Here is a 60,948-nt window from a genome sequence, read left to right as displayed (position 1 = left end):
GCTATTTCATAGCTATTGCTCTCGATAGTCGTGTTTTTTTTTTATTTCTGTGTGTCCCGGCGGAGGAGAGATCGTCGAGAACCGCTTCGATCGGTGCCAATCGATCGATATAATATTATACTCCTTTAAGTCCTCCGTCGCCCGCGATAAATATTTTGTACTTTAAACGGCGGTTTATCGCCCACAAACACGTCGCGATAATAATAATATAGTCTCGCGCGTGTTCAGGGCCGGCGACGACCGCGAGACCCGTCGCAGAACGGCAAATAGGTAATATCATTATTGTGGTCGTCTTCGAATACGACGCGCCGTGCGGAAACCAAACTCGACACGAAAAGCGAAGACGATAATATGAGAACTCAGCTGACGGACGGCCGTCGGGTCCGTCGTTGATCGTGTCGTCACGTCACTGCGTATAGATAGGTATATTATTATAACCGAAATAATATTATACGGCGTACTCGGCCACACAAATATAATATTATCGATAACGATTTCGACGTCACATTCGCAACATCATTTTTTTTTTTTTTTTTTGTATAATATTCAGCGGTGACGGGTTTGTGTGTGCGTGTTTGCTGCAGATCAGTGCACAGCTCGGGAGCGAACCGTACCCGCGCGCCGCCGACCGGACCCGCAGGAGCCGCGTCGGAATGACTGCGCGCACCGCGATCGCCCGACTCGTGGCGGGCGCGTGCTGCGTACTGGCCGTGGCTGCGTTCGCGGCCGCACAACCACCGGCCATCAACAGCGCCGACCCCGGAACCGATTCAGCTCGACAGACTCCGGTCGGAGGGTAAGTATTTCCTCTTGTTTTTCACGATTTTTCACGACTTCCGTCCTTTCAAAGGTCGCCCCCCTTACCCGCAGTGTCCCGCGTCTTTTTTGTGCGTCTTTACGCTTCCACCGACCGGCGTACTCTTTTGTTCGATGCGTATCCGCGAGTGGTACTGGACGCACTACCATTTAATAATATTGTATGATATAATAACATAATACACCCGAGACGCGTATAATAATAATGTAGACAATTTTAGCGACTATGAGAGCAACTTCGTCTTTTCTACACTTTTTTTTTTTGCGCCAATTCCGCGGGTAAAAAATAGAGTACACACGATAACAGCGGTCTCGCGTACTCGATATATATAAGCTCACTGTGTAGAAAACGTAGGTAATAATTTTATTAAAGTCCACCCCACAGTATAAATGAAAGGGTCGACTCGAATATTATACATATATATACACGGAGAGCGAGGGAGTTAGTGATCTGCCGTCGAATTTCGGTATTATGGGATCCACCATATTACTGATTCTAAGCCTTTTCATTATAGCACGAGTATTACGTGCATTTTTTTTTTTAAGGCGATATAACCGTGTTCACTTTTATTTTTTACCTAAAGCGAGTTTAAGAGAAGTTCATTTTTTCCATCAAACAAAATATTATGCTATAAAAGTGAAATACATACACCTACTATGATAGCGTATAATTTTTTTTTTTTTTTTTTAAAAACAACAATATATTTTAGTTACCTACTGATAATTTACAACTTTTTTAATTTTAAATAATTGTTTTAGTGAAATAAAACAAAAATATATGCGTATAAATTATTATAACGCAATATTACGGTCGATCGTAGTTTGTATACGATAGTTAGTAAAGTAACTGCAAAATAATGTGTTTAAAAACATACAAACATACTATGAAGAGCTGATGATGTCATAATTTGTAATTTTTGAGTTTTTGAGTCAAATTTAATAATTTTTTATTGCACATACATATAAAAATAGTTTTACTGTATACATTAATAATTTTTTACCTATTAGTGATAATATTAGGTTAAATACCTGCGTGAGAATATTATATAATTTTGTTTATTTTTAAATAATATTATTTTTTTTATATAATATATTATATTGTGAATATAGTTTTCTTATTAAAAAAATTGTACAAAAATAAATTTTTATGTAAAATACCTATCCAACGTAATAAATAATAAAAACTTAATAGTTATCGAAAAAAAACATTTTTTAATTATTACGTTTATTAAAATACTATATTATGAAATGTTTGAACTAAACATTATTTACCTCATTACAATATTGAATTCGTATAACTATAGATCAGCGGTTCCCAATCGATGGGCCGTGGACCATATAATATTAATATTAATGACCTATTTATTTAAAATAATATTATTGTATATTTTATTATATATATTATATATACGCGTATATAGGTGTGTTATTAATCATTAATGGGCCTCAGTGATTTTTTAAAAGATTAGTGGTCCTCACAACTAAAAAGGTTGGGACCCGCTGCTATAGACCATCATAATATACATAAGTATATATTATGTATAAATAATATTTTTAGGGAAATTATTTATTCAAATGTATAATAATATACCATTAGCAAAATCTATTAAATAGTGTTTGCAATGATGAATTGTAAACATTTTTGTTGGTATTTTCATTGGATGATAAATACTGTGCGATGTTTAAATTTTTTGGTTCCCCACGTACGAAACGCATCAATAATTGTAAGCTACATTTGTTGACACGCCTTGACGCCTTGTATAATTAAGTTTTTTTCCAGAAGATTTCAAAAGTGTTTTTAGAGAGACCCCACCATGGATTATTTAATTAATAATTCATTTCACGCCGTACTGTATCATTATTTGTATTGCCATTGGATTAGGTGCAACGTATTTTTTTCAATTTGTAAAGAACTATTGTAATTTTTACTCGTAAGTTTTGAGATGTCCATGTGCATTTTCACAATAGTTACACAACATATTGTATAATATACTCAAATATTATTAAAAGTATTGAGTTTCGCTTTGGTACATAAATTATGAAAATTTATTTTGACACATTATACTATTCGTATTTTGGTTGGCATAAGTTTAGTGTTGTGTCGCATCTTTGTAATAAGTATTTGTCGGCTACAAAAGTCAAAGAGAAAAATATATACCTAAATTACAATAATACAATGTAAACTTACTACGAAATCATATTAAATGACAATTTTTATTGTTATTCTTAACGATTTTGAATATCGTTTGATTGTTTTTACAATAATCATTTTTTTTTTTTTTTTTTTTTTTTTTTTTTTTTAATAATTTACGTTTGATTAAAACGATTAAATCGCTTATAACGCTACTGTGGAGTCATATAACATCTTTACGATTCTAATAATAATTATACAGTATACGATATATCATATACTAAATTGTTGTTTTAATATCTGAACACAGCATTAATGAATGAACATGACGCATGGCAATGACGAAGTGGGAATGAGTGCGAAATGCGAAAATTTAAGTGATATGGCAGACGGGAAAAGTATCATACAATTATTTCTGTAAATTGTGGTGTCAGGGATCAAACAATAAGAGTCGAGTATTTGTCTGGTTAATAAAATGAAAAACATTACTCATGCGAGTTAGTAGTGTTGTGTCTGATCGTTTGAGAACTTTTGAATGAAATCGATTTAATTTTGACACTGCGGAGAGCGTCTTATTCGTACATCCGTACGCGATATTTTGTAATAGACCGCGTAAACAGACTAAAAATATTTAGTTTTCTCCGAAGCCAAATATGTCGCATCTAGATAATATATAATAATATTTGCTTTCTACAGTTGTTTTCCTGATACGGTAAAGTATAATATTATTAACGATTCAACGGGCTACAGATAATTAATATATTCTGTACACCACCGGCTTCACATTTAATACGCTTATATTTTTTTACCGGTATAGAAATAAATAGGTGTAATGCGTATATATAACCGCAACGTTTATCAACTAGTTCAAAAATCAATCGTGTGTATAATATATATTTTTAACGCGCGCTGAAAACATTAGTCCTGCGTTCTTGCCTCCGCCGTATAAATATAATACGTACACACACGCATATATATATATATATATATATATATATATAAGCTCGGGAGTGTTCAAAAGCAGTTTCCTTACATGTGTCATACAATATAATAACAAATATTATAAACTTACCATGAAATCCACTTGAACTCATTTCATATAAATCATCCGAAATATTCCGGTTCACTTAACAAGCGCGTAAAGCTTTATGACGTTTAATAGCTATATGTGTATCAGCCGTCACCCCTCGGGGTCCACGTTCAACCGGAGAGGAGAAAATAAGGCGTTTATAAATACAATTACTATTATGTTATATTCCACGTACGTATAATACACGTGCGTTTATGTCATTATTCTCGTTACGGGTCGATAAAAAAAATTGTGTTTTTACTTTTTAATCACTCCTCGTGTCTGTCGGGCGAAATTATTTATTTATGTTTGTATATAGTTCACGCCAATATAAACAACATATTAATATGCCTGCACTGTTATTAAAACGGACGCAGATCGAACAATCGTATTTTTATGTATCAATATATACATTTTATAATAAAAATTCCAAACGGTTTTTTTTTTTTTTTTTATTGCCACGTGCAGCTTTAATGTTACAATATACTCATATTAAAAGGTGTTATAGGTGAGTACGGCGTACGGAATTACGCTATTATGTATATACGTGAGCAGACATAGTATACCTACTTATTATTATAAATATATAACTATCATTATTTTTTTTTTACACTATTTTCAATTCATTGATTTATTAATAGGTTAAGTTGGAATTTAAATAAATTACTAAATTTAAATACAAAATAATCAAAACGTTTTAGGTTTTAAATTTGTTGTATTGACATATTTTTAAATATAAATTAAAATATATTATAATATATGCACTTATGATGATTTTTATATTGTCTTGATTTATTAAAAATAACCATTTACCATTTAACCATTTTATTTAAGTGTGTTTTAATAGCTATACGACTATATTATGTATAAGTGTATAATTCTATAAAACGTGTGGGTGTTTATATTCCTATAGTGCGGTTTAAATTTATGTCAATTAATTGTTAATGCGCACCATACAATATTATAATAGTCAAAGCGATCGACAAAAATGTCGTTCTTTTTCAAACAAAAACATAATTTATAAATTTAATTTCCCATTTTCCGTTTACAACGTTTATAATGATGTGTACACACGCGAAGTTAGAAATACTGTATGTTGCGCTTATTATCCCATAAATTATATAATATGTTCGGTGTACTCGGGTTCAAAAATAAAAAGCGCAATCGGACGGTTAATTGTTTAAGACACTGCACGTGAAACGCGATACACCTTATTATCCGATGCGTATCAGTCGCTGCGTAATATACGTATATAATAATATAAACGCACAAAATATTATAAACCCTATGCAAACGATATATACCTATATAGCACCCCAAACTTATACCTCGAGGCGTGGGGGGCGTTAGATTTGTGTTGTACATAATACACGGATAATTAATTTTCCATTATGATCTCTGATTAATTCGTACGATTCGTCCGTATTACTTTCACACGGGGAAATCACGACCGCGTGGGTTCTGCGCGCACTTAAGACTACAATAATAATAGAATATGACCGGACGAATATTATTTTCCGCAATAGACAAACGCGCTTTTCCGCGTGTCTCCTGTCCATCCAAACACTTTTTAATATTATATTCGGGTATTATAATAATAAATTACAATAAACGATTGTATATTATAATATTATATAATAATATGGTGCGAATGAGATGTGCAGTGTTATCTCCGCATAAAGCGCACCGTAACGAATATCGTCGTCGCACCTATTAGGTAGGTACTATACAGTATTATAATACTATTGACGAGTTCATTATAATAATATTATGATCGCAATGCATTTTATTTCACCCACCGGCCACCCGCGTATAATATTAATAATATAATATTATTTAATACGTAGGTACTTAGGTGCTCGTAAGCGGATCGGCGATCGTCCGAATACAGTGACGTTAAAAATAAAAAAAATTACAAGTTCGTAATACAAAATATTATATTTTTTAATGAAACTTAAAAGAAGCCACTTAACGAAATCCGATGCACAAATTTTAACACAGATGTCCGTATCCCAATAATCTTCGTCGCGTCCCACGCGCCCGTTTCACGTAATATTATTGTAATATTATCATCGCGGTCCGGCGGAACATGTGTGTTTTACGATAATAGATTTTTCGAAAAAAAAAGTCATAATAATATCATACTAAAGCAGCGTTATTTATTTTATTATTATTATTTTTTTTTTTTTTTGTACACGTCCGTTTAAGCCTAATCACACGGTGCGATGCTGCGAACGCGTTACCAATAACGTTTCATAGATACGACTTAAAAATGCGTGTACGGCGTATATTATACAGCGCGACGAATATAACGACGTTTGGTATCGTCGATATTATTTTTTCGAGCGCGGTTTCAGGAAAAGCTATTTACACTGCTATTTATTGCGCCGTCATTACATAGAATCACATTTCCGCGGTTAATTCCAATAAACTCGAAACGAAATAGTTCAAAACGTTGGTTTTCGCGATTCTCGTTGCAAGAAGTTTTTGATTCGTATTGATTTGTTGTATTGTACCTATCCGTTTTTGTTATTACCTATCATATTACTATCCAAACAGTCGTGTACAAGTTTTGTATGAGATAATATGTGTGCAAATATCAATCCGGTGTGTGCAAGAACGATACGAAAAAAACTGTACAATTTATTACTATATTTATGATAAAAGTATAAATTTATATAAATTACTTTTTCTTTCTCCGGAGAAACGTATTAATATAATATGATAGCTATACTATATATTTACTGCGTATACTATATTAATTATAATATATAAATGATGTATATGTATTATATTCCTATGAAATTTGCATTTTGTTGTAAAGTTATTGAATCTTAAATTTAAATGGCAGCAATAAGTTCTAAAAAGAAACGAGCAATATGTAAACTTCACAGATACCACTTGGACATATTAAAATGAACAATGGATATTTAGTGATCAATTACAAATGCGTGTATACATTTTTAGATTTTAATATGATCTAACTTAACAGATTTTTCCTCTAAATGGTAACTGTTAACTAAAAAAAAAAAAAATAAAATTATTAAGTCGAACTTCTACTGTTGTCTGTTGAAGTGTCAATAAGTTTATAAAAAATTATATCATTTAAGCATAATTAATCATATTTTGACATATCTACGTTAAGAATTAATTTTTAATAATTTAAAAAAATTAAAAATGTTCATATGAATATTAACTAATAGGTACTAACTACAATAAAAAATCTCATAAAATACTTAAATCTCTATTTAACATGGTGTACGTCCTATTAGAATAATAAGTGTAATATAAGATTTCACCATGCTTTACTACAGTTTACGAAAACAAATTTCTAGAAAAATAATTGTTACTATAAATTCGAGACTTCAAATGACAAGCGATCACGTCACATGATATTCGTTACCGATTGTCGCACTTTTGGTGGACAATCGAATGGGTCATAAACACATACACATATAATAACGATAATAATATTTTTAAATAAATTAAATACCGATTTTATGTTACTGTTCATACAATATACTATTATACTTTCATTTATATGAGTGGATGTAAATTGTAATATCTTCTCAATCAGACTGGACATCTTCAGAATTGGACTGATTCTCTATAATAGTAGAAAGCGTCTCGTTCGTTTTTTGGCGAATGGTTTCATCGTATGATAACTGTATCATATGATGTATACAACCATAGTATTTATATAGATTTATAATACTAGTAATTGAAAATATTTAAATAAAATATCTTTCGATATTGATTGGTATATCATCATTAAATACATCGAAGAATCATTTATTTTCAAAAGTTGATCCGTATAACGATTCTTTGGTAATTTTATGTTTTACAGTTGTCAGTGTTACTTTTTTCCCAGTATTCCAATGAATTTCGCAGCCTGTAGTTACGCGAACGGTACTATGTTCTAGAAGCTTACACATCTTATTCATATTTTCTAAACGCTCGTCAACATTTTTCATCTTCAACTGCGTCTTGCGATAATTAAAATCTTCAATAACATAATAATTGATGAAATTATACGCCGATAAGGAATCAACCGAGTCATTTTCAGAAATCATTTTGCACACAATGTATTGATTACCAATTAGTTATTGTCAAAATAATATTGTGAATCCATGTTCGTTGTCTATTTCACCACAATTTCTAAACAAATTTAAATTATTTCCGGAAAATAACAAAACCCATTTTATAAACTATTTATTTAAAATAACATTAATTATAATTTGTATAGATTGTTATCGTTATAAATTCTATTATTTGCGTGTATGATAAGCAATAACTATAAAAAAGTGAATCTTAAAATATATCGGTATTTTACTTTAATATTATTCTTATAGTTGTATCAAATTACCTTCAAATTTATCACTATAGGATATATTATCTGTACACCACGTACATGATAATATCACAGTGCAGTTCCATATTTGAGTTTAACGCATGTGTGAGTTCGTCCAATTAGGTTTGGGTTTCATCCGACGATATACAGACTTATAGAATATTATAATGATGGTTTTTTATATTATTATTATTATTATTGTTATTATATTGGTTTAGTATTTATTCAGTACTATTAAAGAATATATAAAAATACACGTTCGTCTATCTCGCCAGCGTGTGGTGTATGTATATACCTACCCTCTACCTACACGTTCGTTTGTCGTACGACGTGATGCAATATAATATGTATTATATAACTTTATATAATTCGTCGCGATGTACTCACGTCCCACGCAGTCTGATAGACCTGTCATATGTATCACGCTATTATCGCTATATATCTCTTTTTATATATTTATTGAATTCATACAAGGACTTTAAGTCCGATTTCAATATAATTAGTATGCAATAATACTATAACTTAAAATCAATTAAATACACATTCTTTTTAAATTCTTAAAAATAACTTTAAAAAAGATATAAAAAAATATCATTGCAGTATAAAATCAATAAAATAAAATTAAGAATCTCTTTATATAAGTACCCAAAATGTTTATAATTATAAAAATATAAACAAATAGGTACCGCTTTGCTATACATTAGGTGTTAAGTAGAACTGGTTATTGAGTTAATCGTTATAATAGATTTTTTTAAATTTAAATTCAATAATAACTGATTGTATACAAAATATATACGATGAAAAATTATTCTGAGAGAACACTGTCTAAATGTTGGTAACTATGTGGTAACAAAAGAATTATTTTAATAATAATATTGGATTTGCCTAAAAGTTCTCATTTTTCTCATTTTTTTGTTCGTTTTTCCCGATTATAAAAGAAATTATGAACATTTTTTTAATTTTAACCTCTTTAAAGTGAAAATTAAAAAGCAAAAATCGGGTTTTATAATTTTATGTCGTTCAAATTTTGTTATAAGATGATAAAGAACTCTATATTATTGATCCAAATTCTAAAATTGGTAGGACAAGGAAAGCTAAATACTCTCAAGTTTATATTAGAAATAGTGTATTGATATAATATTATGTTCATTAAATGTGAGGTAACTAGAAAAATAATACCGGGATCTTAAACTTCACCCTACAGATCTTTACCTATATCATAACACTATAAATACGAAATATTAGTCCCCAGTCTAATAAATTACAATATTTACCGTAATACTAGAGGTGGTTACTGATTTGCGCTTTAATAGCCAGAACAGTAACAGATAAAGTGATAACTTAACGGTTAAGTCTTAACCTGCAGCAGAATAAAATATTGTAAAGACGCGTGCGTAGAGGATGAAACTATAATTGATTTTAATAATAATTGTCAAACATATTATTGCAAACATCTTTCGTATGTCGTTTGAGATGACGTTTCTTTAAACATTAGGTATACAATATATAATATATTCTCGTATATTTATTCGTACGGGAATATTCCCATATAAAATCATATACCTGAATATCTGTAATTATACAAGTAATTAAAAAACAAATATGTTATAGATTTTTAGCAATAGGATAATGTTGTAGAAAAATTATTAAAAAAATCGTAAATTTTTAAAAGCAAACATTTTGTTTTTTTTTTTAAATAACATTTTAGTTAATATATAATCACTAAAAATTTGCGAAACAGTTTGTATTGTATTATTCCTAGTAGAAAGAAACGTACCGCGCTTAAATGAAAGTATTGTGACTATATATATATATATAATCAGATAATAGTAGATAATTGATGGTGTGATCCAACTGAAATTATAACACAGAATAAAATAGTATTGTGAAAGAAAGTTTTGGGATTTCACTCCAAAGTTTTATAAGTCCAAAATACTCCGAAACAGATTTTTTTTTGTTATTATTAAGTCATAAAGAATATTTAAGCAAATCACGTAATAAACACAATTTAAATGATTTATCTGTCTCCTATATAAGTATTGCATGTGTTAAAGATATGGAGTTATTAAATAAAAATAGGTATAAGTTTTTACATAAATATAATCTAATTGTAATCTATGGATATCATAATTTATTAAACCTTATGGAAGAGAATGTAATATATAAAATAATGTATAAATAATAAATAAAAACTGGAATAAAAAAATAACCTGAAAAAGCTATAGGTATATTATTATTATTATTATTAAGTCGAGCATTGTATTTAGTAGATTCAGTTATTTACAATATTTTCAATATTTATATATGGTCAGTTATTTAAAATATTATTCAAATAATTTGGAGTCACAAAATATATTTTTGTTTGTTTTATTATTCATTGAGCTCAAGTCAGTAGAAACTAAATAATCATGAAATCTTAAAAAAAAAAAAATATCGAAGAAGTTGTTCTGCTGTATGATAGCCGATAGGCGTCGAGTATGCTTAGTGATTGAGTAAATTACTGTAAAACACATGTGTTAAATTTGAATTCAAAGATAAATCGTTATATACAATGCAAATTAAAAATACCATTCCGGGCGGAGACGAATGGCCGTTTTATATTTCTAAAGATATTTTGAATTTGAATTTATTTTTTTATCAAATTAAAACAAAACAATATATTAAAATATATATATATATATATTTTAATATATTGTGTATTAATCTATTTAACACAAACATCTACCCCTATGACTAATTAATATTACAAAAATAGCTAATATATTTGATTTATAAATTTAATTATTTAAAATAGACTTGTACTGCCAAACCATTAACAATATTCGTTTTACATTTATTTATATGTATATTGAAATGATGCTATTATTAATAATTTTTTTTTTTTTTTTTTTATAAGTAAATTTTGTAAGTTGAACTAATTTTTTTTTAAATACAAATCGGACATTATAATAGGTATTATACGTTTATAAAATATTATAATATTATTTCATATGATATTGCTATAAATGTTTATTTGTATTGACTAAAACATAACTATAGTTTTATATTAACTTTAAATCAATACAGTATAAACCAACGTACCGTATAGGCTCAGAGTATAAAAGCCTTAACATTTAATCTTTATATTTTGAAAAATGCATTGAGTATCATACAGTTATATTATTATTAAATAATATTATATGTAGCTTCATAAAGTTTAAAAACCTTATAAATAATGTTTTTTGAATTATATCCAAATAACTTGAATCGTTTATAAATATCCATTTTCAAAATAAACATTCCAACTTAAACCGTTTATATTTAAAATGTGTCTACCCTTATAATATGTAACCTGATTTTTTATCATAAGTTCAACTTATGAGGATGTTCTTTAAATGTTCAAACTTTTTAACAAAGTATAACAATTTAAAAAATTACAAAATATTAATTTTCTGTAAAAGTTTAAAATTTTTCGAAATAGATATGTATACTTTTATAACATTATATTTTGAAAATTGTATTATGCACAGATTCTGTGTATATAAAATGATAATTTAACTAATTTAAGTTTCTGTTATGTGTTATTTGAAAATCCTATGCCATCAACATTTAAACTTCTATAGCTTATAAAAATGCATGCAGCTTTACGAAAAAATGTTATAACTTTTTTTAATTTCCAACAAACATAATAATTATATTTTAGTAAATATATGTTAAAAATATATTTAAATGTCTATATGAATCACACAAATCAAGGTAACTTGAATTACTTTACTCTAAAATAATATTTAACATTCAAAAAAATAAACGTCTCAAACTCACAAAGGGTTATTATAAATACAAAATTTAAATTACTTTTAAATTCCCATTATAGATGGAGTATTGAAATATTATCAAACAAATTTCATCTAATAACAATATAATTTATATTGCCTCCCCTACATCATCGATTTGAACGAGGTCGCCCATAGGAGAATAATATTGAATTAATATATAAACTACTCTTAATTCATAATATAGTTATTAGTGAATTAGTCCTATACTCCAATGCTTCAATACCTAACCGCATTATTATAATTAAATTTGTCTCGTATTGAATTACCAATTTACTAGTAGTATTAGATATAAAGTGAATTATTAGTGCTTTTTACGTAATCGTTAAGTCGAAAAACAGCGATAGCGGTAATTCTGATTTAGAGGATGCACACATTTTTGTTTTTGTATATTCGTATTATGAAAACACTAAAATTTGATATAATAATGAGAATTAATGCTTTTAATGCCCCCCGCTAACTTCACGGATCTAGTTATTACTCTTATTAATAATCGTTCTTATGTCAGTATAGCATAATAGTACTTAACATCAGAATGATTGTTGAATTTCAATGCGTAGATACTAGTATTTATGATTAATGTTGATTTATTAGACCGACACATGTGTAAAATAAACAAACATTTAGTCCAAGTATATTATTGAAAATAAGTAAATATAATGTACCTTTACAACTGTCGAATAATAACTATTAATCTGGCTATTTAATATTCGTATCGTCTCAAATACAAACACGATACGCACAATCATAACCTATCCTACAGATCACTGTAATATGATAATGGATTTTCCAATTGTTTTCCAGGCCAAATGTGTGTCGGTCGCGGTTTAGAAATTACTGTTGTCCTGGCTGGTCATTGAAACACGCGACTGGGCTTTGTATTGTCCGTGAGTATATATTATTACAGTTTATTATGTGTTAATATGTGTACACTGTTTTATTAATTACTGTTAAGTGCTTTTTTAATAAACACGAAACGGCTGAGGTCATATTTTATAATATTATGATTCGTTAACAGAAGAATAGTATAATAACTGACCGTTCATATTTTCATGTTAATACCTACATCTATAATATTAAAATAGCAGTATATGCGTATTAAATATGTTTATACTATTTTGTTTTTTCAAAGCATTTACACACGTGTGCCGTATTTTTTAACGAACGTTATCGACGCATAAGACATAGTTTCCGTAGTGTTTCATCTCAAATATTGCTAAATGCAAATGCAATCTTCTGTATTATATAACAAGTCACAGTGGCGCCGAAATCTATATATGTTAAGGTCAGGCTACGGCCCAACAACTTCATTTAAAAAGATGACAAAAAATAAAAACGAGATAATAGAAAAATAAATCAATTTTAGCAGTTTGTTTAAGCTGCATGTTAATTAATATTATCCTTAGTAATATAATATTTTAAATATAAAATGGGTAGTCTAATATAAATTGTACTAGAATTTCAAATGAAAAAATATTAAAATATTTTTCAAATATTTGTAATAACTACTTGATTGAATTTCTATCTATACAATTTATATCAATGTTTAAAAAAAAATAATTTATAGAAAAAAAACGATTTCATTTGAAAAACAAAAAATTTTCATCCCTACAAAACACTTTATGAGTTTTGATAAAACTTAATAATTGAAATCGTAGTTAAGTACAACGGTTTATTCAAAAATTACAAAATCAAACTTTCATGGTGAAAGCTTTATAAAATAAAAAGGGAAATGAGGAGCGTGAGCATTGTCGACGAATCAGTATAATAATACATAATCAAATACACATATTATCAACGGTTCGATTTTGTTCATTTTGCGTTTCGTTTTCAGCTGTGTGCAATAGGCCTTGCAATGGCGGGCGGTGTATCAAGCCTAACATGTGTCTCTGTAACGAGGGCTCCGTGAGGTCGGCGTGTTTGCCCGACGACCTCAGAGATTCTTACAACAGGGACGACGAGCAATTACGATCGCCTCAAACGTCTGCGCCAGACCGATACGGGAAACTGCCGTCGGCCGGAGGGAACAACGGAATCATCGGAAGCGGTAGTAATGGTGGCGGTGGTTCCGGCGGAAGTAGCAGCGGCGGTGGGATAAACGGCAGTGGCGTTGCAAATAGTGTCAGGACTTACGGCACTGGAGGCACAAACAACGGCGGCGATAGTGCTAGCAGAGACGTCGGCGGTGGAAACGTCAGCAGTATCTTGAGCAGCAGAGTCGCCACTACGACGGCCGTCAATTCTTTTGCAGTGGCGTCGAGGAACGCTTGCAAGTATCCGTGTTTGAACGGCGGCACTTGTCAGGGTTCGGTTTGCGCTTGTCGACAGGGTTACGCCGGCGAAAACTGTGGCGACCGTAAGTGCACTGATCTAATATTGTATAATACCATCACATGCTCAGAACAACGTCGAAACTCAATGTCTGCGATGAGATGTGTTGTAGGTACTTATTATGTCTAATAGTTTCACGTTTTTTTTTTTTTGTTTTCTGTTTTTAGCCATCTGCCGAGACGGATGCTTAAACGGCGGCCGATGTATCGGCCCGGACCGGTGTGCGTGCGTGTACGGATACGCCGGACGCAAATGCGAAGCCGGTAGGTAAATATTTGTCCATAAGACCTGCGACGAAATATATACGCGCAGTACGTGCCTGTCTGCCTAATTACCTCTGAATAATAACCACGAGTTGCCACACGGTGTGTGACTATTTTAACCGGTAGTTTACTTTTGCACTTAGGACACGTTTCCCTGGACTTTTTCCAAATTAGCGTTTTACGCATGTGAACAGTATATAAATATATGAGCCTGTGTTATAATATTATGATAGATGCACCGTGTGTAATTAGTAGAAAAATTGAATGCGAATTCGTTTCAACGGAAACGACGTTTTAAAGGAAACTGATTGGAATTTATATACACATACAGACCAAGTCTAACCCCCGACCCCCGTGATAATATAATATATAATAAAAATACGATTAACTATTATGATATATCAATAGTTCAAGAATATTATTATTATCAAGAGAATGATATAATATAATATAGTCAATAACGAGGATTAATTTTAGGATAAGGATGTCAATTTTCAAGCACATTTTTCGTTTTTTTTCTCTCACCCGTATGACGAATTTGCGTGATAAAAATAATAATATTCTTAATCTTAACTTTCATAATACTTTAATTGACTCTGATATTGAAGTTTAAAAGGTAGAAAAGTGTGTATCGATCTTTTATACATTATAATATTTATACAATATTATTATATTATTGTTATATTAACGTTTAAGACGTTTAAGTCAATACCACCTTAATAATATTAGAATTGTGTAATAATTCCCGTTTTTTCTTATTTTTTTGTTTTTTATCCCGATTATAAAGAAAAAATAATGGGAGATTTTTTACATGTAACCCCTAACTAGATTCACTTTTCTACCAGAAAAGTTAGCCGATATTGTTCAAACGGGTCTCTAGACACAAAAAAACATACATCATTGTAAAATCAATTTACATTTCTCGCTTCGTTTAGAATCGAAAATATAAGATTAGTTTCGCCGAACCAAAATCTACTATGTTACGCATGGGACAGATATGAGAAAAAAACCTATAGTGAGCTGATATCCTTTAAATTGAATTTATATCTTATTTAGATATATGCTAGTTTTAAATGTAAGATTAAAATAAAATACGCGTAGGATAGGGCATTTTCTATGTATTAATTATGATATATTTATTTTATAGTAATATAGTCTCGCCCATACATTCTAGTTTTTTTTTTTATGTTTGTACCCGATCCGTCATTGTATAGTATTCAGGGGAGCAAATGTTCTTAAAGATTTTTTCAGATTACATTCTATATTATGTCTACATGGTTTGTGTACAAATATATGGTTGTTTTTCGTAAGTACAGATATCGCAGCTTCATGACGTTTTATCGCAGAATTGTATAGACGCATAAAATAAAATATTACCTACGTAAAATTAAAAGATTTAAAAATAATTATTTAAAATAATTTTAAATTCTTACCAACAATATATCATAATCTTGAACATTATACACGAGCAATTCGTTTGACGCGCTATCTTTTTCACTTAGACATATCTATGTTAATATAGGTAAGATAAAAAATGGGTAGATTTTTCTTAATTCACATTAGTTATAAATTGTATTTGTTAACGGGCATCAATAAAAAATAATTAATAAAAAATAATATTACACACACAATAATATTCACGTTTATTTGGCAATTCGGCAATATGAAATGTAATGTAATCTATAACTTATAGACTACAGATCAATACGTTCTTAAGTAATGTTGGACATAAACATTTTTTTTTTTAATTCAACATAATTTTAACCTTGACTCAGTTTAAATTTATAATATTATCGTGAATATTACTATATTTTTATGCGGCATAACAATTGTTTGTCCAATAGGTACTTATACCAGTATTAAATATGTGTGCTTTCAAAAACTGTGAACACTAATAAATCCATTTAGAAATTAAAATCGAAACGGGAATGTCATAACATTATGCTATGCATCAGATGATGATCTCGTAACCGACATTATATTATAGTATACGCGTCTAGATATACTGTCAACAACTGTACGCAATACAACGCGTTGTTAAAATAATGAATAAAATAATATGTGCCCTAATGAGTTCTATAATTTGGAAAAACTGTTTAATAGATAATATTCTTCTTGAACGCAAACAAGCTTTCGCTTATTAGGTCGAGAATGGATGACGAGCGCAAACGAGTTTCGTCGCCCGATAATATGTATAGAATAAAAATAAAAAAAAGCCTCACCGATAAGACAGTGTTTCGTTATTCGGGTCGACAGTATGCTAATAAGTACATAATATAATATAACTACATGTATTTTACAGAGACTATGATTTTTTTTAAATAAATACTCCGATTGAAAGTAATTTAATTTTCATAAATTACAAAAACGTTACACCGATAACATAATTCCGATAGTGCGTGTAATGAAAACGTACTTCGTACACATTATAGATTTATATAAAACGAACAAATTCGATGTATATATTTTATTTTATCGCCGTTATTGCTTTTAGATTACCGAATCGGCCCGTGTTACACCAGGGTGATCAATGATATGTGCCAAGGACAACTCGAGGGTGTTGTCTGCACCAAACAGTTATGTTGTGCAACAATAGGCCTGGCATGGGGACACCCGTGCGAACAGTGTTCGCTGAGCTACGATTGCGATATAGGTTTTCTCAAAAACTTGCACTCCAACCAATGCATAGGTAAGTTCGTTGCGATAGGTTATAAGTATCTAATACGCTCTCCGTAAATAATATTTGGACGCTAATCAAATATATAATATGTAATTTTTTTGGACGAGCGACAAAACTGTAATATAGAAACTTGCATGATTGATGATCACTACAGGTAAACATGTTGTCACAAAAATAATAAAACGTAATTTTAGGTTATATTCAACTGGAGTTATTATTATATATGATATATACATAACAGATAAGCTATACGAAATTGTCTTATATGAAGTTATAAATTAACAGTGGTAAATTTTTTAATTTAAATTGTTTTAGCACTATTCATTAAAAATGATTGCAATCAAATTAAATTGAATATGTTTGATAATTATTTACTACCTAATTTGAGTTAAAAATTGTCAAATCGAGAGAGTTATAGACCCATTTTTTTTTTTGGATACACAAATACAGTACACTCTATGTAAGAGTACTTATTAATTATTATATTTTATTAATAATTATTATTTTATCATATAATTAGTGTAGAAATATATCAATATATGTATTATAATTGACGGGTTTCCTGTTGAAATTTAATAATACTATTGAGAAGGAAACATATTTTGAATAATACACGTCATAAAAAGATTTTTATTTTTAATTTACTTTCAGACATTGACGAGTGTGAGGCAATTCCAGGAATTTGTAAAGGTGGAGCGTGTGTAAATAGCGTGGGGTCTTTCAAGTGCGTGTGTCCCGAGGGTCGAGTGCATAATCAAGTAACGAATGTTTGCGACGACGAAAACGAATGCAAAAGAGGCGATCCGAACATTTGTCAAGACGGTTATTGTGTGAATACTGACAGTTCTTATTATTGTATCTGTAAACAAGGATTTGTGCCCACCACTGATCGGAAAGGATGTATAAGTAAGCTCATGATGGTGTTTTTTTCCTTCGATCATATTTACGGTTTAATTAAATTTTCATTATAAAAAAAACGGCGTGTAAAAAATAGGTAAATTAAGAGCTATTATTGTACATTTTTTGTTTTTGTTTTTTATTTCTTTGTAGACACTCAACAGGGCCAGTGTTATACAAGACTCACGTCGAGTCAAGACTGTTCAGATCCGTTACCGATGAAACTCTCTAAGAAAGACTGTTGCTGCGGTAAAGACATGGGAAAGGGCTGGGGAAGTACTTGTGAACATTGTCCGCTCCAGGGAATGGGTAAATTATATAATATAATGTCAGTTAACGTGACGTCTACGTCAAAATAATACTTACATAATATATTGTTACAACTTATTACTAATACCCAATTAACTATAGATATATACTTATAAAGTTTGACGGCTTACCCGTATAACGCGTATTTTATTATTATATTGCATCAATCAGAAATTTTCTCAAAACTTTTCATTAGAGCAACTATATATATATAGGGTTGTAGAAGTTCTTATATGCATTAAAATTTAAAAAATGCAACATTTTCATTTTTTTTTTAAAATAATAATAACAATTAAAGAGATCGATATTAGGTCGTTGCAGTATTTCTTATTTATGTAATTATAATTTTATAATTTAAGACATTACTTCTGCAGGAATGCGTACATATAAAAAAGTTAAGCGCACAGTCCTTTTCATAAGTAATTACACATTTTTAGTTTTAAAATTGTTTTTCTACTGTTGGTAGTATTTTATTCTCAATTAATAATAGGTATTATTATACATTATATAATAATAATCTAGTATAGGTATCGAGTTCGCAACTATTACAAATAAACCGTTTTATAAGTTTATAACGAATTATTAATACGAGGTCGAGTTTATAAAATATATTATTATTATTTAATCATGAATTCTAAACCTTATTGTAATAAATGCAGTTTTCATCATACTGCCATATTATTCACGCTGTATATGTCGTTTTGTGATTAAAAATTGATTTTCATAGTTAAATCAATAAACCTACATGGATGTATGGCTAATAAAATAATAATGCTCGCTATAATATATACCTATGCATAACGTTTTTATAACTAAATATAAATACACACACACACATATATATATATATTTATAAAGGGAGAGAGAGATTAACAGCGACTACACTACATTTTAAATTAAGTTTTTGTAGAAAAAAGTGTTTATTTTTAATTATTTTATAACATATATTTTCCTTTTTTTAAAATTGAAAAAAAAAACGGACCCAATTAAGCAATCACTCTGTATGTATTGTCGTTTAATACATAAATGTGTAATTTTATCATGTTTCATGTTTTTCATATTTCACAAAGCGTCATTTGATGATTACTTGCGAGTATATGTAGTCATACGACATTATACGACGATTATTAAATAACAAATTATGTAGACTGATTTTAGTAAGTAATATTAATGTATGAGCACATAGCACACAGAGGTGTTATTTCAATGGCACTCGTTTGGTCGATTTATTCCTTTATTTTGTCATACAATACTATTGTGCCGACATTACTGTTAGCCATATAGTGGTGAAAACTTACCGTATAGGTAAGTTTATTAAAAGGTATAACTTTTTAGCGGCGTGACGTTGACCCGCATCCTCCTGGAAGAAAATACCTGTAACTTTTATATCGATAAGACTCAAAGATACTATAGCAATTAGCCGATACATGCATGTCCTAATATAATATATTATAAGAAGATCTACAAGACATTTATGTCGTAACAACTTGGCTAACGTTAAAAACTAACGACTTTCAGCCGAGTACGTAAAACTCTGTCTCGGCGGCAAAGCTAATCAGACGGTGCTGAACTTGGTGGACGAGTGCGGTCTGAGACCAGAGATTTGCGGGTCCGGCGGAAAGTGCATCGACACGGTCGACGGGTACGCGTGCGAGTGTTTCACCGGTTTCACGAAGAGCAGACACGAGGAGTCACAAGTGTGTGAAGGCTAGTCATCTTATGTGTAAATAATACGCTTGTGCCTGCACGGACACGCATGTTGTCAGAGATCGTGTTAAATGTTCAACGGACTTTCCGTTTGTTTTCTGTTTCATTTTTACGCAGACATCAACGAATGCGCGCAACAGGGGATTTGCAACAACGGACAGTGTATAAACACGCCGGGAAGTTTTATATGCTCTTGTCCGCCGGGCTACGATTTGGCTTCGGACGGAAAACATTGCATAGGTATGGATATTATAGTGTACATACCCAAGACATTTCGTCTTATTTACACGACTCGGTGTTTTTATTTTTGCACCCGTTTGTAGATCATAACGAATGCGAAAAGAACGGCATGTGTGCGAATGGGAAGTGTTTGAACGTACAAGGGTCATTCCAATGCCGCTGCAAGTCGGGATACGTCATGTCACAAACTGGTCATTCGTGCATAGGTAATAATATATCGTAATAGTTTATTTTATAGAAACGTTTATTGTGTTTTAAAATTGTCCACTCCTCTACCGATAAACACATATTTTATCTTCTTATAATATTGATGATTTTCGAGGACCAGGGCACGTCGTAATATATATACCTAACATAATAATATTACAGCTATTTAAACGTGACAATTGTATATCACTTTGCAGTGTTTATCTTAGTGGGTTTGAACTTCATTATACTATTGCTATCATATTTATATACATTTATATAGTATATAATCATTATACATCGCAGTTATTTGGTGATAAAATAATCAAGAAATTAACTAAAATATGTTCAATTTCGTTTCCAGACGTTGACGAATGTTACGAAAATCCAAAAATTTGCCTCAACGGTAAGTGTCGAAACACCCCCGGTTCCTACATATGCGAGTGCCAGCCGGGATACACGGTTTCGCCTGACGGAACGTTCTGCACGGACATAAACGAGTGTGAAATAAGGCCCGGTCTCTGTAGCAACGGAAAATGCGCGAACACCGAAGGATCATACAAATGCCTCTGTGATTCTGGCTACAGATTGTCACCCGACCGGCAGAACTGCATAGGTATATTATGCATGGAAATTTGAGGACTATTATATATATATATATATAAATATATTTTCTGGGAGACGTGACGTATACTTATATAAATTGCAATGAGCGAAAAAATGTCAAATCCTACAAATACACCACCCTCCACAGTCACTCCATGCAAAAGGTATTCACGGTCGGATGAATGTATTCGTTTTTGTTTTTTTTTTTTTTTTAGACATCGACGAGTGTTCAAACAACGGAGGTCCTTGTCAAAACGGCAAGTGCATAAATATGGCTGGAAGTTACCGTTGCGAGTGTCAAGACGGGTTTTATTTGGGACTCGATGGACGTACATGTTTGGGTATGTGGTTGTCGAAGACGACGAGCAATCTATATCCTCTAACCGTTTAAACACCATCATTGCGGTTCATAATTATTTATTATTATGTTTTTTATTTAGACACACTCCGCGATCTCTGTTATGCCAACTATCAGCAGGGCTCATGTCTGCAACCCCTTACCGCACCAATGACGAAATCCAGCTGTTGCTGTTCGTACGGCGTGCTAGGTCAAACGCCCGGATGGGGTTCACCGTGTTCGAAATGCCCTTCGCCCGATAGCTCGGAGTTCAAAGGACTCTGTCCTCAAGGTTTCGGGATGACGTACAACGGCGACGGTTTGTATTTTCCATGTTTGTCCACGTCCTGGAAATTTAAAAACATGTAACAATTTTATTTCAGACATAAACGAATGCGCTCAAAACCCAGCCGTGTGTTCCAACGGTGCTTGTGAGAACACCATAGGAAACTATCGGTGTATATGCAATTCCGGTTACGAGGTGGACGACACGGGTAAGACTTGTAAGGATATCAACGAGTGCGAAATGGACGACACAATATGCAATGGTGGTCAGTGCCGTAACACACCAGGAAGTTTTCAGGTATACATACAAATGCTTATTTAATTAGGCATTAATTTAACTGACATAACCTCTTTCATAATACGCATAATATTTTATTTTAGTGTACGTGTCCTGTGGGAACCGTATTGAACTCTGAAAGTCAATCATGTCAGGATGTAGACGAGTGCGACGAACTCGGTCTTAATGCATGTGTAGCGGGCCAATGTATTAACACTGTTGGTTCTTTTGAATGCGAATGTCCACCTGGTACCATTTTAGATAGTACCGGACGAGTTTGTTTAGGTAATAAAAAATAAATAAAAAAAAAAATTATAATGAAATAATATTATTACGAGTATAACGTATAATATACAACCACAGAAACGGTATTAATTTTTAATTATTATCTTTCACTATACCTATGTAGACAATCGTCGTGGTTCGTGCTGGACCCGTTTAACTGGCGGTAGATGTGAGAACAACCTCATGCAACTCACCTTGAAATCTGACTGTTGTTGTTCGATTGGGCTGGCTTGGGGTAGTCCGTGTGAACCCTGTAAGCCAGAAGACTGTGGCGGCGAATGTAATAAAGGATACGTGGTAATGTATTTTAATAATTTTTTTTTTATTGACATATTTTTTATAAAATGACGTTTTTTAGTCTGTAGGTAAAATATGCCGAGATATAAATGAATGCGAACTGAGCCCGGGAATTTGTAGAGGTGGAGGTACTTGCGTCAACACAGAAGGATCGTTTACTTGTGTGTGTCCCCCTGGTTTGACATTAGATACTACTGGTAAGGAAGTCCAAACAAATAAATTATTGAAAAGTTTTTGAAAAAAAAATATTTTTGTACAGGAACTGTCTGTTTGGACGTACGAGAAGAAAAGTGCTACACGGATTTTAAGCACGGTTCTGGTGTTAATCCGTTAGACGGAATTTATCCGAAATGCATTTGCTGTTGTTCTACTATAGGAAAAGCTTGGGGCGGAGGTATAGAAGGATCTCTCGGTAGGAGTGAGACTTGTCCTCGACGCGGTACTCCTGCTTTCACCGAGTTATGTCCGAAAGTAAGTAATAATATTCTGTTATTTACTGCTGTTCAATTACGTTTACATTTCAACCTTTATAGGGACCCGGTTTTATCGATCGCAAAGATATCAACGAATGTATTGAGTTTCCTGGTATATGCAGCAACGGCCGGTGCAAGAACACCATGGGGGGTTTTACGTGTAAATGTAGTCAAGGATACACTTTGGACGAGTCTGGAATTCGTTGTGTTGGTACGAAAGTTGATTTTGTCTTTTAAACACGTGCCAGTTCACATTTAATTTGATTGAAATCGTGACTGTTTAGATATCGATGAATGCAATATCATGCACGGCGTTTGCGGCGACGGAGAGTGTCAAAACATACCCGGAAGTTTTGCGTGCAAGTGTAAGGACGGTTATGAAACATCTCAACTGATGCAAGTCTGCATGGGTAATTGTTTGATATTAGCGTCTATAAATAATACTGGCAATATATGAAACTGCTCTTAAAATAAAATGTTTGTTATAAATTATTAAAACTTTAGATATCGATGAATGTGCAAGAACGCCTGGACTATGTCGCGGCGGTACGTGTCAAAACACGCCAGGCAGTTATAGATGTGAATGCCCTCCTGGACATGAACTTTCAGCCGACAAACAAAGCTGTAAAGGTGCGTTAGAAATATACACGTTAATTAAATAGACACCTGCCGGAGAACACTATTGATTTTGGGTTGTGTGTTAATGTAGATATCGACGAATGTTCAAGAACTAGTGGAATCTGTTCTAATGGCGTTTGCGAGAACATGATGGGAACGTACCAGTGCGTGTGTGACGACGGCTACAGGCAAACAGACCAGAAGTTTTATTGTGAAGGTAACTAAAATTATGAATTTTAAACTCATTAATTTACTACGTATTAAGTACTAATTTTTAAATCTCTACTAAATGTTATACCTACTAGTAGTGTTAAAATTTATTTATTAATGACTTTGATTAAATACAGTGTTGTCGAAAACATTGACAACTATACATTTTGATTTGATTTGATTTTTTTTACTCCGCACAATTTTTTTATTCTATTTTTTATTAGATATTGATGAGTGTGAGATAAATAATGGTGGATGTTCGTCCATATGTATCAATGTCCCGGGCAGTTACATGTGCACGTGCAAGTATGTATTATAATAATCATGTTTATTTTTGTATACAACCTGTTTATTGCATAGGGCCGGATTTAATTTGTTAGCTGACAAACGAACGTGTGTAGATGTAAACGAATGCGAAGAAAATCCTAGAATTTGTAACGGTGGCCAATGCAACAACACGATAGGCAGTTTTCTGTGCTCTTGTTCAGATGGTTTACTCAAAGGAGCTGATGGTTCTTCGTGTATAGGTAAACATTTTAGATCTATTTGACTTAATTTCCTTAAAAAATAATAATAAAATATATTATGTACAATAAAAATTGTGTGATATTGTCTTTGAATAGATATTAATGAATGCAACGGTAAGGACGTGTGTGGAAATGGAGTTTGTAGTAACACTATTGGGTCATTTACTTGTCGTTGCGAAGAAGGATATTCAGCTAAATTGGACTCCGGACCTGCTTGTACCGATGAAGACGAATGCGAGATGGGTACCCATAGATGTGACTTAAATGCAGCATGTATTAACCATCCGGTAATAATAATAATACAGTATTTAATCATGGTATTGGGTTTTTCAAATAAATAAATAAATAATTATTTTGTTGAAATTAGTAATTTATAAATTTATGACATAACAATCGTATTTTTAATTATTTTAGATATTGTGTTATTAGATAATCTATGAGCACAAAAAATATTAATACTTATATAATCCTCTTACGCTATTATTAATTTATATATATATATTATTATAATATCTTATAGGGTTCCTATAGCTGCCGATGTCAAGATGGTTTTACCGGCAATGGATACAACTGTATGGATATCAACGAGTGTTTAACAAACAACGGGGGTTGTGATCAAAATGCACAATGTATAAACGAAGAAGGCTCGTTTAAGGTAAAATATTTAATATTAAATAATATTTTGATCATAACTTTAAATAAGAAGTCCACAGCATTGATCCACAGATTCTAAAATATTAATTTATAAAAAAAAAAAGGTTAAAAATTGTATTAGTTCGTACTCAAATATAAATTACTAATTATTAATTTTAGTGTGTGTGTGATGATGGATTCCGTGGGGATGGCTACTCGTGTATAGACATTGATGAATGTACTGAAGATTCAACTCTATGTGAAAACGGTCATTGTTTAAATTATCCAGGATCGTTTAGGTGCGAGTGTGAAATGGGATTTATTAATCCGGATGACAAAAATGAAAGATCTTGCAATGGTAAGAGCTTAATAACCTACTTTTGTACTAAAATATTTTTTTTTTAAATGTTTCCTTTCAAATAACTAGTTCTTGGAATTTATTTTATTCGAATGCATCGGGACAACACTATTTTTTAAGTGGATATATTTTTTGTTATTATTTTAAGCATTTAAAATTACTAAATCTGATCAAATATATCAGTTTATTTACTATAAACAGTGCCTAGTACCGGAAAGAAGTTGTTTGGACTTGCCAATTGACAATTATCTCATTTCTTTCTAGTATTATTATTTAATAATTATGTTTATTATATTATAGTCATGTGATTTTCATTAAAATTTCTGTATACTCTCTATATATTATTGTTGTTTTAAAGAAAACCATAAATATGTAAATGTATATGTTAGTTTATTGATTCATTTATTGATGAAGGTATTAAATACGATATAATAAATAAATTATCAAAGTATTAAAAACAAAATATTTTTTTTTCAAAGATAATCACTAAAATAAGTAGTTATTTCAAAAATATTTTGAGTACTTTAATAGTATTCCGACAAAAATATTTGAATTTAATTTAAAATGTATTATATTTTGAAAATATTCATCTATTTAAAATATACTGTAATTGAATGGATTTTATATTTAAAATGTACACAATATAATTTATTGCAACAATAATGATTAATACATTTTTCGATATTACAGCAACCACTAAAAAAAACTTGTACTAATATGTTTTAAATTCTTACAGAATCTAATTATTAGAATCCTAATTATTATAGAAAATAAATAAACCTTTTTCAACAGATATAAATGAATGTCATATGTTCAATAACCTGTGTGTGTACGGTACTTGTGAAAACATATTTGGGACGTTCAGATGTGAGTGTAGTGGAGGATATCAATTGGACAACACGGGAGGTAACGTTTCATTTCAATTTTTTTCAATTAAAATTTTATTGAGTACATTAAATTTTATAAAAAATCATGTCGTATAGGAAATTGCACGGACATAAATGAGTGTGAAAGTCCACAGGCATGTCTATACGGCGAATGCATCAATAACGAAGGCAATTACACATGCAAATGCCCGCCAAATTATCAACTAGTTCCAGCCGGAAACGCGTGTGTCGGTTTGTAATATTGTTGTCCGTCTTGAATATCGTATAACTCTAAAACGTATTTACTGATAATTTTAGTATTACAAGTACCTATAGTATTAAAATGTCAACGTGTAAATACTTATGAGCTATTAGAGACTATTCCTATGTCGTTCTAAGGTCGATGTTTTAGAATAAATGTTTGATTACATTAAATAGGATATACTAACCAAAATATTTTTGTGCTAAAATCGTAGATAAGAGGGAAGGACGGTGCTATATGGATGTGGAAGACCGTGGTGGTCAGAGGATTTGCCATCACGAGATGGGATCGGCCGTGTCGAAAGCAACGTGCTGCTGTTCTGTAGGTAAAGCCTGGGGCTCCAGATGTGAATCGTGTCCAGAAGTCGAAACAGAAGAATACAAGACTCTCTGTCCCGGAGGAACGGGGTACAGGCCCAACCCGACTACGGTAAATCATAATATCAAATATACCTAATCGTTATAACAGACTTGGGTAAAATACTTTATGATAATAGTATTCTCAAGTATTTGGAATACTTCATAAAAAGTATTTCAAATATTTTTCAAATACTTTTTTTAGTAGATTTAGATTTAAATAACAAAAATATTTTTTTTTCAATCCAGTGTTTATAAGTGAACATTGTCCAATCTATTCGTTATTAATTATAATACTATGTGATTCATTTAAGTAATAAAGTGTGTAACTTTTTTAGTAAAACCTAATAAAGGAAACATTATACTCACAAAAAAAACTTTTAATTAATACTTGACTATAATATAATTATTAATATTATAAAAAGTAGTACAAATGTAGAATAATCAACTACTTTAAGACAATAGCCAAGATGCTATGGATTAAATAATAATGATAATTACAAATTCAACGTTTCAAATTGGAAATAATATTACCTACTAAAAATAGTATAAAACAAAATAATATATTACTATAAAATATTTTTTAAATAGGCTAATGACCATAGATGTCGAAGCCTTTATTATTAAAAAAAAAAAAAATATATTTTGAATAGAAATATACACAGATTATAGGTGCTTATATAGTTATATACAAGTGCAAAAGCAATTTCTATGACAGATGAAGTAATGAAATTATTTTTAGTGTGATTGGACGGTAAAAAAAGTATTCCAAATACTATAATAAGAATATTTGCAAAAAGTATTCGAAATACTACCAAAGTCTGCATTATAATATACCAATATGGTTATAGCCTTTAAAATAACTGACTAAGTAATATTCATAAACATGTTTTGGGTTTATCGAAACGCGTTTTCGTCATTGCAATCCGATGTTAAAGGTGATACTCGAAGACGTCAATGAGTGCGAGGAACACGACAACCTGTGCACAAACGGCCACTGCACCAACACGTTCGGCAGCTACATGTGTTCGTGCAACGAGGGTTACCGTCTGGACAACACCAGTACATTCTGTTATGGTAACGTAAGAAGCACACGCTGATCGGACACCGTGTGCACTCGTATAGTAATACCGTTTTTTCGCCTTTGTCCGTGCCTTTTTAGACGTGAACGAGTGTGACGAGAACCCGGACGTCTGTGGCGTGGGATATTGCGTGAACGAAGTCGGCACGTATCGTTGCGTTTGCCCGGACGGATACATGCTGCTGCCTAACGGAAGTACGTATAGCGTAACGCACTACCGTTGCCATAATACTATCAAGATATCATCCGGTTTTATGACTCGAAAGATACAATTATATAGATTTATGCTGAAATTCCTTAATACTCTTTTATTCAACTACGTATTATTCCAATTATCATAGGCGTAACTAGGGGGGGCTTGGGTGGGCTTCAGCTCCCCCTAGAATTTTTGGGTAGATGTATGTACATATAAACATATTAGTTAGTTATATTTATTTCTTTATTAGTATTAACTTTATAATTATAATATAATTTTTCGTATAAACGAATAATAATTCAAATCAGCTGTAAATACCAATAGAAACAATAAATAATAATCAAATTAAAAAAAAATTTGCTATAAAACGTTTTAAGGAATTTAACCCCCCCCCCTCCTAACTTAAAGGACTAGTTACGTCTATTATGATTATAGTATGTATTTAGCTGTATGGGGTGAATCTGGACGAGTTGAAGATTCTGTACGGAAATCTAGTTTAACGTCTTTCACATATTATATTGTTTGCATGTATAATATACGAATATCTTTCAGATACGCCCCGCACCGTAACAGCAATAATAGCTTTTTGGGTATTATTTCGTTCGGTTGTGATTATTAATCGATTATTATTGTTTTTACAGAGGAGTGTGTGGACATGCGAAAAGACAACTGTTTTTTGAACTACACGAACGGTCAGTGTTCCGTGCCCATGTCCAATAGCCAGACTCGAATGATCTGTTGTTGTTCGATGGGCCAAGCCTGGGGATTGCCGTGTCAACCTTGTCCGGCGTCCAGTACCAGTAAGTCTTACACGGGTGTCTCGTCGCGGTTTTACTCTTGTGCACTTCATCCGCCCGCTTTAACTTTGAAACTTACATGTTATTACTATTCTTTGAACTTTTTTTAACTTTATACTTCATCGTTTAGTAAGACATTTGTGTTGTAAACTAAATCGAAGTAAATCGACTAGCTATATATATATAGTATAATTGTTGATAAACTTACACATTAAACAATTATATAGTATTTTTATTTAGAGTTTAAAATCATCATTTAAAAATATTAATCAAAAAAATGTAAATACCTGTTGAACACTTAAATTAATTCTATATGACTACATCTATGTGAACATTACACAATCGTACTTTTTGTATAGTTCAAGTTAAAAGTATTTGAGACTATTGGTTTTTACTTAGTCCATTAATTTAAAAAAAAAACTTTAATTGTACATCTAATTTTATCAAACTTATTCAGTTAAAGCAGTTAAACAAATGTTGGTTTTTTAAATTACATTTCAAATTTGTTGTTAAATTATTTAATCAATATTGTATGCTAACAAGTACGATAGGTTAGGTTAAGTGTGAACAATAAACGATTAAATTAAACCTCTATAAATAGCAACAATTACTTTATGATATAGTCATACTATTGTTACATGTAGGTCGTAGGTATAATTCTATAATTCAACTAGATTATTTTGTTATATTATATATGATCATGTCGACTAAAGTCACCAAAATAAAACGTATTTACGATCGTCGACGTTCGACGATTGTCTTTGGCATATCGTAACATTATTGTTTTTTTTTTTCTGCTTTTTCAAGAGGAATACTTACTCTTATGTGGGTCGAGACCGGGCTTGATCATGAACCCGATGACCAACCGAACCGAAGAAATCGACGAGTGCACACTGATGCCGAACATGTGCAACCACGGAACATGCGTCAACACGCCCGGAAGCTTCCACTGTTCGTGCGACGGCGGATACGTTTACGACGCCAACTCCCATCAATGCATCGGTGCGAACGCGTCACGAGAGCTCGCCGTGGTCTTCTGTGTCGCTGATATGGACATTTTTTTTTTTCAGACGACAACGAATGTCTGCGCATACCAGCTCCGTGCCGGGGCATCTCGCAGTGCGTCAACACGCCCGGTTCGTTCGAATGTCAGTGTCCCGAAGGGTACAAGCTCGGGTCCACCGCTAGGGAGTGTGTGGGTAAGTCGTTGCGTCCGCCGCCGGCGGTGTGTCCGGACAGCTCGAAAACGGAAAAAAAAAAATATAATAATATAACGACAACTCGATGCTTAAACAGACGTCGACGAGTGCTACGAGCGAGATGGAATATGTCGAGATGGCGAGTGCACGAACCTGGACGGTAGTTTCCAGTGTATCTGTCACAACGGGTATGCGCTGACGGCAGCTCGCGACACGTGCGTTGACGTAGACGAGTGTAGCCGCCACCAGAACGTGTGCAACAACGGCACTTGTCTCAATACCGTGGGATCGTTCAAGTGCAGCTGCTTCGACGGATTCAAACTCAGTCATAACAACGATTGCATAGGTAAAAATCTAAACGCGATGATAATGATACTGTGACAATGATTAATGTGCTTGACGTTAAAAAGTAGTTGAATTATAATATCTTATAATATGTGTACGTTTGATGTTCGACATGGCCGTAAAATATATTTATTGGGACTAATGGGACTGCGGTAAATTGCAAACGGAAATGTCATAAATCATATTTTTTGGGTTACGACGTAAAAATCGGAGTATAAAAATATAATTTTAACCTTATATGTATATAATATATATATCGATAACAAATATAAAAAAAATGTCAACGATTTTCGATCAAAAGAAAAAAAATAATAATAAATATATTATTCTGTTTTCACTGTGTAAATATTTTTTATTTCTATACAGATGTGGACGAGTGTAGAATGATGCCGTTCCTATGTAGAAACGGTCGATGTAGAAATACTATAGGCGGGTTCAGCTGTGAATGCACTTCCGGGTATGTACTTTCCACCGACGGTCAACATTGCAGGGATATTGATGAATGTACCGAGGTAATTATTTTCCATGAATTAATCTACTTAAGTGTTGTGAGTCATAATAACTCATAATATTTATATAACGTGTGTTAATGTGTTATTACAGTTACACACTGATGTGTGAATATTGTACTCGATATGATAAAATGTCCATCAATAGTAAATTAAGTGAATTATAATGAGTAGAAATGGGCGATACTATTTTATTCGATTTTTCAGCACACCACTGATACTATTAAGTCTATAGTAGAATTTAATATCAGAATCGAGATTTTCCACGTGTCATGTGCAATTTTTGTTTATACTACATTAGTGAATATAGTATATAATTTACAAACGAATAATACATAATTTGAAAAAAAAAAATAGTATAAAGAAGTTATAGTGTATATAACATGATAATATTATAATTTATTTTGGATTTCTGATTTTTAATTAAATCATTTAAATTGATTGTAGCTGCTAATGAGGATGATGGGATGTGTTCACATAGGGATTTTGATCGTCTCCAATTATAATTTATGACGTTATACATATTATTTGTATGGGATCTATTTCTTAGTGATATCAAATCAATATGTTCAAATGATCGATCTATAGTGAATTCGAAATTATTTCAGATACCGGACACTTGTCCCCAGCCGGGGAGATGTCAAAATCTGATGGGATCGTTTTTATGCACCTGTCCACCCGGATATCGTTTATCGGCTGCCAAAAACTCGTGTCTCGGTTAGTACTATAATATATACTTATTTACGTTTTTTTTTTTTTATTCCGACAAGTAACAACATTTATCTATAAACCATTATATTTATTGCGCTATTTTATTTCTATTCAAGACATAAACGAATGTCAAGAAATGCCAGGTATATGCGACGGAGGTACTTGTATGAACACGGACGGCGGCGTTATATGTGACTGTCCCGAGGGTTTCGTTCTCAGCTCCAACGGCATGAAATGTATAGACACCAGACAAGACCACTGTTATGATAAATTTATGTCCGGTTAGTATAATATTATATTGATTTTATTCGTCGAAGTGCTATTCAAATTGCGTCGTCTGAAATGTGCCTCACTCGTTTTAAGTCTTTTGCTCCGGTAAAAAAAAAGCTATCAATGTTGAAATAATAACTCTGATAATACTGTTTACGTATTTTTTTTCGAAATATCCCATTTTGGAGTCCCAATAGTTTTCAATCTGACTGCATTTATCATTTAATAATACATACATACCATTGTATACTGTATGGCGTCCCGCAGGTAACTGTTTGGCTCCAAGAAAACAGAGAATCACGGAGAAGGAATGTTGTTGTTCGATGGGAGGCGGTTGGGGGAAGTTGTGCACGGCTTGCCCGAAACCAGGAAGCGGTAAAGACAAATAGTTATCTTACTTTAACACGACATCATATATTAATATCATTTTTTTTTCACGCGTTCGTGTTTAAATTTATCACCTGTCGCGCAGATGCGTTCGCAAAACTGTGTCCGGAAGGTGTCGGCCGCGGAGACAAGGGCGAAGACCTGAACGAATGCGATTTCATGACGAACCCGTGCGACGGCGGTGAATGCATAAACACGGACGGATCTTACCGGTGCGAGTGCCCGGCCGGCTACGTTTTGGATTCAACTGGGAAAAAATGTGTAGACGAGAACGAGTGCAAGATCAACGTAAACATTTGCGGGAACGGGACGTGCACGAACTTGCAGGGTGGCTTTGAATGCATCTGTGCCGACGGATTTGCGCCGGGGCCGACGCAGGTAAACCAAACGGATTTTCAGGACCTTTCGCGCGCAATTCGTAAATATACGAAGACATATGATTTTTTTTTTTTCCCCCAAAAAGGTCTGCGAAGACGTCAACGAGTGTCTGGAAATGTCCAATCAGTGCGCCTTCCGTTGTCACAACGTTCCCGGATCGTTTAGGTGCATATGTCCGTACGGATACGCACTGGCACCAGACGGTAGACACTGTCAAGGTATATATAATACAAATAATTTGTATAGTCTGTTATACGTGTCGTATCTACTTATAATAACGCGTATGCCGTCTTTTCGATTTATTTTGTAAACTAATATTCAACGGTTTGCAAATCACGATTTATAACGAAACATCATATTTTATCGAAAATCCAAAAACAGCACTATATGACATAAAAATTTAAAAATAACTCACAATATACTGTTTTAGACGTCGACGAATGCTTGACGCCAGCAAACAATTGTAAATTCGCGTGCAAGAACCTGATCGGGTCTTTTGCTTGTATCTGTCCCGAGGGTTACGTCCAAGTCGGCACGGACGAATGTAGAGACATCAACGAGTGTGCCGAAAACGCGAACGCGTGTCAAGACGGATATTGCGTCAACCTGCCGGGCTCGTACAAATGCGATTGCTTCGATGGGTTCAAGACCAGTTACGACGGAAAGCAGTGCATAGGTGAGTATAATTGCCGCAACGAAAACAATATTATATACGTGAATACAATGATTTTTAGTGTACTTACCTACATTATAATATTAATATTATACGGGGTGATTCACCCGCGGCCTGCAATAGTATATGTTTGCCACAGTTTTACCTTTTAATTTTTATTCAAATTCTGAGTTTTCGAATCCATTATTGTACCGTTCTAATTGAATTTAAAAAATATTGTATGTGCCCAATTTTAGACTAAATTGTTTATCAAATATTAAAATATTTTTTTTTTTTTTTGCCAATTTTAAAAGATTTTTCTAAACGATTAGATATTACTAGTAATACTTATAGACTTTACGACTCTAATGAGTATTAAGTATATAAATATATAATATCATTTAGTAATATAATAAATATGAACTGTTTGACATATTTAATTTATATATTTCAAGTTTATATAAATATAATATATTATTATTAAAAAATTAAAATGGTTATGGTTAAAGATAAAATAATGACATAAGCCGATAATTGGTGAATCAACCTGCATAGTAATAATAATAATAACATTGTCCTTTACCCGTGACACGGTTACAATGTGTTGGACCGATTAATAACATTTCGATTCCGTGTATAAGATTCTAGAGTCGGATTTTGCTACAGACATTTGCTGAACGGCAGGTGTATCAATCACGGCGGCGGTGGTATCGGAAACATCACGGGCGCCGTGGCCTACAGATCCGTGACGAAAGCCGACTGCTGCTGTTCGATGGCCGCCGCCTGGGGACCTCAGTGTCAACCGTGTCCGTCTCCGTCTTCGGATTCGTTCAGACAACTGTGCTTGGAATCCGGGTACACGATCGATGGTCAAGGTGAGTGGTGACAAGTTGGTTGTGGTACATAATATGAGCATAATATTTATTATAGATGATCATCGGCGGATTGACAATGTTACCTACGTTAAAATGTTTCACTATTCATTTTTTTAACAATATACGTTTATTTTTTCATTGAAAATATAATTTCAATAAACACTTCGAAATTATGTTTCTCATTACGTTTACCTGTGAATTTCGGCTCAATAATGCACAAGTGAAGGAGAACATCTAAATTCGACTATTAAAATATTTTTTCTTGCTGATTATAATGTCATAGGTACACCGAGTTAGGCTAGTGAAGACGACAAAATTATAAGACAATATATTCAGATTTACTCGCATCTTTAATTTTTTTCTGTATTAATTTAACACGTTTTAAATAATTTAATGAACTCGACTAGTGTTAATGCATAATAATTAATTATACGATATATTGCAGCCATCGCTGTATACTACTAGTGTACTATATGTGCTTTATAAATCCAATTCGTATATGTTACAGACATAAACGAATGTGAGACTTTACCAGACTTGTGCGCCAACGGTAGGTGTATAAACACGCTGGGATCGTACAGGTGCAGTTGTAACAAGGCGTTCAAAGTCGATCACACCGGAACGCATTGCAACGGTAAGCAAAAACCCGCCGTCGTCTTAACGAGACAAACAACGGTTTGGTTAGCGATTATTTTCCGTGCGCGTGTCCTGTTTGGACTTACAGGTTTTGGCCTACGTGTAAATACTAAATCGCAACGTTTATAAGACGTGTATGTGTCGCAGATGTAAACGAATGCCTGTTGAATCCATCCCCGTGCGAAATGTCGTGTCAGAATCTGGAAGGAGGCTACGCGTGCGGCTGTCCCGCCGGATTCGTGTTGAATCCCGACAACACCACTTGTCGAGACTTGGACGAGTGCACTACCGGCCAACACATTTGTCAACAGTTGTGCATCAACACCCACGGGTCGTACAAGTGCGGGTGCCAACCGGGCTACCGACAGACCGGAGATCACTGTGCAGGTACTCATAACAACGATATAATATCGTTACGTTTTACTTGCCCACGTCTGGAACGTATTTTCGTTAAAAATAGAGTCTCTCCCAAGTCAACTAATCCATCACTAGGTAATGAGTGTCTATGTAGACATGCATTATGTAACGTAGTCGCGTTTTAACTTTAAAATTAATTTGTCCACTGCGTCGGAATATTGAGTTGGTCTATGACTAACCGTCTTATGTTCGTTTGGGACAACTGTTTTTATTATCATGAATATCATTTTGGTTAAAATGATTTTAATTTTTTTATAAAAAGAAATATATAAAACAATGCTTTTAAACCTAATGTATATCTGCAGCTAAAAACGAATAATATTTATCAGTTTACTTATTCGACTATTAATAATTACCATCAATTTGACTACCAATTAATTTTTTTTTTTTATTGAGCTGTATTAATCAACCAAAAAATTACCGCAATAAGACAAGTAATCAATTGAATTCGTAAAATAACGACATTTCTAATAATATTTAAAATATAAATTATGATCTTCTTTATCTTCGATCAATTCGTAATCTAAAAAATAATTAATATAGTATATATAAATGAGCCTCCTATTAACTATATTATTTTTTATAAAATATTTTAGAATAAAAATAAAATATTACAAAATATTGTATGGTAACAACAGTATTACGCGCTGACATCTAACGAAATGTTTTCGTCGAAAAATAAATTGTGATAGTTGTTTGTAAATGTTATCGTTCACTAGATAGCGCTCGTATATACAGTTTTCATCGAATAATAATATGAACATGTATTATTGCATTGCATTTTTGTAATAGTAAAAAAATTATAATATTCATAATTAATTAAAAATGTGAAACGTTCATGTTTCTAAAGTTAAAATGTGTTATCAGTGTTTAGTAGTAATAGGCAATAACATGTGTCAGTTGTGGATAATATTTAATGATTATTCATTTTACTATTTTTATATTATAATATTTTAGTTAGCTAAAGGCTAAAATATAGTTACATCGGATTACGTTTAACGCAGTAAGTGGTTATTCCTAAAGTTAAACCAAAATATTTGTACTACATAACATAATTATTTTGTTCTATTAAATATCTACGTCAACAATAATTGTACTGACCTGGGTAACCTGCACTTATATGATATATCCGATAATGTATTACCTACTATATTATATTACTGTTTTACGATTAATTTGTTCACGTATAGACATCGACGAGTGCCGGCAAGAACCCAACCTGTGTCCAGCGCCGGGCAATTGTGTCAACACGTTAGGAAGTTACAGGTGTCTGTGTCCGAAGCAATACAAACTGGACAGCACCGGTACTCGTTGCGTGGATCCGAAGCAATTACAATCAAAAAATCAACAGAACGAATGCTTTGGACTCGACTGCAACCTAAACGTTCCCGGCAACAACAACAATAACTACAATAACAACAACAACAACAACAACAACAACAACAACGGATGTCATGATCAACAGGTAACCACCAATTTTTACCGCTTTGTTTTCATTTTATAAAATATTTAATAAATATTATAACAATCGTAATCTACCTATCATCCACGTATTTATCATTATATTTATTATCTATTCGTATACCTTCATATGAAAAGTCCATACCCTAATGGGCGCATGAAACGTTAAAATAATATTATCGATCGAGGTTACAAATGTTACAATATATGGTTAGGTTAAAATAGGACCGTTTGGAGATGTAAACGAAACGAATTTCGGGATTTATATTGGATAGTATTCCCGTCGCCCGAGCCCAATAGGTTTAGTTCACGATAGTACGGAGATTATACATGCGTGTTAAAAGTGTTATTAATATTCTTAAAATGAATATGAAATACGGTCACTTCGCATCGAATTTTTGATTATATGTATATATATATAGGCATTTTTTTATCGTACCTATTGTATTATTTGGTACCACATTTTTGTTCGAATTTAGAATGCTCAAAACGGTACTTCCGGCACGAACGGCGGTAACAACTGTGGATGTCCAAAGGGTTTCCGGAAGTCGGGTTACCGCGGAGAGTGCGTGGACATCAACGAGTGTCTTGACTCTCCGTGTGACTCTAACCTTAACTGCATCAACACGCCCGGCGGCTACCAATGTGTATGCGCCAACGGACAGATTTACGACCCTCAGTACGGTACATTACAAGGATGTAACGGTCGACCGTCGTTACCACAGGTATGATTTATGTTTGTATTACATATTATTTGACGTCTATGTAAAGTATAAGCGATTTCACGATTTACATGTTTTACTCGATAACGATACATGATTACACTGTTTTTTAACCAAAATCTTGTATACATTTTTTGACTATTTTGACAAAATTATTATTGAAAACTATATATTGTACTTATATCATACTGTGGGTTTTTTTAGGTTACCATTTTTATTTATTGTTTTGAATTCAAATTGTATAAACTTTGTACTTGGGCTTAAAAATTGTGCCATTTAACTTTATAGTAAAACCGAAACTTAATACCAGGTCACTTAAATTTCAATGATATCACCCGAATATTAGACTTAGGTAGTTGTCATGTCTATAAGTCAGCTCTTACACATACAATCTAATATAGAATTATTTATTTGTTTTTATACGCGATCGAGTAGCCGCGAACTCAGTAAGTTAGCTAATAATAAGTAATAATTTTTATCGTTTTTAGTTGCACGTACAATATGATTATCGATTAATATATCAATATGTTTTGTTCATAGCACGGCGGTATTGGTGGTGGTGGCGGCAGTGGCGTAGGATGCTATGGTAGTCCTTGCGCATTCGGTTGTACTCCACACGGACAGAGTGGTTTCTCTTGTGGATGTCCGTCGGGCTACCAGCGGATTGGTCAGGTATCTATGTGTGCATGTACTCAATAGTATACTCCACAGTTTTTATGGTTTTCTGTTACGTTGTTCAAAATTGTGGACAAACTACATAATAAACCTTTATTAATAAAAAAAAAAATTACGATTGCCGATGAATACCATGGCTAGTATTTTACATATAAAATTATCCGTAACCTGGTTACCCGCGGGTATGATAAATTGATATTAAACGGGAACACTCAAATGACCACCTAAATTATAGGCAATGTGATAATTTACGTCAAAAAATGCATAGTCGTTTGAAGAAACCTCGACCACTACATCATTAGATGGTTTATTAGCTGATTTTTTTAATTTTTCCATGCACAACTTATTGAAATGTTCTTTGTCTAAAAGTTCACCAGACAATAAATGATTTCTAGTTGGCCTTTTTGATAGTGCTATCAAAGTTTAGGTCTCAACTCGTAAATATTTTATATTAAAGTAGATAGATTAAAGATAATTTGTCAAAACGACTAATATCATAGTTTTTATAAAATTCGATTCTTTAGGCCAGTAGTTTTCAAACTAGGTTTTTCCATAAATTACCGATTGCAATGAATTGTGATATTATAAGAAAATGTGAGTATGTGTGAACTATTCGTCCAAGAATTGAAAATATTTGTTAGCCCATCAATCAAACATTTCTTATTAAATACATATATAATTATAATTAATTCAAAACAATTATGTTCATCTAAAAAAAAAAGTCAGTGTGCCGTGAACATTTTTTGAAGTGTACGGTGTGCCGTGTATAATGAACGTTTGAAAACCACTGCATAATAGCAAAAAAAAATGTTATTTGTTAAATAATAAATAATTATTAAGTATTATAAATTATTTAAATTCAATAAAAAATATATACCTTGCAAATAACGTCGTTATGTAGTTAGTAAGAGGAATTATAAAAATTAAAGTAAAGAATATTTAAATTATAAAATAAGCAATATGTGAGGTGGAAACGGTAATTTGATAAAAACGTAAGTAGATATATGGCTGCTAGTTGTTTTATTTCTTACTTATTTGGGCCGATCAAAACTTTTGCCCTCTTCTGTTGAAAACTGAAGTGATGCGACTGTTGCAGGGTCATTGTCTGTCGACCATAAGTCCACTAACCAGTGGCTCGCATATTGGACCACCAGATCTGGGCGACATTCCGACGTTTCCCATTGAACCGGAGTTATATCCCAAAAGTTCGGGTGGAAAAATAATATCGACCGAAGGCTGCTTCTCGTGCAAGGTAAGCTAATAATATTATCAACTTATTATTATATAAAACTTTTCAATTACATATTTTATACTCGTATATACATATACACACTGCAAAAAGATCATTTAATCATTCTGAATGACTGTATATATCAGCTAATCTTTGTTATTTAATATAATACGTTTTTTTTTATTGTCGACCGTTCTATAAGTATTTTTAATAAGTAGCAGTTTTTTGAGTTTTTTCTAATTTTTAGTTTTCCAAAAGTGCTTTTTAAAGGTTGTTAAATTAGTGTATTGTCGTATATTCTCTATTCATTGATTATTATTTTTAATCAACAATTTTTAGAAAAATATTTTGGTTTCAGAATTTGAATTTATTACATATTGTGGGTTATTTTGTAAAAAAATTATAATAATACAGCTAAATAGAATTATAATATAAAATCATTATTTTTTTTTCCAAATTATTAAGCTTGATATTTAAAAATGAATGCGACTGGTTATAATTACTAATTACTTTGCACTTATATGTATATTATTTATGTGTATTTTTAATGCACTTATTAATGTGTATTATGATGCATACGCAGATAAATGGAGATGGTAGACTTCGCCATAGGAGGACGACAAACGTATCAACAGAAGTCATGGCGTCGGACAAAAACGATGATCGCGTAATGGTAAATTTTCACAAATGATTTTCGTTAAAATTATAAAACAAATTTCACTTCCTAATCACGATATAGTAATCGTTGATTAATATTGTAAATACCAACGATAACGATTTTTTGGCTGTTTTACAGAAGATACACAGATATAGGCACCACCGGGATGACGGAGCGCACAAGACCATCAGAATGAGAATGTCTGACGCTAAACGGAACACACGGATTTTGAAACTGCTTCCGGCTGTCAAGGTGAGTGTCAAAAGACTTTATTTTCTTAGCGTAATTAAATTATCACATCATACGTAAGTCGTAAAAATGTTGATAAAAATAACCTCTAAAAATTGTTTGTGACGATTACGGTTAGTACAGAATAGAGTTTTCTACTTTCAAATAATAAAAATAATTATCAAAATCTGACAATTTCTATGAGACGTGGTTGTTTTCTTTGTAAAGCTATTTTTTATCGTTGAAATTTTTCGACCTGATTTTCCATACGGTTAGGAACAACGACCTATTCTAAACCAATTCCCGGCGTAAGTATAGATTGCCTACATTTTTCCCCTTAATAAAATAGCCGGCAACCACAGTCTTAATGACGGCTCTTATAATCATGTCGAGCAATACAATATATTATAATAATAACGAACGTGGTCGGAAAAGTTTTCCCAAGTAGGAAAGCGTCGTTCGTAAGATGCGTTCTGTGTGTGTCATTGCGGACGATGTCAGGGCTTGTGGTACCTGCAAATAATATACCAATGGATGCACCACGTGAGTGACAATAATTTGGTATCTGAATGATGTCTGCAACACCAACCGCGACGTGGTCAATTAATAGATCCCTTGCGAGCATCTGATAACTTTACCGCAAAGCATTTTGAGAAACTCTGTTTCAGTTTATTCCTTAAAATATTTACACCAAGCGTTTTCATTTCCAGGAAAATTACAATTACTTCGTGGTGCCGACCGGTGACTCGACTAACAAGTTCCGGATAAAACGTAACTCTAAAGGAATTTGGGGATTGCACTTCCGACGTATTCCCAGGAAACCAGGAAAATATCACTTGGCTATAGATGGTCAACGCACCGCAGTTGACGGCCAAATCGAACGCCAGAAGCTTCCGATTTTGCACGTCAAACTGATCGTGTCCGGAAACTGAATTTCGTGAATTTTTTAATCATCTTATTTTAAACAGAAAAAAATGTATACAAGCCGACCGAATTAAACAAGTAAAAATAAATAAAATGCATAAATCTCGACAGTTTCGTGTTACTTGTAACTTATACACATTACACAATATTATTAAATAATGTAACATTTTTGCTTAGTACCTATTCACTAGGTATATATACTACATTTACGAGTAAATATAGATCCCGATCCAAAGATTTTTCCTTTAGTTTGAATTTAAGTCAAAAACGATATCATATCAGAATAGATAAGTATTAGTATGAGTATGAGATAAAAATCAAAAGTAAGTATAATACATAAATATTATAACAATACAATTCCTGTAACATTATTTAGCTCAGTTCTTCTATCGATTGGACATTTAAATAAACTAAAATTTAACAACTACAATAATAATTTTAAATTTCTGAATTTAATTAAAACATGTAACAATACATCGTAGTTAATAACTATTATAGTTATAAAAAAATAATATAAACGTGATGTATAAAATTGAAATGTCGTAACAATAATGGACAAATCGTGTTCGTTTTCGTGATCAATTGCTGTATTACTTTTATTTTATATTACTTTAATTTATTATTAAATTATATTATAACATTATTATAAATTTACTTAAATATAATAGCGATTGTAATCTTAAGTCATTTTTCGTTTACCCACTTACATTTTATCGTATACAAAATAATAGGCCATAATTATATTATATATAAACAGTTTTTTTTATAGTTATATTATACTATGTAAAATAATCGTAATTATAATATAAAAATATATATGTTAATGTACAATAATTGTAACGAAATAGAATTATTTTAGGTATGTTGTTTACCTATGTGTAATAAATAATAATAAACAAAAACATATTGAAATCAATTTTTTTAGTGAAATTTAAGCTAACCTTATAGTCAGTATAAGTTGTACATTTACCTAGATTAAGGTTTTTATTTTTACTTTGGTTATATATTATGTAGTTTAAATCGAGACGAATCATATTTTATTACTATTACTGAATTCTAGCTTTCAGCTGGTTAAAATAATTGTCGTAATGCGCTTTTACATTTCAAAAACCTTTTTTGTAATGTATTACCTACTAATTATATTTAACTATTCTATACAATACACATACACGCTATTGCAGATTATGAGGCTATATTATAATAATAATTACATTTTAGTTTAAATAAACGTGAACTCAACCGTCGCCCTCCATCGGTATATAATATAATTCCACCACTTTATGTATATTATTATGTATTTAGTCTTCGCAAGTGCGCTGCACTTAACTTTAAACTTTAATCGTAAAAAATTAACGATGATTTACCAGGTTTTTAATATTCCTCGATAATATATTTCACTACAATATTTGTTTAAAAGCTTTTGACCATAAATCATGAAGAAAAAGGTTGACACCAAACGGCGGTATTCAATTTAAAAATGATAAATTATCACTTTCGTAAAACAATATTATAATACTCAGTATACAAATATAGCTATGTATTATATGTATTTATAGTATATATACACCGAAACAATTTGCTAAATACTGAGAAAATTTCGAATTCACTTAAAAATATGGGATTATTAATGATTATGGACATTTGCGGCAAAAAAGTTTGGTCAATGGTATGATTATGGTTAATACCGTGTATATTCGGTGGGACAGTGGAAAAATAATAAATAGGTTATAGCTTCGTTCAAGTACCGATATTTATGACTTAAATTATATCGTTAAAATACAGTTGTGATATTATGCGAAAAAATGTGAAATATATGTCAAATCCATAAAATGTTGGTCATTTTAGATTTCAAGATGGACGATGAATGAATTGGTTTCACAATAATCTATAAAATGCTCTTAAGTGTGAATAGTTTCTGACAGCAAAATTAATTTAGATAGTACTTTAGGATATCGAAATAGAAACGTTTTAGTATTTTTAAAAATAATTGGAAAACAAACCAGTAAAGTATCTGTACTGTATAATTGTATTAGATATTTAGGTGTCGAGTGTACATTATTTGTAATTGAATAGGTCACCTAATAGGTGTCTCGTAAACGTTTGAGGAGAGTGGACACAAATACATAAGCCCAACTTCCGTTGGAAAACAAAACCATTACTATAACATGTTTTACTGTCATTAAATAAAAGTAGTATTGTGTATGAAACGGACAAAGAGTGAATTATTTTTTTAGGATTTTAAATCTTGTTGATTATATTTTATGATGATAATTTGTTTTAATTTTTGTGTATGAACAATTGTAATAATTGTATTTATGTACACATATTATAATGTAAAACTATTGTAGGTATTCGCGTGTTATTGTAATTCATGTATTAAACGATTTACGTGTAAGAATACACGAATATATTAGGTTTAAAACACGTTGATGCGTATTCGTTTATTTTCGGTGGAAAAATTGTGTTTAAATAACGTCGATAATACTTGTGTTTTTGGGAGGTCGAACTTAAGTTATGGTCAATCGATATCGAATTAGGATATGTGTTTATTCTAAAACCATATTTTTTAAAACTTGTCATCCTAAAAGTTTGTTCGTTAAAAAATGTTGCAATATCAGCGTGAAGTGTGCGGCTAACACACGGATCAGGCGTGTGGGAGGAACCGTTTAGTGAAATTGCTTGGTGGAAAATAATATAATACGTCCGTTATGTCCTGTATGTAAATAATAGTCTAACATGTTGATATTATTACGATACGATATTGCATCGATAGCTATATACACAATCAACAATCGCCGTCGTCCACACCCTTCTCCGCGGAGCACAAATATTTAACGGTTGCACGTTTTTCGGACACTGTACGTAGTCATAAGACGGCGGCTGCGGCGTCGTCGGTTACACGCATCGTTCAATACGCGACGATCACACGGGCGTCATTAAATGATAATTAATAACGATCGGGCGATGGGAGAGATTTCTTGTTTCCCGCGCTCGTCCATACCATATACCGGTTACAACGCCTAATGATATTATAATATAACGTCGATTTTCATACCTTTGCACACTGCAACGGCGCGGGTCCGACTGTCGTACGATTAAATAATATTACGCGTATATTATTTACAGTATACTATGGCGTATAGTGCTGGGACTGAAAGCAGCCCGTATCGTTCTAACCATAGGCGTTGCGTATTATTATTATCACCGTCGCCCGTGACTTTGTTGGCCGTGATTAACGACGCGTGTACATAATAATATATAGGTACCGATCGATAGAAGACCAGCCATCGGTGTGTGCTTATACGTCCGGGTGACAAATAGCCGTCGCCCGGTACAGTGGAAATAATATATAAAACGGTCCATTGACAACGGTAAGATTAATGATGACGAAAAGCCGACGCCGCCGCCCGACGAACATTATATATCGTATTATATTATAATATTACTGTTATTTCCGTAAGTCATGTGCGTCCAAGCGAGTGTGTGTGTGTGTGTGTGTGTGTGTGTGTGTGTGTGTGTAGGTAGGTATCATATTGTTATATAGGTAATATTTTCATCGTAAAACACGACGTATTATGCGGTACACGTGAGACGGTACTGTATATAACCTATGTGTATATAATACATTTAGCTGCTACGATTTGTCGTATATTATATTACTATACAAAATATGCCCATCTCCATCGCCGTGTAATAATATAATGCGTCGTATTTACAATATGATGATAATAATATTGTTCGTAGTATTTTCACACGGTTTCTATATGGCTATGTATATAGACGCGTGTCATACTATAACAGTACAGGAAGCTACGTTTTTCGTGCTATTATTTTGTTTTATATCTGATCATGAATTTAAATTGATAGGTATCACATCATATTATCAGGGCACAAGACGTTCGCATGAGTTGAAACTAAAAAAGATCACAAAATAGCACGAGTATGAAAATATACGATATTACAATGCACTCAAAATGTTATGTTTACTATATGTATGCTATAATAAATTATTCGCTAAGCAACGGAACAGCACTGTTATTTTTCTATTTTGTTTTTTGGCTGTAACATCTATTAATGATACATATTATAATAAAGGACTATAAATCTTGGATTTACAAAAATGACTCATTATAAAGAAAGCATTGAACACGAACAAAGCATTGAGGAATCAATTGATGGAAATCAAATCAATGACACTCCATTGTATAAAAGTAGTGATTTTATATCTAAACCAATTAAAAGTGAGAGATGTACGATGGGTGAAAATATATTACAACTCCAGTATCCTTTACTAAAATCGAATCAGTCTTTTTACACAAAAACAAATAATGTTTAATTCTGATTACAAACAATAACAAATAAGTCGAAAACGATTTATCCTTACATTTTATAACTTAAGTCATTCATTCGGTTACGATTGCTGTTCCAAAATGTTCAACATTTGTGCAGCAGATAACCACACAATTCTGTACGCTGCAGGTAGTTATATCAACATGTTTGATATAAATGACGGACAATTGAGTTTTAGAAAAAATGCTGGTAACGGAGGAATAGGATACATAATTGTAAGTTTAATTCAATATTTATAATTTTTGTACTTTACATAAATAATAATTACAATGTATTTTGAAACAGAAAAATCCCGTTTTAAGCCATATAGCGGTAGGAGAAAATTGTAATAATCCTCTGATAATTGTATACGAATGGCCAACGTTTGAAATAGTTAGTGTTCTCGAGGGCAGTGCTAAACAACAAATAAATTGCTTGTCATATAGGTGAAACAAATGAGGACTTTTATCTTATAATTTATCGAACCTCTAAATTCAATATAAACATAAAACAAATTACATTTTTGCTTTCAGTCAAAATGGTGACTATCTGTGTTCACAAGCAGGAGAACCAGATAACACTCTTACAATTTGGGATTGGAAAAAATCAAAAATACTCTTGAGGACCAAGTCTCACACTCAGGATGTATATACTTGTAGATTTTCAAACTTTATACTCAACCATTTGGTAACCGCCGGTTCAGGACATATAAAATTCTGGAAAATGGCCAAAACATTTACCGGATTAAAGCTTCTAGGTCAGCTCGGACGTTTTGTAAAAACGGAAATATCAAACGTCATTGGAATTTTCTCGATGGCCAATGAAAAAGTAAAATCATATCTATAATTAATAATAACTAAAATAAAATAAATCATTGTTATTTACAATTGGGAATTATAATATCTCGTATTTATCTATATATAAAAACCTGCAATCACGGTTATTTAAATAATGTTATTTTGATTGATGCGTTATTACAAAATCTTATATGATAATGTTATGATTTGATTACATTAAAAAACACCAAATGTATATTATACAAAATATCCATAAATATTTTTTTAATAAAATTATATTTCTGGTTAAAAAATAAAATATACAATATATTCTATCTAAATAATATATAAATTAGTGCGTTGTATGTACAACAATAAGTCAATGTACGAGTATAATGTCCGTAAAAATCAAGAAAAAACTTCGTTGTATACGTTTCACTTTTACCAGAACGGCCTCTTATGCGTAATTATTATTTATAGAATAAAACTACCAACGAATTTAGGTTACGTATTGATATCATACGAGTACATAAACTCATTTAATTATATCCCACATTGATTTTATTCAAGATTATTTTATAACTTATTTGAAAACACTGTAAGTGTGTTGGTAATAATTTAGTACGCAATGAATCCATAATGTGTGCCGTTTTAGTCTATCGACCGTCTCGGAGTCATATTCTATTGTATAATTGTTGGCATATATCTGTATGCTAAATTGTTTATTAGGTGATATCAGGCTGCGAATGGGGTAATATTTTGGTGTGGGGAGAAAAATTCATCGAAATCGAAGTGACAAGGAGATTTAGACAACCATGTCATTTGGCGCCTATCATCATGTTTTTACACTCCAGATACTCAAGAAACGACGAGCTGTTGACAAGCATCAGCATGGATGGGACGATCAAATTTTGGAACTACTGTATCATAGACATGGCGGATCCACCTGAAAACGACCGTGTGCTGGAAATAGAACCAATTTATGAGATTAGTGTCAAAGACTCTATCAATGAATCGAAAATCATGGGTATGTGCAAGACCGACGACAACCCCAAAGCTTATGACTATTTTATTCAGGTAATAAACGACAGAAAAATCTACATGCGTATCTTAGGCTCCTGATATTATATCCCATCTATATATGCCATTATATCTACCCATACCTATTTAACATTTAATATATTATGAGTGGTCCATTCGGGATGTTTTAATGCTAGAGAGGAATAGAGGGATTTTATTTTCATACATTTTTATTACAATGCATAATTAATAAAGTGCTAATTATCAACTTGATAAAAAATATATTGATAACATAGCTTATCACATGAACTAAGATATTTACTACACCAATTATACATGTGTTCTTTATCCACTTGGACCGTCAGTTTCTTATCATTGAATTTATACAATTAAATAATGAATAACTTCGAGGGATTTTGATTAACATAATTCTATCTTCAATAGTACAATTGTTGATCATTACTCAAATCTTTTAGGGGAATAGTGATTTGTGGGGCAGATTTAGAAGTGCTGCTTATTTGAGTTTTAATTAAAAATTACAATTTATTGTAACCATTGTCATATTAAATATTAATTAAAGTAGGTAATCATAAATTTATTAATTTATATTTTCCTTGATTTGCAACGTAGGTACGGCGATCGTGTATTTAAAGTGTTTTCGAATTGGTGTAAATTTTTTGTTTGTTTTACACCTGAATAAAAGTTTTTCCTACTAATAAACCCGAGTCTGAGTTATTATTTGTGCTGATACCACAGTATTATCTTAGTGTACTATTTTGCAGTGTTGTTATTCATTACCTACACAACATACTCTTTTTGTACAAACGGTTTGAAATTTATTTTTTTTACTTATTTAGTATGCCTCTTAAGTGTTTTTTTCTTGGGTGTAACTCTGGGTTACCTAAACAAAAAAATAATTATAAAAATCAGAGAATAAGACTGCAGAAGACATGAGCTTAAAGTAAGAATAAATGCTAAAATGCATTGTGTGTCATATAAACTTCAGTATGTTTGAGCCCACGTCGGGTAAACAGCGTTCCCGGTGCCAGATACAAGTGGTGTACTTTTTATGGCCCGCTATCATAATGTTACAATATAAGAAGACGTGTTTACACCTCTAAATATCCTCCGTGATTGTTTCCTGTAGGTATAATTGCGGTTGTAAATTTAAGAAAAATAACGTCTATACTTAATATCTAGTAATGGTAAATTGCGTGTTACTAGGATGTTATTTACAACATAAGATAGAAGTTGTTTCGATATTATTTAGATGTTAGAAAACATTTTACTGGAACATAAATGTATATAACGTTATAAAATTTGAAGGCAAATGTGTTGCGTTGATGTTAATTTAATAATCTAAAATAATAATGGTTATAATAATTTAAAAATTAACAACAAACGCTTGTGACATGTAGAGTGATGATTCTAAACTTTTCATAAATGTTGCTGTAACATAATATTGCACAGTGGGATATAATATAGAAGGTAATGAAAGTAATTTAATTAATATACCTAACGTGTGATCATCGATCGATTACAGATGAACAAATTAATATATTACAGATATTTTTCTTATATATTACATGTTATTTATACTGTGAAATAATTGTGATTGTACGTAATACCCATCGTAGTATAATAATTGTTTTAAAAATATCTTTTATCGAACTCGTTATTTCTATAGGACGGCAATGGGGGTATGTGGCTCGTTGACATCGAAATGTCAACAAACGCGAAGCCCGTAAGACGGTTGGCTAAATTCCACGGCGGAGTGATTACCTCTTTGCAATCATCGCCCATCGGTTATTTCATAGCTACAACGTCGTTGGATGGTTGGCTCCACATATACGACGTAACCAACAAAAAATTGGTATTTACCCACGATTTCAAGATACCAATCACTTCGTCGATTTGGTTACCGCAGAAGGTATGCGAAATTTGTATTAAAACCATTAAAATTGTGACCACGGTTACCTATTTATTATTCCGAATTCTTATTTTTAAACGAATATATTTTTTATAGATAGCTTGTTCGAGGGATATCTTCATAGTTGGATTTCAGACTGGAGTTGTAAGAATAGTCGCCGTTCCCTTTAAAAAAAATATATTAAATTATTCAGAAATAGAGGAAATACAAGTATTTAGATCATTGTTACTAATATATAGATAATTGATTTTAATTTGCATGAATTTAATTTTTTTTTTAGTCCTCAAAGCCTCATAAAAGTTCTATCAGTTATTTGTCATTAAACAATAGCGCCAGAATTCTTATATGTGGAGGTGACGATAAAACAATATTTGTTTATAAAATAAAAACGGGACCTATAAAATTGAGTCCAATTGGATTTTTTCCATTACCCGGCAAAGTAACTTTTATACATTGGAAACCATCAGAAGTAAAAATATTTTGAATGTGTTTGTCAATTAGTATTGTATGTAATCATTTTCAATTTAAAAAAATTGTTTCAGAAAGATATTGCATTAATTAGTTGCGCTAGTGGGCATATCGTGGAAGTGAAAGTTCCTACAAGTCGTCCGTCGTACACCAGAGATTCATTTTTACTGAAACTTGAATCGCGTACAATACAAACAGTGAGCATTAAGTCAGAAATATGTCATCAGCAATATGAATTGGATTTGAAGAACAAGAAAAATGATAAAATCAATAGAAAAAAAGAGAACTTAAAAATTATCAGAGAACAAAATCCCGGTGTTGAAATCGACGAAGAGTTATATTTTGAAGATTCCGAAGAAGACGAAAAACCGCCGGAAATCTTTATTCCTCCGACACCGAACCCCATATTGTTCGCCATGTACACTCCGTCGGAGAGCGGTATATGGGTGTCGATCGATGGATACGACGCCGGTTATCTGTACGAATACGATCTTAACACATCTAGCCCAGTAACTAATGCACACATATTAATACCAGATACGAATGACACTCCGCTAACAGCGATTAAAATCGTGTAAGTACCTGCACAAAGTATACCTACACGAATGGCTACTTCCATATAGCTACAGGTCTACATGTACTAAAAACAATAAATGTGTCATCACATTTATCACTCTCCGCGCCGGCTTAGAAGTAATACAAATATTGAGTTTGTTATACTTAAACACTACAGACATTTACATAATTAGAGCTCAGAAGTTAATACATTTTGCATTTTTTTTTTTTTTTAAACTTTTTAGACGTTGCTTTCCTGGCCACAAATGTATTTTATTATTAATATGTGAACCTGAACAACTAATTTTTACTATGCATTTTTTTTTTTTGCATTTCTTGGTGTTTATTACTTTTTAAGTCATTTTTTGACATTAATCTTAAGTCATTTTCCCAAATTTTTAGTTGTTTTTACTGATTTTACATTAGTTCACTTCTTATCGTTTCTAGTCGACCATTATACCGATAACTTACTTAAAACGTCTACTATATTTGTAATTTTTTTATTTAATTTTTAAGTACATTTATTTTGTTGTCGTTTTTATGTCATATTTTGAGTAATTTGTAAGCTTTGATAAAGGTATATATTATAATTTAACGATAAAATAGAGTACAATTTAAAAAAAATATATTATCATTAATTTAAAACAAATATTTATAATTTTTTTAGGTCATTTTTTTAATGTTTTTAAGGTCATCAACTTCCGAGCCCTATATCATAGTATATTTAATATTATATTTAAATGTATCAATAATTTAGTATCTATACATATATTCTTATAATTCACATTATACATATTCTAAAAATTACCTCTATTTAAATACGATAAAATGTATACAGTTTTTAATTCAAATTACAAACGTTTGCTAAGTTGCATTCAATTTCAATTTTTTCCACTGTGATTTCAACACCATAAATGTATGCATGTTTTTTTTTTTAAGTGGAACCGATTCATTAACAATTTTTATGGGATTTGCTGATGGTAGAATACGTCTTACAAATGTTAAAGACAATAATGTATCAGATTTCGGAGACTATATTGAATACTCTGTTCACGATAACAAAACAGGAAGAGTAAATATGTTGTGTTTAAGTCAAGACAAATATATGTTATACACTTGTGGCGATGATTGTAACATTTTTAGTTTTATGTTTCAATGTAGTTATAAAAACATCAATGAGCCGCCTCAGCCACCTGTATTGGTTGTAAGTAACTTAATAAAATCTCATAATTTGAAAATTGAAATATCTATTTATTTAATAATAATTAGGAAAAAGAAATTATAAATACCAAAGAAGACAGATCGATACAAGAAGAAAACACTTAGAACATTTAAATTTTCTATACAATCACAAAAAAAGTGACATTGTACATATCAATTAGATATTGGTATTTTGTTTAATTATATGTATATACAATATATTATTTCATATTTATATTATATTCAGTACAATACGCTTTTAAGTATATATCTAAATAAAATTATTGCATTGATATATACGTATATATAAACTCGACATTATTATAAGAATGTAAAATTAACATATAATATTATAAATACGATATACTATAATAATATACAATGCATATCAATATCAATCTAATATTAAAACTAAAACATGTTTATGATGTGTTTATTAAATCAAAAAATTAGGATATTATTATAAAATAAATACCTATTGCTCTATTTTATGTAAAATGAAAACCCCTCAAATATTTTACTGATATATTATTGATATTCGTGGGTACAGGATACAGATTTTAGTGTGGTCAAACATTTTATTTTCTTGGTAAAAAAGAAACATTACAAATATTTATATTATTACACAAATAAATAATACAAATTAAATAGTATCACAGTTTTATGTCTCAAAATGAAAGTATTATCAATATACAATTGACGTATAGTAAAAATGAGTAACATAGAAAACAGAGATACGTCATGTCAACATATTATTCAAAAATGTACCACAAGGGAATAATGAAGAAAATTCTAACGTCAAGTTTAATCGAAACGATGTTGGAAGGTATTGAAGTGTTTTGGAAGTAGTAGAGAACGCCATGAATTGGATTGTAGTACGGTACTTTTGTCTTAAACTTTCTGATTTTCTCTATTAAGGATGGGCTATTGCATCTATGTAGACGTAGAGGCAAGAATGCTTTAACAACAAAACAAGATGTTTTTGCCGAAGCTCAACATATGTTTTCTTTTATTTTTCTACGTTAGCTAGGACTTTAGAAAAGAATTTAGTTAGATACTATTTTTATTTCGACGATTATGGTTTGGTACAACATGGGACTGCGTGTTGCCAACATTTTGGTCACCCATCCGGCAAATAGCAGTTAGCCACTAGCTAAACACCAACGTCGTCTGGCAACTTCTGCGTTTTGCTGCGCCAAGCCATACCCCAACAATATACCTATATAGTGTTATTTTATTGCATACAATGATTATTGTCAATCGTTGGCAGTTATAATTTAATATGATTGAATGGTTTTATAGTATTTTAATGCGAAATATTTATAACAACTAATATTACAAATTTGCGCATTGGTTAATTGTTGCTATTTATTTAGTAACAGATATAAGTCAAAAATTAATCGCTGGAGAAAATGCATGTACATGCGTTAAAAAAAAAAAAAAAGTTAAATTTTTGTACTCTTTGCATAATACATTATAGCCTGGCTCGTGACAAGAGAATCGTTCTAAATGTAATATTATTAATACATAAGCATTTTAAATGTCTTCACATATATTGTTATAAGCCCATTATTGCAATTCTGTGCAATCTACTATGTAGTTTCGATGCGCATATTATATTATGATGTATACTATAAAAAAATTGTACATTTATTATAATCGTACATGATGCTGAGTTCTTCCGTGTTACGGGCCCGCCTCGAGATCTAATAATAATTTAACGATCAGACGGATAACAAGGATTGACGCTTATTGTTATTATCGTATAGTCCGTGAGATTTATCGATAAAAGCATACTTTATAAATAATACATATATATTATATATAGTAGCTTTAAGCAGCCAAGTCCGTGCCCTCGTCTAATTAAAAAGTCTCGAATTGAAATTTATTTCGCGTGTTTCGAGAAAACCGCCGGACGACGAGGGTAAGTACACATGTATTTCCGGCGATTTCTGCGAATTTATGGTCCGGCACAAATGCAAAAACCACCCTTGCAGTGTACGGGAGGAAAAAAACGTACGCACACATTAGGTACAACATATATCGTATAAATAGGAGCGTTTGGCCTGATATATGTATACGTATAGGTTTAAAAGGAGACAAATTGATGTTGACTCTGCTACCACCGGCCTCCGCGCCGCCGATACTCTTTCGTGAGATTGATAAATGGTCCAGCCCGAATCGCTCGAGGCCGTATAGTTGTGCGGAGTGAGGTGGCGGCGGTGTATACGACGGTCAGTGCGGTCGTGCGGAAGGTACGGGGTGCCGCGGAGGGGCGCAAAGAAGAAGCAAAATAATAGGGATTTCGGACTGAGATTAATGATTGACCTCGCGGTCGACTATGCGGACAATATAAAAGCGACTGCGGCGGGAAGCTGTCGCGGGAATCGGGTGTGCCGTATATCGGTACATCGATTTTCCTTGGCCGTTCGATCCGACCGACCGGACTAGGAAAAAACACGACATTTTATATTCAACACGTCGTTATTTAATGCTATACGGCCGGATAGCTGAACAAATTTAACCCCCCCCCCCCCCCAAAAAAAAAAAAAAATCATCTGATCTTGACGTTTCATCCGTAAATGTTGTCCGTTGTCCTGCGCCAACATAGATATTTGGCAAGACAAACATCTCGTGTATATATATTAAACATCGTATTTACCAAACAGCAATGTGTATTTGTCTCTACGATTTATGTAAATAATATCGCGAAATCAGTCCGATATAATCGGTATTATTTTTATCTCTGTCGCGTATTGTGTTCATTTTATATAGTGATGACATTGCATATATAATATTATTATGTAATAAAATATTCAATCACATGTAGGTATTATAAACAGTTTTTGCGAATCATTAGCAATACATCGAGGGGCTTCTTTTATTTTTATTGACCTTCGAATGATGTCGATTTCGCTTTTAATTCCGAAGAAAATGCATAATTTTAGATGAATAAATTATTGTCGTTTGAACTCAAAAGCGATGATCGATGAATAGACTTTGCAGAAAAAAGGTTAGGTACCTGCCTATGCCGTAGTACACGACGTCGATCGCGGTTACGTTAAATAATAATAATAATGTACTCGCGGTACAATATGCGCGTAGTAGATATACTGTACATATCCGAAAGTCCCTGTAAACATACGTTTTGCGTAAAACTATCATATTAATATTATGCACCGTAACAATGTTATATCGTGTAATGATATGAGGTATATATGTATATATACGCGTAGTCGTGTTACGGTATTATTATACGGCGTGACGGAAGTGCGAGAGAAGAGGCATACTCGCCGCTGTCGTAATCCCGTGGCGTTGGCGTGGGCGAGAGGAGGCCGAAAAAAAGACCGTCTGCCGCGACGAAGTGATGTATATTATTATGCATATATATATATACTTTTGTACACAATATCGTATGATTCGGGGCTGCTGTTGCGGACCGGATAAACCCTTCGGCGCGTGAAAACCCCTCATCACGCCCCGACAATACTACACTCGCATAATATAATATTATATAATGCACGCGCGGCGAGTGTGTACGCGGCTTAAACGCGCGTGTTCGCTCGCTTTAACACCTCGCGCAGTACAATGTATTATTACGCATAATATCGTAGTAGTATATGATAATACGTATATGTTCGAATTGAAAACGAGTCGATCGTATGCTAAACGGTCGCTACCGCGCGCGGTGCGTGTCTCGTCGTGATGGTATTATATTATATTATATTACATAATATTGTAATCGGATGAAATCGATTTGCGAAGAATATACAGCGACAATAAAAACATATCGTTATTGTTGTTGTGCATACAAAACAATATCATATCGCGCGTACCGACCTACAAGCGCTATGAAGCGATTGGCCGAACGAGAATTATAGTATAATATTAATACATATATATTATGTGTGTGTGTGTGTGTGTGTTGTGCGCTTTCGGTAAGAGGATAAGAGGATAAAAAAAGAAAAGGACATGAATCCGAATAACGACGCGGCGCGGAGGAGTTGAAGTACGAGTAACACGCGTGTAGTATATTATTATTGTAAGTATTACGAGAGACCGCACAGGTTTGTTCCGGTCCGATACCGGATTCGTCGCCTCGCGGTCCGGAAGTGAGAGAGGAAGGGTTATTATTGCGGGGTGGTGGAGGCGAGAGACCGTGTTGCAGAATCTCGGCGCGGGGGTGACAAAGCGGAGCACAATGTCTGCACCGTCGTCGCCGTGACAAACGCCACCTGCAGACGGAATTAATTCCGGAACGTCCGTCGCACGACAATCGCCCTCTCGGCCGTCCCCGCCGACACCACATCCCATCGGCAGACCGACGGGGACGAATGTTCTTTTATCGCGACTTCCGGTGCACGAACATATATAGGTCCATTGTACTATTACTCATATATTAATACAGGAGGACTTACATTTTCGTGTGATTAACAGTAGGTGTACAACACATAGTGGGCGCGAGCCGGACGCAATCCGATTTGCGGTATTACGCACGCGCGAGAGCTTTCGAAATTTGTTTGGGGCTTTGGGCGCGTGACCGGGACTTCCAACGTTTGCGCTTTTAGACGCTATAATATGATGTCGCTATTTTGAGCCGACGACCTATCCATAAAGAGTTGACAGCTGTACGATCGTGAATTCTCGATTTGTGCGTCGCTTTAATTAGAATCTATTTCACGGGTAACAAAGCAAAATTAATTTCCGCACTTTCGATTGTATGAGTCCCGCTGCTCGCTGGGATTACCATTAGACTATTATTATATATAACAGATACTATTATTGCGTTACTCAAACAACAAAGTGTTCATTAATAGTTAAATATTTATTATTATTTAAAGCTTGACTATTGTATTATAGTCCTTAGCTAAGTCCTATATAATTATTGTACTTTTATCCCTTACTATTTTACATTATCAAATCATTGAAATACATGATGGATTTGTAGTTGTCTCTTGTAAATGCATTTTCTCACTTGAATAATAGCAAAATAGTATATTTTAATAAATTCATAATTTTGATGAATATCTTATACCTTAAAATTGCAAAAATATTAAGTATTAAGTATGAAAATAGTGAATAAATATACAAAAGTGTAACACGTGCTTAGTTTCTGTCTTACTTATTTAATTATTACCATATGTGTAAAATGAGGAAAAAGTTATTTTCTCTCAAAAAATTACTATAACGTATAACGCAAGGGAGCTAAAAAATATCGAGGCTTCAAAATCCCACAAAATACGTTTCAACGATTGATCAATCAACTAGACTTGAATTTAAAAGCCTGACTGACACGTCTATATATGTTCCGAATCAAGTCGGTAGAACGAACGATTGTCCGACCGAATCGACTCGGCGAACTACCAAGAAAATCTGTGCGAAAAATGTGGATTGGTCATCCAATAAGTAACTCAAACAGTCTTGCATCCAGGTAACTTATTTAGTCGCAGTCGAAAAGTCGGTGGACTAGAGTTACCTAACTCGATGAAATAATCGAGAAAAATATATAAAAACAACGAAACAGGAAATCAATTATCGCCTGCATCTAGTAATTAGCTCTATATCATACCTATATAATATTATTATGTATATTTAGTTTTATATAATATCTGATATTATTGAAGTATATCATAAGTCATGCATATGACGCGAAAATTCCGAAACCTATTTTGTTTTTCTGTATCCCGTCCAAAATAACCTATCAATAATATAATTAATATTTCTCTGCGTATTACGACTTATTATAAACGTGTTCACTATATTCCGCGTGTCCGCGAACGTTTTTTCATCGATTACGTCATTACTAATATCATACGTATCAATCGTTGTTTTCTCGTCGACAGACAACGCGGACACCTGGCGTGCGTGATCGGTCGTACACCATCGTATATTATATTATCGTGAACTTTGGCGGATCCACCCGATGGCAGTACTGCCACGTTATTGTGTATAGCCGTATAATAGTCGTACGCGTGTTCGTGTATCGTTGTGATTTAAATCCGTCCGGCAAAAGCACGCGGTCATAATAGCGAGCGTCGCGTACATAGACGGACAGACAAATGTTAAATTAATTAGTTATAAAGTCCAGAGGGAGTCTCGCGCGCGGTCTCCGAGGAGAAAGAGCCGTGTCGACGACGAGGGACCACTGCCCGTCCGCTACGTGCCTACGCTGTATTCTATTACATTTTATTGCTCGTGTTTATTCTATACGTTTGTTATGCACTATGCGCTCACGGCGAACAAATCATTTTATCGCTAACACAGTAGTTAATTCTTCTATCGATGGTCAAAAACGATTCGAGCGCATACATATAGATGACGGACGTTTACCGATATTATTCATCACCGTAATTATAACAATAAATAATGCTATATAATGTTATACGATATCCTACCCATGCATTATTATGCATGACGCGTGTTTGTTTTTAATCACGCGAGATGCGCATAGTATGTATCGCGATATTCGTGTCGAGTATTATTTTCGGAAAAGGTTTTTAATTAATTAATTCATACTCGGTTCAACTATTTTCATCGCAGATGTTTCGGCATATATATATATAGGTAAATCCCATGGTGATATCGCTGTACCTATGTATTATATTTAATAATCTTATAACGACCATCCAATATGTGGTGCCGATATGTGTTTACATGTATATACCCATACACGTATATTTATGTATGTATGTATAATGCAGACTTATATTATTATTATTGTGTAAATCTACACATATACATCATCACATAGGTGTTTTACAATAGTTATAATGATGTAACAATTGACTTGAGGACCATGTTCAAAAACTAAAGCAGCGATGATCTCTTGGACACCGCATTTGCAATAATTAATTTTTACTGGCATTCGATCAAAATCGAATCTAATGATTCCGTGTTTCATCACGGTGTACATTAAGCTTTTTATTCTCTTACAGCGTGTAAAAAGTGTATACGTGAACTATCCGATCTATTGCATTACACAAATTATTATCTACTGACAATCAAACATATTCCGTTAAACGCAGATACTAGTGGACTTTTTTGACGATTTTATATTGGTTTTGGTTTTCGTGCGAGTAGACGTTCGACGCATAGACGAAAACGGTCACTTTTGCGGGTATAGTGAGTCTCGGCCGATGTCTATTAGTAGTTGTGTGTTTTTGGTGGGGGGGTAGGGTTGGATAAAACGCGAATCGATAGCCGTCGGAAGATTTGCTGGCCGGAAAAGAGGCGAAAAAACCCCCCCGACACCGGACGTGAAAGAACGTACAAGTACTCGATATATGTATATATGGTTACTGCGAAAAACCGACCTTGGCCCGTCAGCGTCGAGAAGTGAATCGCGGCGCGCTCTGCAGATGATAACGGCGGCGCAGGATCGCTTGACGAGGGTGGTGGCGTGGGTATAATAAAACGATATTTTCGTCCTGCCGCCGCCGATACATCACGCCGCTCGAGGGGTACGCGGTCGCGACTCGTCGCCGGGACAGCGCAGATCCGCACGAACGATTACCGCTGATGAAGCGAACATTCGTCAACTGTCATAACATCCCACGCACACGCACACACACACACACACATATCAGAGTTTATAGACTCCTCTGAGGTTTACCGTTTTTTTTTTACTCCGTCCCGGTTTGTTGTACGTATAATATATATATAGACTGGTCCTCGCTGCGGTAGTGGTTTTTTTCGTTTCGGTATTTTTTTTTTCTCCACTCGGTGTTTTATTTTTTACGCCCGTTATCGGTCCCCCGAGAGTGCTGCGGTCGCAGCAAAAGTCGGTCCGTTTATTTTCCGATGTATATATAGCGCGCGTCGTATATAAGTGCGCGTATAAGCGCCTCCTCACAGCGCTTCGTCACATCCGCAGATCGCCCTTCGCCGTCTTTATGTTCGATTATTTTTTATTTTTCCTCGTCGACGACGACGACGACCACCGTCAATCGAGCCGGACTGTTGAACATAATATAATAACGGCAGCAGCTATACATAATCATAATATGCTGTGGAGCGAGTATCGTTACATTATATAAGTAATGCGATACATTATACCGCAGACATAATAATTTAACGTTCTCTATCTTTTTTTAAATCCTGTATATACGGAGTGACGCACTAATGCACTATACGTACACATCTCCGAGAAAAATGTCTCGAACGCAATCGCAGTGACCGATATATAATATTATTTTATTTTATTAAACTACGAACGATATTATAGTTACAATATCGTAGTGTAACTAATACCTTTATTATGCACGTTATAAAATCATGTTTGCATAGAACTACTATATCCATTGCCGCTGTTTGTCCGTCTTGGTTTATTAAGACTGAACAATTTAGTCGAATAATCTTTGTCGGGATATTAGAATATAAAAAATATTCTCAAGATAATCTATTGCATGCGTATCAGTGTATTATACCATACCTAATAGATTCTTTTTTATTTGAAATTAATTGTTCGATCAATAAAAAAAAAAAAGGGGGGAAGTAGGTAACCGTTGTGTTGTACAATATATAGGTAAAGAGAACGTATCTCGTCGCCGAGAAAAGTTTAATGATAAATTATAGAATACAAAAAATGACTCTGAGCGGAGACGATGTATCTGTCTATGCATATGACTTAATGACTACTAAGCGTGTATATCATGTTGTTTATTTTTTTTTTATTATAATCGCTATTAGATAAAGTATTTTAAGTTATTATTATTAATATAGTTAGTTGAAATAATTTTTGCCCAAAACACTGCATTTGAAAATACAATTGTGTATATATAATATGAAAATATTAATATACGTAAAACTGTAATGTCTCTTGAATAATGCTTTTGGACGATAACAGAATAATAAATATCATTATTCAAAGTTTAAATTTGTAATTTCGTTCAAATTTGATTTTAAAGAATTTAATCAATATAGATATAAATCTATACAATGATAATAGAGACATAGTGCTGATGATTTCTATTGATCCATTGTACTTGCGTGACTCTTTTTGAATAGTGTTTTTAGTTATATAAATTCACATGAATGGTACATTTGGTTCTCGGAAAATTGTACGATATCTAAGTATTTTATTTGGTTTGACAACCCAAATGCCCCAAATGTAGTCTACATTTCCGGAATTTCTGAT

At 32.6% G+C, this 60,948-nt stretch overlaps 2 protein-coding genes across 4 annotated transcripts; both read left to right on the top strand.

Moving 5' to 3' along the window:
* The first annotated feature begins 653 nt into the window (after positions 1 to 653).
* On the top strand, positions 654 to 42,259 carry LOC113555267 (fibrillin-1-like). 3 transcript variants are annotated; one of them, XM_026959676.1, is made up of 53 exons: positions 654 to 796; positions 12,984 to 13,066; positions 14,014 to 14,535; positions 14,678 to 14,773; positions 17,268 to 17,462; positions 18,105 to 18,359; positions 18,504 to 18,659; positions 20,178 to 20,366; positions 20,484 to 20,606; positions 20,690 to 20,812; positions 21,157 to 21,408; positions 21,614 to 21,739; positions 21,839 to 22,054; positions 22,119 to 22,318; positions 22,402 to 22,582; positions 22,707 to 22,879; positions 22,941 to 23,076; positions 23,139 to 23,350; positions 23,413 to 23,563; positions 23,637 to 23,762; positions 23,857 to 23,982; positions 24,062 to 24,187; positions 24,405 to 24,486; positions 24,541 to 24,707; positions 24,804 to 24,994; positions 25,228 to 25,362; positions 25,521 to 25,698; positions 26,491 to 26,604; positions 26,682 to 26,816; positions 27,041 to 27,255; positions 28,121 to 28,259; positions 28,345 to 28,458; positions 29,101 to 29,259; positions 30,064 to 30,258; positions 30,327 to 30,455; positions 30,553 to 30,801; positions 31,167 to 31,312; positions 31,918 to 32,026; positions 32,137 to 32,301; positions 32,558 to 32,665; positions 32,763 to 33,055; positions 33,141 to 33,273; positions 33,486 to 33,731; positions 34,349 to 34,582; positions 35,091 to 35,216; positions 35,366 to 35,605; positions 36,826 to 37,100; positions 37,576 to 37,821; positions 38,359 to 38,490; positions 39,590 to 39,745; positions 40,308 to 40,397; positions 40,521 to 40,634; positions 41,321 to 42,259. In XM_026959676.1, exons 1-53 carry the CDS (start codon positions 654 to 656, stop codon positions 41,540 to 41,542), a joined length of 9,147 nt encoding a protein of 3,048 aa, XP_026815477.1. In that variant the 3' UTR covers positions 41,543 to 42,259. The 3 variants fall into 3 exon arrangements, with proteins under 3 accessions (XP_026815477.1, XP_026815479.1, XP_026815478.1); XM_026959677.1 differs by lacking the exons at positions 654 to 796; positions 12,984 to 13,066; positions 14,014 to 14,535; ... (2 more) ...; positions 18,105 to 18,359; positions 18,504 to 18,659 and having other exon boundaries at positions 20,273 to 20,382; XM_026959678.1 differs by lacking the exons at positions 35,091 to 35,216; positions 35,366 to 35,605; positions 36,826 to 37,100; ... (4 more) ...; positions 40,521 to 40,634; positions 41,321 to 42,259 and having other exon boundaries at positions 34,374 to 34,517.
* A 3,395-nt stretch (positions 42,260 to 45,654) lies between these two features.
* Positions 45,655 to 51,938, top strand: LOC113552614 (cilia- and flagella-associated protein 44-like). Its single transcript, XM_028188591.1, has 12 exons — positions 45,655 to 45,815; positions 45,934 to 46,099; positions 46,170 to 46,309; positions 46,397 to 46,691; positions 47,369 to 47,716; positions 49,347 to 49,589; positions 49,686 to 49,799; positions 49,870 to 50,058; positions 50,132 to 50,265; positions 50,359 to 50,631; positions 51,552 to 51,816; positions 51,882 to 51,938. The coding sequence occupies exons 1-12, from the start codon at positions 45,655 to 45,657 to the stop codon at positions 51,936 to 51,938; spliced, it is 2,385 nt and encodes a 794-aa protein (XP_028044392.1).
* The last annotated feature ends 9,010 nt before the right edge of the window (positions 51,939 to 60,948 follow it).

Source organism: Rhopalosiphum maidis, chromosome 2 (assembly GCF_003676215.2).
Source record: "Rhopalosiphum maidis isolate BTI-1 chromosome 2, ASM367621v3, whole genome shotgun sequence".
Classification (NCBI taxonomy): Eukaryota; Metazoa; Arthropoda; class Insecta; order Hemiptera; family Aphididae; genus Rhopalosiphum; species Rhopalosiphum maidis.
The sequence above is the reverse complement of the archived record's forward strand: the minus strand, read 5'-3'. Positions and strand labels throughout refer to the sequence as shown.

Bases quoted from the DNA above. Each gene is read 5' to 3' on its own strand.
- LOC113555267 (XM_026959676.1), top strand. From the start codon at position 654: ATGACTGCGCGCACCGCGATCGCCCGACTCGTGGCGGGCGCGTGCTGC. The intron at 20,607-20,689 runs GTATGGATATTA...ACCCGTTTGTAG, and splicing joins GGACGGAAAACATTGCATAG to ATCATAACGAATGCGAAAAG. The intron at 24,995-25,227 runs GTAATAATAATA...AATATCTTATAG, and splicing joins CAGCATGTATTAACCATCCG to GGTTCCTATAGCTGCCGATG.
- LOC113552614 (XM_028188591.1), top strand. From the start codon at position 45,655: ATGACTCATTATAAAGAAAGCATTGAACACGAACAAAGCATTGAGGAA. The intron at 46,100-46,169 runs GTAAGTTTAATT...ATTTTGAAACAG, and splicing joins GAGGAATAGGATACATAATT to AAAAATCCCGTTTTAAGCCA. The intron at 49,590-49,685 runs GTATGCGAAATT...TATTTTTTATAG, and splicing joins CGATTTGGTTACCGCAGAAG to ATAGCTTGTTCGAGGGATAT.